General features: G+C 36.4%; 5 protein-coding genes, 1 long non-coding RNA gene and 5 pseudogenes across 9 annotated transcripts in view; 6 read left to right on the plus strand and 5 right to left on the minus strand.

The window, feature by feature from the left end:
• The first annotated feature begins 2633 nt into the window (after positions 1-2633).
• LOC147294156 (uncharacterized) lies at positions 2634-8340 on the plus strand. Of its 2 annotated transcripts, none has more exons than XR_015120432.1 (6): positions 2634-3066; positions 3241-3337; positions 6588-6689; positions 6783-6979; positions 7177-7247; positions 7921-8340. It is a non-coding gene; the product is annotated as an uncharacterized LOC147294156 (long non-coding RNA). The 2 variants fall into 2 exon arrangements; XR_015120431.1 differs by having other exon boundaries at positions 2639-3066; positions 6574-6689.
• A 1496-nt stretch (positions 8341-9836) lies between these two features.
• LOC147294157 (putative aspartic proteinase GIP2 pseudogene) lies at positions 9837-11171 on the plus strand (annotated as a pseudogene).
• A 4997-nt stretch (positions 11172-16168) lies between these two features.
• On the minus strand, positions 16169-17651 carry LOC147294158 (putative aspartic proteinase GIP2 pseudogene; annotated as a pseudogene).
• A 3830-nt stretch (positions 17652-21481) lies between these two features.
• On the minus strand, positions 21482-22952 carry LOC147294159 (putative aspartic proteinase GIP2 pseudogene; annotated as a pseudogene).
• Positions 22953-29383: 6431 nt separating this feature from the next.
• On the plus strand, positions 29384-30346 carry LOC147294160 (uncharacterized). Its single transcript, XM_086230555.1, has 3 exons — positions 29384-29551; positions 29680-29748; positions 29998-30346. The coding sequence occupies exons 1-3, from the start codon at positions 29492-29494 to the stop codon at positions 30070-30072; spliced, it is 204 nt and encodes a 67-aa protein (XP_086086681.1). The 5' UTR covers positions 29384-29491; the 3' UTR covers positions 30073-30346.
• Positions 30347-35039: 4693 nt separating this feature from the next.
• Positions 35040-35803, plus strand: LOC147294161 (uncharacterized). Its single transcript, XM_086230557.1, has 3 exons — positions 35040-35253; positions 35382-35450; positions 35686-35803. The coding sequence occupies exons 1-3, from the start codon at positions 35194-35196 to the stop codon at positions 35758-35760; spliced, it is 204 nt and encodes a 67-aa protein (XP_086086683.1). The 5' UTR covers positions 35040-35193; the 3' UTR covers positions 35761-35803.
• A 3146-nt stretch (positions 35804-38949) lies between these two features.
• Positions 38950-40072, minus strand: LOC147294162 (putative aspartic proteinase GIP2 pseudogene; annotated as a pseudogene).
• A 186-nt stretch (positions 40073-40258) lies between these two features.
• LOC147294163 (putative aspartic proteinase GIP2 pseudogene) lies at positions 40259-41680 on the minus strand (annotated as a pseudogene).
• A 3138-nt stretch (positions 41681-44818) lies between these two features.
• On the plus strand, positions 44819-47857 carry MKP2 (MAPK phosphatase 2). 3 transcript variants are annotated; one of them, XM_086232700.1, is made up of 6 exons: positions 44819-44948; positions 45432-45592; positions 45707-45842; positions 46348-46468; positions 46945-47090; positions 47503-47857. In XM_086232700.1, the coding sequence occupies exons 2-6, from the start codon at positions 45479-45481 to the stop codon at positions 47547-47549; spliced, it is 564 nt and encodes a 187-aa protein (XP_086088826.1). In that variant the 5' UTR covers positions 44819-44948; positions 45432-45478; the 3' UTR covers positions 47550-47857. The 3 variants fall into 3 exon arrangements, with proteins under 3 accessions (XP_086088826.1, XP_086088827.1, XP_086088828.1); XM_086232701.1 differs by having other exon boundaries at positions 47506-47857; XM_086232702.1 differs by having other exon boundaries at positions 46945-47079.
• Positions 47858-49232: 1375 nt separating this feature from the next.
• On the plus strand, positions 49233-50456 carry MUTE (basic helix-loop-helix (bHLH) DNA-binding superfamily protein). The gene is made up of 3 exons (XM_086233976.1): positions 49233-49352; positions 49490-49927; positions 50264-50456. The coding sequence occupies exons 1-3, from the start codon at positions 49257-49259 to the stop codon at positions 50339-50341; spliced, it is 612 nt and encodes a 203-aa protein (XP_086090102.1). The 5' UTR covers positions 49233-49256; the 3' UTR covers positions 50342-50456.
• An 18133-nt stretch (positions 50457-68589) lies between these two features.
• LOC147294166 (Heavy metal transport/detoxification superfamily protein) overlaps positions 68590-71386 on the minus strand; it is a 2875-nt gene continuing 78 nt past the window's right edge. Inside the window, exons 1-3 of the mRNA XM_086232064.1 lie at positions 71016-71386; positions 70746-70821; positions 68590-70559 (exon numbers count right to left, since the gene is read on the minus strand). The exon at positions 71016-71386 is cut by the window's right edge and continues 78 nt beyond it. Of these exons, the coding sequence (XP_086088190.1) occupies positions 69013-70559; positions 70746-70821; positions 71016-71045 (1653 nt within the window). The 5' untranslated portion in view covers positions 71046-71386 and the 3' untranslated portion in view covers positions 68590-69012. The remainder of the gene's footprint in view (positions 70560-70745; positions 70822-71015) is intronic.

The following is a 71386-nucleotide window of genomic DNA, read 5'->3' on the forward strand; positions in this document are numbered from 1 at the left end:
CGGTTTGAGTTTTCCACAAAGGTTGGCCCCCCGCCGATTGATCCAATGGCAGCGTCTCAGACGTCGATGGTGTTGGTGGGCTTCTTCAGCGCGGCCTTAGGTACCCTAGGCCCGCCGGCCAGGAATTGATTGATCTTACCCGCCCGGGCAAGAGTCTCAATCCCGTCGCGGAGAGCGTAGCAATCACCCGTAACGTGGCCGTGATTGGAGTGGTACTTGCAGAAGACGCCCTCCCTGATCTTGTCTGGGGGTGGTCCTTTGATCTCCCTTGCAGCTGGGAGCTGGTCCTTGATCTTGGAGAAGATCGTCTCCAGACCGGCGTTGAGGGGAGTGTACTCTGTGTACTGGATGAACTTGGGCCCCTTGCCCAGAAGTTGGCGCGGCTCCTCGGTCCTGGTCTTCTTGGATTGGACCTGGGGTTTGGGACTTGCAACCTCTCCCTCCTTCCTCTTGGCTGGGGTCGGCCTAGGATTCAGGGCCTCCACCTGAGCATCCCACTCCTCAGCCCGCGCCCACTTAGTGGCCTCAGCAGAAAGCTCATCATAAGTAGATGGAGGGTTCCTCATTAGGTGGGAGCGGAGTCCCCCAGCGAGCAGACCCTGCATAAGAGCATTCTTAGCCGATCTATCGTCGCAATCGTCGCACTTCGTATACTCGATGTTGAAGCGGATCAGATAGGCCTTGAGGCTCTCCCCTTCCTGTTGTTTAATGAGCGACATATCGTTCAAGTTGTAGAGTCGTTCGGATACAACCCGATATCTCGCCAGGAAGGCCCTCCGGAGGTCGGAGAAGGAGTCGATGGAGTTGGGCTGGAGGGTCCGGAACCAACCCCGAGCTGATCCCTTCAAGGTTGAAGGGAAGATTCGGCACTTAGTAGCTTCAGACGCCTGGCGGGCTTCCATGGCGTACCTGAAGCTGTCAAGATGATCGTATGGATCCTTGGTCCCATCGTACTGATCCATCTTGGGGGGCTTGGTGTCACGGGAGACCTCAGCGTCCATGATCCTGCTGGTATACGGGAGGGGGAGTTCCTCTCCGTGGTCGGTCCTGCCGAGGTACCCCCTAGAGACCTCGACCTGGCCGAGCCGATCGTGGACGCTCCGGATTTGGTTTTGTACCAGGGTCCGGACCAAATTTTCCACGTCGGGAGTGGTCGGCTCGGCCTGAGTCTCCCCCGAGCGCTCGGTTCGATCACCGAGTCTCTCGCTCACCGGCTGACGAGTGATCCTCTCGCTCAGCGGACGTCGGTCGAACATGACTATGGTTTCCCCCAGTCGCTCCGCGGCGGAACGTCTCCCCGAATGAGTGTCCGATGTGGAGGGGCCTTGACTGGTGGCGGGACCGAGTTTGCTTCTGACTGGCACCCTGGGTTCAGTTGAAACAGTTGGGTTGACATCCTCCAACCTGGATCGGATTGGAGGTCGTTGATCCGTGGCCGGTTCGGCACGGTCTCCTCCCAGACCTTCGGGAGAATGTTTCCTGAAGGCCGCCTGCTTCCGCTGGAGGAGGCGGTGGGCTTTCAAGAACTCAGCCTGTTCGGCCGGGGGCATGTCCTCGAAGCCCGGAAATGTGTGATCCGCGCTTTCCCGAGCCGACCGGTCGTCCACGTCGGCTGGAGTGCTCTGCCGAGAAGGAGACGATGAGAAGACCTCCTGCTCGGCTCGGGTCTGACGCGATCGAAAACCTGATCCCCCACTGTTCTCGAGCTGAGCACGATGGCGTGCAAGTTCCCCGGCTAGCTCGGCCTGTTTTGCGAGCAGCTCATTATTCTGCTTGAGAAGTGCGTTCTCAGCGGCCAGATGCCGTTGACTCTCCTTAAGGAGTTTGTGAGCAGCCCTGATTTTTGAGGGACCTTTGGATTTTGGTGTCCTGGGGAGTTGTGCTCCCCTCGTCTTCTCAGGTGTCTCAGGCTGATGTTGTTCATCATTCTGAGACGCTCCTGAAGAAGAACTGCTGTCACGAAAGATGGTAGCCATGATGACTTGTGTGAAGGAAGAGCTTAGCACTTGCGGTGATGAACACAACGGCTGAAGTCGATCTTCCCACAGACGGCGCCTATCTGTTGATGCAAATTCTCGTGAGGTAGATGCAACAACTTAGAAATGATGATCTGGCTGATCAGATACCTTGCTGGATGTTGATGTGAGACCTTCCTGTAAGAGAAACAGGATCAAAGGAGATGGACCGGTGTGGTACCAGCCAAACACGCTCCGATGATGAAGTTAGTGAAGTGTGTTTGATGGTGTTTGAATGGAAGTGAGGAAGAGCCAATGATGAACTTGGGAGAATAGGAAGAACAAGGTAAATGTTTTGGGTTATTCTCAGCAAGTTGGATATGCTCTTGGGTGAGTAGGAATTTTGGTAAGTATTTGTCTGGTGAGGAGTTGATAGCTAGATTTATTTTTTTCATCCTCCTATTTGTGCATATATGGTGCCTTATATAGGCAAAGGAAGACTGGATGAGTAAGTTACCTGCATGTGAATGAATGGTTGTCAGAGACCCACGCGCTTGGTCAGAACTAGTTGCATGCACAGCTACTCACCTCCTCAATATTCAATGTTGCCACTACAAGAAAAACTTGAATAGACATCACTATTTTAATATCAGTTTTTATATAAACTGATATTGTAAAGTTTTAGATATCGGTTAATTTTTTGAACGATGTCTTAATTTATTAACATATCACTAATTTTTTTTTTCGATATCTTAATTTTGTACGTTCGATTAACTTAAAACAAAAACTGATATGTAAAAGTCATATCTGATATGTATATTTCACCTGAAGAAACACGGGGTCCCAACTTAAAAATCTTAGCAGGTTTCCTAACACGACACACATATTCCTCAGACCCTTTTGTTTCTTCTTTGGCTCGGACACTCTCCTTCTCTCTCACTCACTCGATCAATAACCCAGCTCAATCTTTCTCTCTCGTTCTCCTTCTCAGTCGATCTTGGCGTCGCCGCTGCCAAAAGTCCTTGGTGTCGGTGGCTCTCATTCTCCATCCTCTCTTTCGCGTCGATGGCGTCCTTTGGTTACGGCGTCGATCAACTGGAGTGTGGAAATTGTAAGCTCAATCCCTCATCTCTTTCACTTTTTCCCCTTCTCTGTACCTTCTCCTCGTGGGTTTCTTCTTTCTAAAAATAGGGTTTCAAATTAGGGGTTTTTTGTGGTTTATGTTTTTGTTCAAATTTGGGTTTTTTTTAGGTCGTTTTTAGTTTTGAAACTCATTTCCTCTTAGATCTGTGACGATCTACGAGGTTCATCCATGGCTTTAAAGCGGATCTTGAAGGAGCTCAAAGACCTCCAGAAATACCCCCCAACCTCTTGCAGCGCAGGTACCATCTCCTTCTTCGATTTTCCATGTTCTTATTCCTTTTTTTTGTTGGTTTTAGCGTTTACTTTCCAATTTCAGCTTCCTAAGCTTCTTTTGAAGCTGGATCTATGAATTTTTATTTGTTAGCGGACATGGGTCGTTATAAATTTTTTATATTTTGTTATATATTTTGTCTGCGTGTTAGCTTGAGCTTGTTTAGTTGTTTTTTTTATTTCTTTTTAATTTTGGGTTTTGTGGAGATTCTCATTTTTTGATTTGTAAGAAATGAAAGCATGTGTTCGAGTACGATTTACATGACCATGAGCTGGTCAGCTGGTGTGTCTGTGTTATAAAGGCAATGAAAGTATTTCTGATGCATAGACTACATTTTTCTGAGCATTCTATTATATCCTCTGACAAAAAACACAGAATAGTTTACCACCACACCCCCATTGTACTAATCTTTCCTCTGTTGAGATCACATTTCTTAATTCTTATTGCCAAATCAGTTTCCTCTGTTTGCATCTTCATAACAGCACACATATGATTGCTATAAAATCAGTAAATCTGAAGATTTACCATCAAAATATGAAACATGGGTAGTAATTAATAGTTGCATTTAAATAACTAGTGCACAATGAAAATTGAAATCCATACATTAAAAAGAAAAGACCGCAGAAAAATTCGTCAAAATTGGTTTGTTACTCAATCTCCATCTGCGTAAAACATAATGTGTAAACAATATACAGAGACGCATAAAAGATAAATGATAGATGCTTAATACACTGAGATGCCCTTCCTTTCCACATGACATCAGAACAGTACAGGTTCAAGCTCATATGACCCCTGTTGTGATTTACAGACCAATTTAGACAGAGGGATTGAGAAAGCTAGAGAGAGAATTAAAAGCAATGAGCATACCAGGTCCCAAGGAGGCTGCAATGGCAACACCAACTGCGACCAGCCAAATTCCCAAGCTCTTGTAGTTGTAGTAACCTTGGCTTGGCTTTGAGCTCTTTTTTTTTTGTACACCATAAACGGATATCTCTTCATGAATCTCCTCAATAGCCTTGAAATTCAGTCCAAGTCTTCAACCATATTTAGTAATTAATTAGTATACTATTTTTCACCCTCATGACTCATTGCCATCAAATAATTTCATCATACCTTCTCCCTACTACACAGTGACACAGTGCCTAGTGACTGTTGTGCTGTGCTGTGTTGTGCTGCAAATATGGAAATATATTGGTTAATTACTTAATTGTTTAGTATTCCTGCTAATTATAATTGTTTTAATTTTGATAAAAAAAATATTTAAGTTTTTAACTGCCAACCATATTTTCATGTTTTGTTTGTTTGAATTCAAATGTGCTAGTCAATGAATTCACGATTCTAACTAGCTATTACCTTAATGGGGCCCTCATAATAAGGATGTTATTCATTACTAACGGCTTTCCAAAACACTTTACTTCCTGACTATTTATAGCCATATTCATGAATCTTACTATAACTCATCAACTCCAATGCAAAAGAAAAAATAAAAACACAAACAAAAGTTTATCCAAAAAATTACTCACTCTACCAACATCTATTATCAAACTGAGTGCCACCCAGTGTTTTTTTTTTCCAAACTGGGTATATTGAGACATTGGGTTGTGTGTTGAGTGATTTCATTTGTGAAGATATACAAGCCTTGAATATGAAATATAGGGTCTTTGTTTATGGCTTTGGGTGTCTTGTAAGGTTGTTTTTTTATTTGTTCTTCTCATAATGCAATTTTCTTGAAAAAAAAATTGTTGAAAACTTGTGAAATTTTGGTTTTCTAATGTGCTAACAGAAATTTGACTTGAGCTTATGTGGACAGTTTTCTACTTGGTGTTTCATAATATGGTCATATACTAATTAATTTAGTTGCTAAGGAATAAGTATATAGGTTTGGGTTTGATTATGATTGTGCTATCTTCCATAGGTTATTTATTCTTTACTTTGGCTATTTATGTGAAACGAAAAAGTATTAGCATAAAGCTTCTTGTATCCATGCATACTTATAGAACTATATATATGTATATATATCAAAAAAAGCATGCTTATTATTTTCATATAAAGCAGAGAGAGGCAGAAGGAGAGAGAGAGAGAGAGAGAGAGAGAGAGAGAGAGAGAGAGAGAGAGAGAGAGAGAGAACATTTTTGGATATGGGCATCAGATGCTGGTATATGCCTGAGTGTTTGATCTGTTTGTTCTCCCGAGGTTCTAGTGTCCTGTAGCATATCCATACACAATTACAAGTGCCATGTCCTATTGATGTAGGCACGGAAAACTTCTAAGATCCAATTGAATTCCAAAGAAGTTCATATGGAGTTGTATTGTCTTTAAAATTTATTGTCTATGAGATTAGGGATTACAACTTGTCACACTTAAAGGCACATAATTTGTTCCTTATGATGATTGTGCAAGTTTTTGATTTTGAGATTTGATAATTAATGTTGCAGTTATAGATAATAGATTCATGACTTGATAATCTTTGAAGATATGATATAATCATGAACAAGAGACCAGACCGGGTGGGTACTATTAATTTAACCTTGTGATGCATGCATTTAGGTATGTGCCCAAGGTTTGTGTCTGAATGTTTTCTGAAGGTTTAGGTTCCAGTAACCAGAGACTTACCAGTCTTATGTCCTACTGAGACAAGGACATTAGGTGATAAGTCCATGGAACATAGTTTTAATCCAAAACTTGAACTTGGTTCCAATAAAATTTTGTACTGCTAAACCTTCTTTAGGAGCCACTATACAGTCTTTGAATCTATTTCAGATGCTCCCTTTAAGTGAGTTGCAGCCTGCAAATAAAAAGTATTAGTGCATGATGTGGGTACGAGTATGATTGTAAAAAGACATTAGTCAAGGTTGTATCAAGATATGGAAATCTTGACACATTTGTGGTGTTGATGGCTCCATTCATTTATATAATACTTAATACCCCTCTTTCCCTTCCTTTTTATTTTCTTGCTCATAAGTAGTGCTTGCTATGAACATTAAAAAAACCCAAACAATATAGTTTTATTTTTCATTGGCCTCTAAATGAATGACTTTGTGTATGTCGATTAAAGATGTAAAATTATTTTGGAATCTCTTCCTGTTTGCTTATTCTATATTTGTGTTTATTTATCCTTGCATGTATTTCTGTTTTCATCTGAGGACTTAATATCTCTATTCTTAGGGCTCTATACTTGAGTATAACCTATTCTTATTGTTCTAGCCATGCTTCTTTAGGCAAGAACTATGAGAAGGTATGTAAGATGTGCCACATTACTCTCAACTAGATTGCAATTTCTGGTGACAATGTAACTATTACTTCTGCAGGAGTAAGGGTTGGTGAGTGATGTTAATTACATGTCAATTTGCTGTATTTTAAGTTTCAAAGGTTGTTGTGACGGTTTTTAATAGATTTCCATGTTGACCACTCAGGTACCCCTGCTATGACGTTAAGTGGTTGTCTGGAGGCTGATTTTCTCCTTAGAGCTGCACAAATTGCAACTATAGTGCAAAGAGAGCATGGAAAGCTGCAAAAGGCTTTTCTGAAGGGTCTCCAGAGCAATAAGGATATTGTTGAGCTCCGGATAGAATGATATCTGAAATTTGACTTAAAATATGAATACATGCAGGTTTGTTTCTAAAATTTAATTTATTATAGTTTGGTTGCACTTCCCATAGGTGTCATGTATTAATCATATCATTCATTTTGTATCAATATTTCAATTAAGTATGTCAATGAATTGAAGCTTTTGAATGAGTGCTCACTAAAAAAGGATTAGTAGCAATGTCCTGCTGCAGTGTTGTTAACAAGTAATTTTATATGCAGATGTGGAGCCATGGACATTTGAGCAATACCTTGGTGAGGCAGTTTTTATTCCAGCAGGATGTCCTCATCAAGTGAGAAATTCTTAGACAAGTAATTATACAACTGAACAATTTATTCAATTACGAAAGCTAGGCATTAATGTTCTATGTATATTAGAAATATTTGTGGCTTTCTTCTAGACCTGTTTGGTATGGTTAAATTGTTGTTTGATATTTAAAAAGAACTTGTATGCTTTTCTATAGATTTGTTTCATTGTACTTCTTATATGACTGATCCATCTATATTCTACTGCATGAGTTTCTTTGAGTTCTTATGGTTATGAATAATCTTTTAGAGAGTTTGCAAAACAGAGAGAAAAGAAAAGAGAGTTTTAAGACTTTAGACCCTTAATTTTAAGTACCTTGGTAAAAACAATACTAACTTAATAGAACTAAAGGATTTAAATTTAGGACTTCCAGCTTAAAAAACTCTCATTTATACTTGCATGATCCATTTTTGAATCATATATATGTGCAGCCATTTGAAAGCCCTTGCTGAATGCACGAAATGTAGGCCATCTGAAAACCATCTGAATCATATATATATGTGCAGCCATCTAAATTCAATACTTGATGCAATCTTATTAATGCTTTTGGCCTCTATTTTCTTAATGCCCTTTGGGATCCTTGCTGAATGCACTTTTCAATACTTTGGGATCCTTACTGCAATCTTATTAATTAATGCACTTTTCTTTCTTGTTTTCAGTGGAGTCACCTGAAGAACAAGAGGAGCAATTACACACAGAAACAAATAGATGAAGTCCGGGTTGAATGGGGAGATTATATTTCCATGAATTTTATGTAGACTAACATGCATGTTTTTGGTACCTTTTTGAGCATTTTGTTGTAGATATGAAGATATATACTAGCTAGTTCACATTCAAATGTTTTGTATAGGCAGAATTTAGGCCTAGCTAAATTGCACTGTCATGCCTTTATTATTTTTGTACATGTTGGCATGTATTTAATTAGGATCTAGCTAGCTAGAGATGGATTTTGTGAAGGTTATGGAGATAGGATAGTGATTTTGGGGTATACATGATGAGGGCTATCCATATTTTTATATGGATTTGTAATCTTATTTTGTTAACTTCATTACTGAGTTTGGATGTTGGATTCATTTATATGAATGGAAAAATTTAAGTTGGATTACTTTAGAAGCTTAGTAATTGTTGTGGATGCATATTTATCAATTAATTTTTATTAATATTAGAAGCCTATTGCATATCAGATTATGTAAAAATGCAACGATAAGGAATGAAGTTTCAACATCATTTAAAAAACAAAAAACTGATATCTAAAGTATACTTTTATATCAAATTTTAAGTACCAAACTCATATGTTATCCACCTTTTATATCCGATTTTAAGTACAAAACCGATATGTTATACACTTTTTTTATCAGATTTTAAGTACAAAACTGATATGTTATACACCTTTTATATCCGATTTTAAGTACCAAACCGATATGTGATACACCATTTATATCCAATTTTAATTACAAAACCGATATGCTATACTCATTTTATATCTGATTTTAAGTACCAAGACGATATTGAATACATTTTTTATATCGGTTTCAAAATTTCTAACGATATCATAAGTATCTTACATATCGGAATGCAGTTTTTAAGATATCAGAAATCATTAATATCTGATAATGATGTGGTATATCATATCGGATTATCAAACAAATACGATATCTAATATAGTATAGACATCAGTGAATAACCGATATGTAATAGGGGGAGAATAGATATCAGCACTCAATATATCGGTTGGAAACCTAAATAGATATCGGTTTATCACTGATATATATTAAGGTTTTTCTTGTAGTGTGCATTGAATGCTCCATTAAATGCAAGGTTTGGAAGGTTCAGACAAACTACCCCAATAGTCATGGATGCAGGCTGGATATTCCATCTGTCAGAGGATTTGTGTCAGGTGCATTTAAGCGTGGCGGTTCATCCCAACGTGATCTTCCTGGGAATGGCGGCGTAGGGCCGAGCCGAACCGAACACATGTCTTTATGCGTATACATGAAGCCCATGTGTGGTCGGATCGGACTTGGGATTCCAGACCGAGCCGGTCCAGTAGATAGGGGTCCCTCCGACCCCTAACTGGTCGACGCCAGAACTCGAAAGGAGATTATCTCTGTGCCGAGCCGAGCCGAACCGGGATGACCATGGAAAGATGAACACTCAATCCCTTGGAAGGTCATCGGTTCGGCTCGGACCTGGCATGGAAGACTCGGCATGGAGACCCGAGCTGAGCTGGCGGAGGAAGTACTGAGCAGTGATGATGTGGAGGTCAAAGTCTGACCACCGAAAGTCAACTCTAAGGTTGGTTTTGACCAGCCACGTGTCGAGCCATGATTGGCTGTTTGGATCGGTGTGGGTTTTCCCACAAACACTATTGTCTAGCTGTGACCAAAAAGGAAACGTGAGTTCAGGACCTCAGGTGATAGATAATTCCCATGTCTCCCGCGTTAAAATACCTGTGCTTTTTTTTTTTGGTCAAACACATTGAAAGACTAGAAACGCTATAAATTGGTAGGATGCACTCCCACTTCTTCACCACATCTGTTTGAGCAATACACAACGTACTAGAGCAAGTACCAATATGGCTTCCTCATTTCAATATTGCTTTAATATTCTCCTTTGCTCACTGCTAGTCTTCTTCATCATCACCCCTTCACTGGCCAAGACATCTACTTCTTTGAGACCCAGAGCCCTAGTTCTTCCAGTAAGGAAAGACAAAGCCACCCTTCAATACCTCACCACCTTTAGGCAAAGAACCCCTCTAGTGCCCCTAAAACTAACCCTAGATCTTGGGGGTCCATTCCTTTGGGTGAACTGTGACGGCTATGTCACCTCCACCTACAAGGCCACCCTTTGCGGTGCCCCCGATTGTAAACTCGCAAACTCTAACTTTTGCAACATAAATTGCATCTCCGACCCTACGCCTCCAGGCTGTGACAACACATGTGGTCTCAGCCCAGACAACACCGTGACCCGCTCACACACAGAAGCCGGTCAACTCGGTCAAGACGTTGCCTCCCTCCACGCCACAGATGGGTCTAATCCCACAGCCCTGGTTTCCATCCCCAACCTCCTCTTTTCTTGTGCCTCCACTTCTCTCTTGCAAGGCCTCGCTGCCGGTGTCACGGGCATGGCTGGTCTCGGCAGGAGTACTCCAATCGGCCTTCCTTCCCAATTTGCTTCTGCCTTTGGCTTCCCTCGCAGATTCGCACTTTGCTTGCCCTCTTCCACCAAATCCAAAGGTGTCGTCTTCTTCGGGAACGAGCCTTATGTTCTGCTTCCGGGGATTGATGTCTCCAACTCACTCACTTTCACCCCCTTGATCCTCAACCCTGTTACCACTGCCGTATCCATTGGACCCGGGCCTTCTGCTGAATACTGCATTGGGGTCAAGTCAATCAAAGTCAACGGAAAGGTCGTGTCGTCTTTAAATGCTTCATTGCTCGCCATTGACACACAAGGCAATGGGGGCACCAAGATCAGCACCGTCGATCCTTACACGGTTTTGGAGACCTCAATCTACAAAGCCGTGGTTAAGGCATTTGTCAAACAACTCTCTCACGCCCCAAGAGTGAAACCTGTAGCACCTTTCGGAGTGTGCTTCAACTCCAAGAACATTAGTAGTACAAGGGTGGGGCCGGGAGTGCCTGCCATTGACCTTGTGTTGCAGAGCAAGAGCGTGTACTGGAGTATCAATGGCGCAAACTCAATGGTGAGGGTGAGTAAGGATGTGTTGTGTCTGGGATTTGTGGATGGTGGTGTAAACCCGAGGACTTCGATTGTGATCGGAGGGCATCAATTGGAGGACAATCTTGTGCAGTTTGATATAGGGAACAAGAGGCTAGGCTTTAGCTCCTCACTCTTGGCCCGACAAACAACTTGCGCTAACTTCAACTTCACATCAAAAACTGCTTAGATCTACAATATTTTTTTTTTTTGGGGTCTGATGCACCTGCATATATGTTGCCTTGTTGCCTCAAAAAAAGTTTGAGGAACATCTTTCTTTGCTTACTTCTAATTAATGGTTATGATTGCTGCTTTCCACATGAACCCACAATTTAGTGTTTATCTCTCACAAATTTTTGGACTAAATTTATTTGCTGTATTTCCAGATGAATCCTCATTCCAGTAGCCACTACAAGAAAACTGGGCAATAAGCACTATTGCTATTGAGTATTTTTTCAGTTAAAATATACCATTGGTGGTTTGACTTTACAAAGCAATGCCAATTTAGTTGCTGTATAGTAACTAATGTGAGGTGAGATTGCTGAGTTTGTTGCATTCGGACCTACACAACCTTTAACCATTAGTTAAACTCCTATAATGTTATTTCAATTGTTGCTTTAACTCTGTAAGTACGTGTTGGAATTAAGATATTGTTAGAGCCTGCAATACCCCATTCCTTTAAATTTTTTCGGATGGCAATTTTTTCCCTTTCACGTACGGCTAGGGAAAGAAAAGACCACTCACCTCATTCCTCTCTCTCTCTCTCTCTTCAAAACGAAACCCCAGAAAAGAAACAAGTCATTTTCTTCCTCTCACGGCAAGGAAGGAAGAGAGGAAAGAAGAAAACTATTCTCTGTCTCTCTCTCTGCCCATCTCTTTCTCAATACAAATCAGAACATAGAAAAAGGAACCCTAGCCACCGCTGCCCTACCACTACGTCGCCAGCTTCCAGCCCTCCATTGACGACACTTCCGTCACCATTGTGCTCCGAGAGTCGCGATCTAGAAAACCCATGTAACGTCGTAGCCTGCCGACTCCACAATGTCTCCGACACTGTGATAATGGCATGTTTCTAAATCTGAAATGTTATTTTTTGGTTCTCTTGCAGATGTATGTATTAATTTATTATATGCTCATTATCAAAACAGCTAGCTAATATACAGTTAGTTTACATTTGAAATGAGGGCCACTTCTAACAGTGGGGAAGAGAGGTCAGCTAATCCATCAGCATGGTGATTTGAGTTCGAGTAAGCTACTTCCAGTCTTTTGAGATCAGTAGAATATATTAGGGAATGTGTGATGTAATCTAGATAGCTGGGTGATAACTTTATGATCTTTTGTAAATCAGTGTTTAGAACACTTATTAAATTCCTGCTATGTAAGGATTGAAGTTAAATATATGCACCTTTCTGTTTGTTTTTAATCTACTGAATTCTAGTTTATAATTCTAATATTCTAGTGTGTATTATTGGGTGCAAATGTTGGTACACCATGCAGCAGGTACTGCAGAATTTATTAAAATGTAGAATTCTTTTTTTTTTTTTTATTATATGCATTTTACAAATTAATATTATGGATAGGCAGATAAATATATTCTTATGCAACTATTATTTGAAAGTGTGGCAGAGAAGTATTAGTGGCTGGTTGAATTACTTAAGCAGGAGCTAAAACATATTAGTAATGGATTATGCTACCAGTTAAGCACCCATTAACATAGGTGAATAAACAAGCTAGGGTCAACATCAATGTCAGACTTCAAACACATAAGTAACCATATCACTTTTGAGGGTGCAAAAGGCCTTTAGTACTCATCCCAATCCCTACAACTTTTTAGTTAAATGTTGCTGCATAGTTGCTAAGGGTTTATGCAACTCTGAATAGTTGTTTAGAGAGCAATAGTAGCAGCTTTAAATTGGTGGGGCCGGGGTTGCCAAGATTTCTTGTAGTGAGCACTACTCATTTTATCATTGACCTATCTATTACATATGCTAATACTAATTAGTGTTTTCAACCAGCATTAATACTTCTGAAATGGATTGTGAGACTTAAGAGTTGTCGGTTGGAGGAGAGAGACCGAAAAATCTAATTGCATGTTGCATTAGGTTTCCAAATTATACTATTTGGTGTAGTGAATGATATATACATAGTGTTTTTTTGTCAAAATAAGTTATAAATTCAAAACTCATGGAAGATAATTATATAAAAAATAAAAATAAAAACCCCTACACATTTTGATGTAGTATGTGTATTCGGCATATCTATATTTTAATTTTAGAAGATTTATTTTATTTTAATAATTTATAATAAGAAGTCTCTGTTAGTTTTAGAGGCTTTTCTTAGGTTTGGTAAGATATGATTTTAATTAATATTTTTAGATTTTATTTTATTTTAGATTTCGTTTTAATTAGGATACTTGTCGCCCAAGTATGTTTGGTGTCCAAGTAATCTAAGCCCTAAAATTTGAGAAGAAATGATTTTTTTTCTTTCCCTATTTTTCTGATAGTTTAGAGAATTATCACTCTAATTGAAGCCTTTGTTTCTGGCCATTCTTGATGTAGAGAATGAACAAATCTAAGGTAGGTTGTGTTCCGAAGAACAATAACTCTTTCGCCTACCGTGCGCTACATCACATTTGTGTCATTAAACAAGAAAAAAATTAAATCAATATAAACGTGCCATCTAGGGGTGTGTTTCGGACGGATCGGTTAGAAATAGGGTGTTTCAATTCTAAAAAATTGGAATTTCAACATCTCATTCCAATTCGGAATTTTCAGATTATTTCGGAATATCACATTTTCGGAACTTTCGGATAAAAATTCAAAATTTTTAAATAAAAAATCGGAATCTTCACGTTAATTACACGTACAAAAAATGTGGGTGTTTTTGTTAGTATTTATGTTATTATGATACACATATATTTATAATATACATATGTTTATATTAATAGTATTAGTTATTTTTAAAAAAAATATATATATGTATGTGTATGTTTGAAACAAATAACAAATTAATGAAACCTATAGTAAAAAATTAAATAAATGATATAATATTAGGGAGACGATTTTCGCACTCCTTTTTTCTCCATTTGCACTCCATCTTTTTTTTTTTAATGTATTTGTATATTTTTATTATATATTTTTTCAAATTTACCCTTTATAGCTGTTAAATTTTTATTTTAATTATCTTTTCAGTAATGATTATTTTTTCTTAAATTCTCTCATCATTATTAAAAAAATAAAAATAAGTAATTTTCTCTCCCCCTCGTTGTATCTTCTTCATATTGCATCTATTTGCCTTCTAAGCCATTTTTTTTTTCTTTTGTGAACCAGTTTTGTTCGTGCTTTCAATCATCATTCTATATTTTCATTAGGAAAATATTTAGCATGTCATATATATATATATATATTTTTCTTAATGAGGGTCATGATTTATATATGTGAACCAGTCTTGTATATGCTTTCAATCATCATTCTATACTTTCATTAGGAAAATATTTAGCCTGTCATATTTTTTTTTTTCATTTTCTTCATGAAGGTCATGATTTATGTATCTTCTTCTTCTTTTGATAGTGGGTTTTGTGTTATAAAATTAATTGGGGTTTTCAATTAGTCCACTCTCTCATTTTTGGGTCTTTTGACACTGCATAGTAACCACTACTAATTTGTAGCATATTTGATTTTTTTAAAAATGAATGTCACATGATAGCTTAATAAGAAAAGAGAGCTAGGTGTACTATATATCAAGAAGATGAACAGAAGTGTAGAGAATTACATAAGTTTTTCTTCCTTTTTAAAAAGAGAGTTATAGAAATAGATATATTATTATGACAATTTTAAAAAATTAAATGTGTAGGATTTAATAGTGCATAGGTGACTTTCTATAATTAAAAGCTAAAGGGTATATGTGGAAAATAAATAATAAAATATATACAAACATTTAAAAAAATAAGAAGGAGTGCAAATGGAAAAAAGAGGAGTGCGAAAATCACCTCCCTAATATTAATATAAATACAGAATAAATTAGCATAATTTCAAAAATATCGAATCGGAATGCCTTTGAAAAATTTCGGATCGGAATTCGGATTAGATCAGAATTTACAGATACATTCCAATCCAATTTTTTTCGGAATTTTCGGAATTCGACATTTTCGAATTTTGGATTTAATTCGGACATTCCAAAATTGAAAATTTTCGGATTGAAATCGGTCGAATTCAGATTTTCCAATCCAAATCACACCCCTAACATCCATCATATATATAGATCCCATTCCGCGGTCATATGCATTATAAGATTACCTTGATGAGTGCTACATCCACTTCGATCAGTGCTTCACTTTAATTATATCGGTATCCTAGCTTTAATGCACAATTGGATAAGGTGAAACGCATTTCAATATCACTATCGATCATAATCATTGATCCATGCTTATTGCCAAGGCTCCTCACTGCAAATAGAAATTCATAATAAAATAAATAAATAAACATGAATTTAACACGTAAAATACTAATTCAATTGAAATTCATTAATGGCGGGTGGCATTAAAAGCATATTCTATTAACATTCATGAACATTTATTTAACAATAACTTACTAAAAAAACATTTATTTCATCAACATGGCCACTGGATCTAATTAACTTTAAGCAATAGACGTGAAGTACAACAAGAGTGATGAGCTGAAGCCAATTAAGCCTCTTGTTAGCCAAATCAAACTGCAAAAGATTGTCCTCAATTTGATGCCCTCCAATCACAATTGAAGTCCTTGGTTCACCTCCATCCACAAATCCCAGACATATCACGTCCTTGCTCACCTGCACCATTGAGTTGGCGCCATTGATCTTTCACTCCCTTGCATAGCACAAGGTCAATGGCAGGCAATGAATTCCAAGTCTTTTAATTACAAATGCATCAACGACAGCTTTGTAGATTGAGGTCTCCAACACCGCGTAAGGATTGATGGTACCATACCCATCGCAGTAGATACAAACAAGATCGATCTATTACAGGAATGGAAATAAGATTATATATATATATAATTAAGAACGCGACCAACTTGCTGATCGAGGAAAACGTACAAAGTACAACAAGAGGAAAGAAAAGAAAGAAAAAAAAGAATCAACGACCAGATTGTGATTAAATTAAATGGAAACACCTAAATTACCTAAATCAAAATGTAGATGCAGGGTGCATAGAGCAATAATGATCACCATTTATTAATCACGTCAAAGTAATACACAAACGATGCAAATATATAGCTTTAACTTGTTTAATTAAAGCTAGCCACTGGCAAGGAAATAAATAAAGATGTTCCTCTAAATCTAATTAAAGTTGAAGTTGGCGCAAGTTGTTTGTCGAAACAAGAGTGAGGAACTGAACCCAAGCCTAGAAGCAGCCAAATCAAACTGCACAAGATTGTCCTCCAATTGATGCCCACCAATCACAATTGAAGTCCTTGGCTTTACACCCCCATCCACAAATCCCAGACACAACACGTCCTCGCTCACCTGCACCATTGAGTTGGCACCAAACACCCTCCAGTACACACTCTCGCTCTGCAACACAAGATCAATGGCAGGCACACCCGGGCCCACACGTGTACTACTAATGTTCTTTGAGTTGAAGCATGCTCCGAAAGGAGCTACAGTAGGTGTCACTCTTGGGATGTGAGGGAGTTGTTTGAAAAATGCATTCACAACAGCATTGTAGATTGAGGTCTCTAAGACAGTGTAAGGATTGACGGTGCTGATCTTGGTGCCACCATACCCTTCCTTGTCAATCACTAGCAATGAAGTATTCAAAGAAACAACCTTTTCGTTGATCTTGATTGACTTTACACCAATGAAGTATTCAGAAGAAGGGTCACCTTTGAAATAAGAACCTGCAGTGCTTACATGGTTAAGGATCAATGAGGTGTATGTAAGAGACTTAGAGACATCAATACCGGGAAGCAGAGTATAAGGCCCATCCCCAAAGAATACGACACCCTTAGAACTTGTTGAAGAGCTCAAACAAACGGCGAATTTCCTACGAAAGCTGAAAGCGGATGCAAATTGGGAAGGAAGTCCAATTTTGAACCTGCCAAGGCCAGCCATACCCTTGACACCAGAGGCAAGGCCTTCCAAGAGAAATGTGGAACTGCAAGTGAAGAGGAGGTTGGGCACCGAAACGAGCCTACCGGGATTAGACCCATTAGTGGATTGGAGAGAGACAAGGTCTTGACCAAACTCACCGCTGGTGCTGGTGTGGGTCACGGTGTTGTCTGGGAAGAGAACACATGTGTTGTTGTTGTTGAACTTTTTTTCCGGTGTGGTACAAGCCTTTTTGGAGTTTGCAAGTGAGCATTGGGCAGAGTTGCAGCGGACGGGTTTGTAAGTGGAGGAGACATAGGCTTGTTCACAGTCAACCCACAGGTATTGACCCCCAAGATCAAGGGTCAGTTTGATGGGGACTAGAGGGGTTCTTTGGTTGATGGTGGTGAGGTATTGGAGAGTGGCAGGGTCTTTGGTTACTGGGAGAACAAGGGCTCTGGGTCTGAAAGAAGTTGTTTTGGCTAGTGTAGGGGTGGTGATCATGACTATTGAGCAAAAGAGAACAAGGCAATATTGAATTGAGGAAGCCATATTGAACAAGTGTTATTTGTTGTATAATATTGCTAGCTCTACTAGGAAATGAAACTGACATGGATGGGTTTGAAGAAGTTGGAGGGGGAATGCTACCAATTTATAGCTTTTTGAAGTCTTTGGATATTGTTGACCAAAAAAACACAAGTCGATCTTTGGGTGGCCGCAGAAACTAGAAGATGCATGTCAAGATTGGCGACTTGGGAATTTTGGATGTATATGCCAGCTGATTCAGCTGAACGCACGTTGGTCTTTGTCGGTATGACCATCAAGTGGCTCAAAAACGGGCTTGAGCTAAAACACGCTCTTCGACACCTATATTTAATATGGGACACAATATCTATGTGCCCTAATCTTATGTGATAAAGTAAATTATACACATCACTATTTATTTATTTTAAAATTTAGACACATCATTAATTATTTTTTATATCAAATTAATATAATTTTTTCTAAAAGACCATCTCCCCCAACTCAAATCCAAGGGCTGTAATTTAATTTTTATTTTGCAAAGATTTTATAATTTTTTGGCACTCAAGGCTCATCCGCAATCCACCATTTGGGTGCTCTTTGGAAATTGGATTTGAAAGACTACATGCCAATGGTCATGTCCATAATAATATGTATGCCATCAAATAAGAAATCGTCTTAATCCCCTACAACTAGTTTCCTCCGACCTGCAAAAGAAGTGGGGTGGCCACTAGCATCCAACTCGATCCAATAATTGGGTGCTGGAGATTAGGTTTAGGTTTTATTCAAAAGTTTGATCAATGAAAACATATTGATATATATAATTGCAATTACTATTTTATTCGAAAATTTTGATCTTTCCGAAACTATATATACTACAATTAATGGCTGGATTGTTTTTTAGAAAAATTCTTTCTCAGATCTGCTAGGTTTCTTTTCTTATTTTAGTTTGTTCTTAAATTTTCTCTTTTTTTAATTTTTTTATTTAAATTTTGTAAAATTGTAAGAAATGTTAAATGAGTCTTTTTCAAAAGTCTACGTGAAAAATAAAATATGAGATGTATTTAAAAATATTAAATACTCTAATGACATGAACATTTTCATGTCATTAGGGCACAATTAGAGCACCAATAATTAGGGCACCCTAGCACAACTCATTAATTTAATATATATGCTCATCCATATATGCTATTATTAAAATAAAAAGCCATTTTTTTTTATTACATTATGGGAAAAGTATCTGTCAATATTGTACGAGTAAATGTCAACTATTCTCTTCTTTTAACAAAAAAGATTTGGTGCCTTAATTTTAGTACCTACTTTAATATGATGTGGTAGAGCTAAATGGTACACATCACTAGTTTTTTTATTTTATTATATGCATCACTATTGATTTATAATATCAAATTAAAATAATTTTTATTAAAAGACCATCTTATTTCTCCAAAATCCAATTACCCTAATTGTCACATATATATGCAAAAGAGACAAAATGTCAACTTCAAGCAACTTCAAAATCCAATTACCATAATTGTCAATTACCCTCTAATAATTTCCCAAGGCAAAATGTGATATGCAACTTTAACAAATGTCAAAATTTCCACGTAATATATAGACAAAGGCTCATGGTTTCAACTTCCTTGCTAGAGGAAGATGGCATGCCAATTTTGTTACACGTACTCCAATGTATTATGAATAGAAGGCATGCCAATTTATTATAGCTGTTTGAAGTCTTTTAATATTGTTGACCAAAAAGCAAAGTCGTTTAGTAAATTATATTAATGAGCGGTAGCTATATATGGGTGGGTCATTGTAAATAAAATTAATAAATATAAGGGGAGACTAAAACTAGAATTAAGACGTCTAAGTGTGGCGATTTAGGAGTGCCATCTGAGTCAACACACGTTAAGTCTTTGTAGCCAATTACTAAATCGAGAATGAAAAGAAGATGTGTACATAATTAAGAACATGCATGGCCAACTTGCTGAGGAAAACCGTACGTAGAAGTACAACAAAAAGAAAACAATTCAAAGAAAAAAATACTAATCAATATGGCTTGCAACATCGCAGAAGGAGTAGCTAGCTAGGTTCCATATCAATATAAAATACTAGAGGCATTCCCAATTTCCCATATTTTATATATGGATGTATAGATAAAGCGTACGTAGCAATTCAAATTCAAGTATATGCATGCGTGCATGACCCTGTCCTATGTTGAAACATGTGCGCTTATATACCAAATTAAGATGCTTTCAGGGGGAATTACATCTAAATCTAATTTATAGAAACATATATAACTCATTTTAAGTCTTAAGCATTCACAATTAATACTCAATGCACCTCTTAGCTAGCTAGTATAAAAAATAAAAAAAAATACGTATTCAGTGTTACCATTTCTTTAGAAAAAAAGAAGAAGAGTAGTTTGCTATTAGAAAATGCAAAAGACTAAATTACAATTCTTTTCTCATTGTAGTTTTACATTCAATTTTTATGGTTTTAATTTTAACATATCTATGTTATGTGATCCCATATATATTTGGTCATTATTCTCCAATTATTAATTAGTGCTAAGAAATTCCATGAGCACCCATATAATTAATTCAAAGGGGAAAGAAAGAGATATAGAAAGAAGCTATCGAGATGAGTTTTGGTGTGAGAGCAGAAATAAAGAAGAGGTTATCCACTATATATGTTGATGCAAATTCTCGTGAGGTAGATGCAACAACTTAGAAATGCTGATCTGGCTGATCAGATGCTTTGCTGGATGATGAAGTGGATGTTGATTGAGATCTTCCTGCAAAAGAAACAAGATCAAAGGAGATGGACCGGTGTGGTACCAGCCAAACACGCTCCGATGATGAAATCAGTGATGGTGTTTGATGGTGGATGAGGAAGAACAGAGGATGAACTTGGGAGAATAGGAAGAACAAGGCAAATGTTCTGGGTTATTCTCAGCAAGTTGGATAAGCTCTTTGGTGAGTGGGAATTTTTGTGTAAGTGTTTGTGGGTAGACTCCTAGTCCTGGTTTTTGCACATATGGGTTGATATATATAAGCAAAGGAAAACCTGATGGGTAAGTTACCTGCATGTGAATGAATGGTTGCCAGTGACCCACGCGCCTGGTCAGAACTAGTTGCATGTACAGCTGCTCACCTCCTCAGCATTCAATGCTGCAATGAATGCTCCATTAAATGCAAGGTTGGAAGGTTCAGGCAAACTCCCCCAGTAGTCATGAATGCAGACTGGATATTCTATCTGTCAGAAGATTTATGTCAGGTGCATTTAAGTGTGGCGGTTCGGCCCAACGTGATCTTCTTTAGAATGGCGGTGGGAGGCCGAGCCGATCCGAACACATGTCCTCACGTGTAGACGTGAAACCCATGTATGATCGGATCGGATCGGATATGGGATTCCAAGTCGAGCCGACCCGAGAGATAGGGGTCCCTCCGAGCCCTAACTGGCCGACGTCAGAACTCGAAAGGAGGTCACTTCGGTGCCGAGCCGATCCGAACTGGAATGACCGTGGAAAGATGGGCATTCAATCCCCTGGAAGATCATCGGTTCGGCCCGGGCCGAACATGGTGGACCCGACATGGAGATCCGGTCCGAGCTGGCGGAGGAAGTGCTGGGCAGTGATGATGTGGAGGTCAAAGTCTGACCAGCCACGTGTTCAGCCAGGATTGGCTGTTGGATCGGTGTGGGTTTATCCACAAACAATATATATTACTCAATTCAAAACGTCAATCTTTTGATTTAATTAAGTATTTTTCTTCTGCCATGCTTATATTTTAATGGTAAAAATCATTCTATTTTTATTTTTACCATTCCAATTAATTATTTTTAACGAAAAGGATAACATATATATATAAGGTAAGTGTTTGCATCAAAAGCTAGCATTCAGCATGACAAGTTTTCACCACGTAAAATAAACAACAAACAATATTTATTACACATGAATTAAATAAACAAACAATATCAGCAGGCAGGCAGCGCCAGCAGAATAAAGATGTTCCTTCCTCTGTCTCTAAGCATTCGATTTAAAGTTAAAGTTGGCGCAAGTTGTCTGTCGGGCCAAGAGTGATGAGCTGAAGCCAAGCCTCTTGTTACCCAAATCAAACTGAAGAAGATTGTCCTCAATTTGATGTCCTCCAATCACAATCGAAGTCTTCGACCTTGGGCTCGTATTACCCTCCACAAATCCCAGACACAACACGTCCTTGCTCACCTGCACCATCGAGTTGGCCCCACTGATCCTCCAGAGCACGCTCTCGCTCTGCAACACAAGATCAACGGCAGGCACAGCCGGACCCACACGCGTACTCCCAATCTTGTTTGAGTCAAAGCACGCTCCGAAGGGTGCGACAGATTTCACTCTGGGAACATGAGCGAGTTGTTTGACAAATGCATTAACCACGGCTTTGTAGATGGAGGTCTCCAACACCGTGTAAGGATTGAGGGTGCTGATCTTGGTGCCGCCATACCCTTCTTCGTCAATGGCTAGCAACGAAGTATTTAACGGAACAACCTTTCCGTTGATCTTGATTGACTTTACGCCAATGAAGTAATCCGAAGAAGGGTCGCCTACGTAATAACCACCCGCAGTGCTGACAGGGTTGAGGATTAACGGCGTAAAAGTAAGTGACTTAGAGACATCGACTCCGGGAAGCAGAACATAAGGCCCCTTCCCAAAGAATACGACACCGTTGGACTTGGTTGAGGAGCTCAAGCAAAGGCCGAATTTCTTATCCAAGCCGAAAGCGGAAGCGAGTTGGGAAGGAAGTCCAACTTGGGGCCTGCCGAGGCCGGCCAAGCCCTTCACGCCAGCCGCAAGGCCTTGAAGGAGCGGCGTGGAAGCACATGCAAAAAGGATGTTGTTGGGGGTGGAACCAACCAGGCCACCCTGGTGGGACCCATCGGTGGATATGGAATGGAGGGAAACAACGTCTTCAGCGAGCTCGCCGTCGCCGGTGAGTGTGGTGGCCAGAGGGTTGTCGGCAACGAGGCCGCAGGTGTTGTTGTTGCTGCCCGGCTTGGGGGTGTAAGAAGGGGAGCAATCTGTGCCGAGGCACTTAGAGCAACTCCGGGAGTTTGCGAGTTTGCATTGGGGGGAGTCGCAGATGGCAGGCTTGTAGGTGGAGGAGACGTAGCCTTGGTCACAAACCACCCAAAGGGATAGACCCCCAAGATGTAGGGTCAGTTTTAGGGGGACTAGAGGGGTTCTTTGGTTGATGCTGGTGATGTATTGGAGGGTGGAAGCGTCTTTGGTTACTGGAAGAACCAGGGCTTTGGGTCTCAAAGAGTTGGATGCTTTGGCCAGTGAGGGGGTCAAGAGTACTACTAGATAGCAAAACAGAAGGCAATACACAAATGATGAGGAAGCCATGTTACAAATTGCTGCTAATAATCTATGTCTTGAGAAGTTGGAGGGGATGCTATCAATTTATAGCTTTCAATTCAAGTCTTTAATTGAATAGTTTTGGCTCCGTACGAATTAAACACAACTCATTGTCTCATTGATCGGGTGGGCGCAGAGGGTGAAACTAGAGAACGTGGCCGGGTCAAGTATGGCAACTTTGCCAGGTGAATACGTTGAACGAACAAGTTATGTTACGTGTCACACGTAATAATTGCTTCATAAATCTACTTTAGTTGATCTTTATCTCTATAAATTCACTTTAATTGATCTTTATCTCTTTGACTTTGAATTTTATGTCGGTACCAAATCCTAAGCTCCTTCCTAACCCAATGACAGCCCAATATGATTAAATCAAGCCCAACAAAAAAAAAGCTCAAGGAGCTCTTGTCCCATAATTTGCATGAAGGGCATGGCAAGAAGGAAAGTAGTCAAGTACAGAGTTTTAAAAACTTTGCCAACAAAGCATTTGAATATTGCAAAATGTCTCATAGATATTCCCTCAATAACAATTGGCGCCCCAAACCTGAATTCAATCCCTCTCCTAGCATAACTAGACGTTATAGTTTATAAAATAACAATTAAATATGATAGTGCTAGCTAGGGTGCCCTAATTGTGGCTTTACATGCCACATAAACTTCTACAAATACTAATTGAGTGGTTATATTTTCACCCCCTGTTTTATATTTCCACCTATATTTTAATGAAAACGATCATGACAAATATATCCTTTTGTAAAATTACTTCTAAGGATTTGACTAAAAATAAATAAATAAATAAATATACTTTACAATCTCTACCCACACCTCCCTACTCATCCACCACCTTACAATGACCTAAACTCCATAAATTCTAAAATATTTTTCTCTTTTTTTCTCATATCATTATTCCTTTGATTATACTGTTTTTGAATAATAATTTAGAATTTATACAATTGATGGTCCAAATTTATATATTTATTTATTTTTAGTTTGGCAGTTAGTTGATGCAAGTTTTGGTTGACTATGTATACCTATATTTGTTCGAATTGACTCTGGTTGATCAACTATACCAAAAGGCTTGCTCATGATCATTGCCTTAGAAGTAATTAAGGACATGAAATCTTAAAGTAGTCTCATTTTTGGAAAACTTTATATATTATTTAGAAATTAGTAGAGAACATGTATACAATATACATGGAGACTAATAAAACAAACCGAAAAATAGGAGGGATAAAAAGCAAAGGCAAGACAAGGTTTCTTCATTGAATAGGCAGAGAATTCATATACTTTCAGCTGTTGTCTCAATTTTGATGTCTTGCCCACCCCACTTCTTCACTCGTTTTGTTGTTTGCTCCACCTGCCATTTGATATCTTAATTGACTATGTTTGAAGAAAGAAATTAAGAAAAAAAAAATGGGTCGGTTGGTGGGTGAGATAATAGTTAAGGGGGTGAGAAGAGTGTTTATTAAGTGGATGTTTGAGTTGATATATATCAAAGGACACTACTTAGGTCACCCCTTGGGGATACCCAAGGTCACTCCTCCCCCCAAAATAACAATTTTGATAATGCCGGCGCATGATCGGAACCGTTCACTTTTTAGATCACCTATTATAGATCATTTCTGCAAAAAATTAACTCAATCGGAAATCGTTTGATTATATAACTGTTGTTGATTAAATAGAAAAATTCAACGGTTTGGTTGATTTTTTAATTAAAATCACTCTTTAATTGAAAACCATCAATTTTTTATACTTAATTGACAATAGTTATATAACCAAACGATTTCCGATTGTTTTGAGTTTTTGCAAAGATGATCTATAATAGGTGATCTAAAAAGTGAACGGTTCCGATAATGCGCCGACATTACCGAAATTGTTATTTTGGGGGAAGGGCTGACCTTGGGGTACCCCCAAGGGGTGACCCAAATATTTTCCTATATCAAAAGGTATTATAGGAATAATGAGGGGTGTGAAGAGTGTTTTAAAAAAAATTCAAATTTAATGGGGGGTGAAAAAATAGGAAAAATGGGTGGAAATATAGTCACTCATACTAATTTAACCTTATGAAAATCTAGCAAAATCAAATGGACATGATCCTCTTCATTTATTTCATCTTCTTTTCTATCCTCTTTCAATCCTAACCACATAAGTTAATTAAATTATGTGTTTGGGTAGCTGAATTTCAGTTGAACATTTGTGGAGGAGTACTAACGGTCTTCTCAGTTTTGTTTCTGTCTATTTTATTCTTAATTATTTCATAATAGCATTTCTTACTATTGTTTTCTTATATATAGTGTTTGAATTTATATTCTATGAAATTAGATCTGGTTGATTCCAGCTTTTTCCTTTCTTTAATTTTTTTGAGAAGAAAATCAAAGTTAAAAGATATGATAGAATTCAATTTGATAAAAAAGTTGAGAGAGAGAGGGAGAACTGCAGCTCTAATAGGGGAGTATTCAATGGTGGCGATCTCATTCACAAATATCGCATAAACCTTTTGGATCATTGGCCTTATATTTGAAGTTGTACAGAGATTTTTTGAGCCCATATCTAGACAGAGGTGTATTGAGCTTCATAATTAACAATATAGAACAATATTTGGGTCACCCCTTAAGGTCACCCCACCCTCTCAAATTCTGATTTCGGTAATACCGGCGCATGATCGGAACTGTTTACTTTTTAGATCACCTATTATAGATTTTCTCTACAAAAAATTAACTTAATCGAAAATCGTTTGGTTATATAACTGTTGTCGATTAAATAAAAAAAATCAATGATTTGGTAAAAAAATCACTCTTTAATTGAAAACCATATATTTTTTATATTTAATTAACAACAGTTATATAATCAAACGATTTTCGATTAATTTGATTTTTTGCAAAGATGATCTTTAATATGTTATCTAAAAAGTGAACGGTTCTGATCATACACCGACATTGCCAAAGTTAAAATTTAAGAGGGTGAGGTGACTTTGAGATACCCCCAAGGAGTGACCCAAATATTGTTCCAATATCAATATAGCCAAAAAGGTAGGCCCCCAAATAGTACGTGAGCAATTACTATATCATCCATTTTAAAATTAGAATATTGATTAATAGCAAACAATTGTACTTTAGCTTAGTCCCTCCAAGGCCCTCTTTCTTCAAGGATAATCACAAATGATTGATTTTAAAGGACTTGAAGCTGAAGATAGGCAGATAATGAATTGCCATTTGAAGCAGAATTCTGCAGCAATTCATGATCGAGGCCAGTGAAGTCTGTCCTTCCAAGACCTAACATTCCTTTGGCACCACTTGTTAGAGAGCTATTTACATTTACGTTATCTAAAATTTATCATATTTTTCCATACATCTCTTGAGATTATAAAAATTACATACGCACCTTGAAGTTTCAAAACTGTTATATATATATAATCAATGAGATGAAAAATGATGAGAAAGTATGTAAAAATGCATGCTAAGAGGTGGAATGACCTAATAAGATTACTCAAGGTGTAAGGTCCAATTTCAATATAAATATCTTCTTCTTTGTTTCTTTATTGTTTTCTATTGCATGAGGTTATATGCAACAGTTTTTAAATATCATGGAGTATATGTGTAATTTTTGAAATTTCAGAAAGTATACGTAAAAAAGACGATAAACCTTAGGGGTATAATGTAAATAACTAACTTGCTAGCCATTAAGCAGCTGATTACTAAGGGTAGAGATTGGCCCTGGGTCAAACTGTCTTTGACCCATCGATGACTTCAACGACTATGATTCTGTTTTCTGGGAAAGTAGCACGCTTGCTGTTGTCATTGATATTGGGTCTGTAGATAACTCACAATCAACCCAAAGGTATTGAGTTATTGACCCAAGTAGAGGGGTTCGTTTTACAAGTGAAGAAATGCGACCACAACAAGCAAAGTATACCCAGAAATCCAGAATCAAGAAAAGGGAAGACAAATAGACGATAATATTTAATTCATTCATTCAAATATGTTTTTAACAATTAAGTCACATCCAAAACCATACAAATAAACCTAGGCCTCACCAAATAGCCCAAGGCCCGAAGCCCGATCTAGCCCGAAATTTGGGTCGGCCGGAAAGTCCCTTGGGCTGGGCTTGGGCCATCTCCTTGAAGCTCACGGCCCGCCCGAAGCCCGGTCTAAAGCCCTACCCAAAGCCCGTTTACACAAAAATATATGTTCAATAAAAAAAAATTATAAGATTTTGATTATGTTTTGATTCAAACATGAGACCTCATAGAACTAACTTCAACTCTCAACCAACTAATCTGACTAATTTATTTGTCTAGTTTGTGAATCATAACATCTTTAATAGGTTTTTCGTTTGTTTACTCCAATAAATTAGGTTTTATATAATTTTTTTATAATTAATATATAAGGAATCTCAAGTTTTGTATTAAATATTTAAATGGATTATGTGAGGTTTGGATTGTTTTAAAAGTATTATTTGGGATTTGGTTTGGGGTTTAGAGTTTTTATTACATATGCATTATAAACATACGATGCAATTGTATTTTCAACGATCCAAACTATTCATTTTTTTAGTTCTCCACTAAAATATCATCCCTGTAAAAAATTAGCTCAATCGGAAATGTAGAAGTTAGGTAACGATGGTCTAACTTAAGAATGATCGTGGTTTTTCTAATGATAATCGAACGGGTAAATGAATTTCGATTTGGCCGATTTTTTGTAAGGATGATTTTTTACTTGAACATAGAAAATGAACGGCTCAGATTGTTGAAATTACGTTGTAGTCTTCACAATTATAGAAACGACAAGGTTTCAATGAGAAAGTTATTAGAATTATACTTTTCAAGTGTATTTATATGTAGAAGCTCACATCTCAATTATGTTTTGAACGATCCGAACCGTTCATGTTTTAGTTCCCTACTCAAAGATAATCCATGCAAAAATTCTAACGATCCGATTGGAGATGTAAAAATGAGGTAACGGTGGTCGAATTAATGAACGATCGTGGTTTAATAACTTTAATTATAGTTGTATTATAAAAGTTGTATACACACATGTACATTTATGTTTTATTATAGTTGTAATGTTGTATATAATTTTAAAGTTTATTATTTATAGTATTACGCTATTACTAACATAATAGTATTATATAATAACTTAATAAGCATATTAATAATTTATTGAAGTAAACAAACGAAAGAGCTATTAAATATGTTATGATTCACAAACTAGACAAATAAACTAGTCAGCTTAGTTGGTTAAATCACAACATAGCCAAAATCCTATATTTTTTTATGACTACATTTGTGAATTTTATTATGTGAGATCTCATGTTCAAATCACAACATAGTCAAAATCCTATATATTTTTATTAAAGATATATATGTGTGTAAACAATCTTTAGGCCCATTCTGGGCCGCCCGTTTGGGCCTAGCCCGGCCCGGCCCTCCAAGCCCGTAAAGCCCGAACCCGATGGGCGGGCTTTGTTAGAGTCCTTTAATTAGCTAGAATTTTTCCTAATTTAAGTGACTTGGTAACACTATATCAACATGCCACATAGTATTACGATCAATAATTTCTCACCATGATTGTGTAGTGCGACGATTTTTAGAACATTGTCTCTAGTCACCATCTACCCCCAATGACCCTCTACTTATTTTCCTTAGAGCACCTTCAGTGCAATGACCCAAATTTTGGACCCAAACCTAAATTTTTTGGTCTTCAAATGAGTGAGAAATGTATTTTCAATAGACTTTTAGTTCGGTTTCAGTGAGATGGATCCAAAACATATGGGAAAAGGTCCAGCTAAGGAACTAACTATTCATCATGCATGGGGACTTTACTGCTGACATAAGTGTTAATTGTAACCCTTCAGCATCAAGGTTGATGAGGGTGTTGTGGGAGAAGAGTATTGTTTGTACAACTACAAACGTATAATTGTCTTTTAAAACTAACCATCCTGGAACTTAATTAAGAGGCCAATTCTGCATCTTACAGACTTTAGACTCAATACACTTAGGGGGCCTAAGCAGCTCATGCTAACCCAACTCCAAAGAAAGGTCCAACTTGGTAAGGCCCAATTATCTTTGTAATTTTTCTTTTCACGCAAAATTTAACATAATTTAAAAATGTCAATTATCTATACAATCATTAAAAGTGTAGACACTTTTTTTTAAAAGTGTATAACATATTTATTTAAATTTATAAAATCACACAGATAAATGGAGTAGAGACAAAGGTGGGTGATGTTATCCTCATCAGATTCACACAAAGGACAATATGTTATCTTAAAATGTTATCTTAAAATGTTATCTTGGTATATGGTATTGGTATTCCTTTTAGAAGACGACAATATGTTATCTTAAAATGTTATCTTGACCATGTCTATACTAGCCTCTGTCTAGGGGATTCAGTTGTAACTGTTTTGTGTTCCTACTTCCTATATAAATAGAGTTCCCTTTCCTCAAAAGAAAACACAGTGAATTGAATTCAGAATTCTGAGCTTCAATTGATTCTAAGTGTTCCAATTTCCAAGAAGAAAGCAAGAAAATGGCTGACAACTCTCAGAACATGAGCTTCCAAGCTGGGCAGGCCAAGGGCCAAGCTCAGGTCACCTTCTCATCTATTTAGCATTTGTTTTTTCATATATGGATTGTTCATTCCAAAATGCACGACACCACTGATTCTGATTTTGCATTTTGAGTTGATGTGGGTGTCTTGTGTTTCACCATTCACAGGAGAAGGCCAGCAATCTGATGGACAAGGCTGGCAATGCTGCCCAATCTGCCAAGGAATCAGTGCAAGAGGTTCATATATATGATTTGTTTTGAACATATATAACAAAAGAATAATGTTAGGGGTCTAAAATTTGTGTATCAATTTGGATCTTAAATGATGTGCATGTATCTTACTTGTTGTAAATAAATAAGGTTCAAAGTGTGCCACATCATTTAAGATCTAAATTTGATATACAAATTTCGAATCCCCAAAAGTACTCATAACATAATGCTTGCTCTATTACTCATAATGTTTGCATGTTATAATGTTGCTTGTAGGCTGGTCAGCAGATGCAGGCCAAGGCCCAAGGAGCTGCTGAATCTGTGAAGAACGCTACTGGCATGAACAAATGAAGCTAGCTATTAATATGTTGGTTTTAAGGGTACTTTTGGATGCTCTTTTTGGAGAGCTTTGTTTATAAAGAAGAGAGTTCTCTTCTCTAGATTTCTCATTTTGGTGTGTTGGTTCACACTTTGGTTCTTCATTTTGTTTTTCTTTCTTTCTTTGTTAATATTATTTCTTTTGGATAAGAAAGAGGGCTTTGTTTGTTGTAGTTCTCACCTAATTCATAAAGTCTGCTCTGTCATGTGCTGATTGAGAATATTATGAGCTAAAGTGTTTCTAAAAGTGATCTTTCCCAACAATTAATTGCATAGATTTGACCAAATTCATCTCAAATTATCAACCTTGTCTTTTGTCTATAATCTGATAAAGGAATTTCATACAAGACTCAATGAATTTGAACCAAAAATCTAAAACAAGAAAGTAAGAAAAACAGAGAGAGAGAGAGAGAGGGAGAGAATACAAGTTAAGCAAATATCATAAGAGAAGTTCAAAACTTCGCTGTAAACGAATTTCCTTCACCCCATTAATGAAATTTCTCTCACCTTCCCCTGCTTTTCTCAAACTATCATAATCTTTAAGAGAAATTAAGCTTCCATTATAACTGAATATGTGGAGAGAGGGTATAGGATATGTCCAATTCTTGTTAACTATTTGAGTTTTAAAGTATATGTTTCTCATTCGATCACATCTTAGATTGTAAAAGAATATGGTATCTTTGCAGCGCCACTTGCTATCTTTAAGAAATATGTCATGCTCCCAAGCACCTATAAAACAAGCTAGTACGAGGCCACCATTTAAAATAATTAGGACACAGTCACGTAGATTGACATTATGATATAATCTCGCGCCCACTCTTTCTTATCATAATTTTTCATCACCCATATCTCAATTTTGGATATTGAAGCATCAACTATGAACAAAGATCCTCTCAGATGAAGCAAGTGAGCTAAGCAAACTGCATACTATTAGGTGGGAAGTTTGGATAAGAAGTCCATATGAACTCCTCTTCCTTGAAGTTGAAAGTAAGTATCTGGGGTCCTTGGTCAGTTGCAATTGCAGCATGAGAGGGAAGAACAAACAACCAACCAATGGATCCAATCAATTAATGCATGTCTCCATATGCAAAAACCTTGTACTTGTGCAAGCCTAGATCACAAGGAGGTTTTGAAGATATCTGACACCATAAGCTTGTGCCAAGTACAAGAATTTGGGTCACCACGCACTTCTTTGCCTGCCCGGAAACACGAACAATCTTGAAGGTGCTAGTTATCATCAAATCTTATTCCATACCACTCAAACTTGCAGCCATGACCTTCAACTTTACTTGGTGGGAGTCTTAGAACTTGTGCCTCAAGAGGGTTGAATAATAGGGCTGGATTTTTGTGTCTGCAAAGCAAAACAAGCCACAAGCAACAAACTCTGGCCCAAGAGTTGATTTGAAGAACGACTTGAGATACCCTATATAAGGCACGACTTAAGAAACTCTAATGTATGACTTTGGAAGCGTCAAAACATGACTTGAGATGTCACTTGGTACAATTTAAAATGCATCAAGGGTATAAACAAATAATATGCCTGAAGCTACGAACTGAAATTCTCAAGGAACGACTTGGGTTGCTTTAAGTAACGATTTGAGATGCCCTAAAACATGACTTGAGAAACTCTATGATATATCTTGGGAAGTGTCAAAATATAACTGCAGATGTCATTAGGTACAATATGAAATGCATGAAAGGTATAAACATTTAAAATGCCTCGAACTACGAACTGAAATTATCAAAGAACGACTTGAGATGCCCTAAAGAACGACTTGAGATGCCCTAAGAAACAACTTGAGATGCCCTAAGAAACAACTTGAGATGCCCTAAGAAACAACTTGAGATGCCCTAAGAAACAACTTGAGATTCCCTAAGGCACAACTTGAGAAACTCTAGGGTATGATTTTAGAAGTTTCAAAACATGACTTGTGATGTCACTAGTTACAATATGAAATGCATCAAGGGTATAAATATTTAAAATGCCTCGAGATACGAACTGAAATTTTAAATGAACGACTTTGGATACCTTAAGGAACGACTTGAGAAACTCTAGGGTATGACTTTGAAAGCGTTTAAACATGACTTGAGATGTTACTAGGTATAATTTGAAATGCATGAAGGGTATAAACATTTAAAATGTCTCAAGCTACGAACTAAAATTCTGAAGGAACGACTTGGGATGCCCTAAGGAACAACTTGAGATGCCCTAAGACACAACTTAAGAAACTCTAGGGTATGACTTTGGGAGCGTCAAGACATGACTTAAGATGTCACTTGGTACAATTTGAAATGCATCAATAGTATAAACAATTAATATGTCTTAAGCTACGAACTGAAATTCTCAAAAAACGACTTTGGATGCCCTAAGTAGCGACTTGAGATTCCCTAAGATACGACTTGAGAAACTCTACAATATGACTTGGGAATCATCAAAACATGATTAGGGATATCACTCGGTACAATATGAAATGCATGAATGATATAAACATTTAAAATGTCTCGAGCTACGAACTGAAATTCTTAAAAAACGACTTGAGATGCCCTAAGGAACAGCTTGAGATTCCCTAAGGCACAACTTGAGAAATTCCAGGGTATAAGTTTGGAAGCGTCAAAACATGACTTGTGATGTCACTTGGTACAATATGAAATGCATCAAGGGTGTAAACAATTTAATTATAGCTTAAGTCGTTCCTTAGGGCATCCTAAGTAGTTCATTTAGAATTCCAGTTCGTAATTCGAGATATTTTAAATATTTATACCCTTAATGCATTTAATATTGTACTTAGTGACATCTCAAGTCATGTTTTGACGCTTCTAAAGTCATACCGTAGAGTTTCTCAAGTCGTACCTTAGGAATCTCAAGTCGTTCTTTAGGAATCTCAAGTCGTTCCTTAGGGCATCCTAAGTTGTTCTTTGAAAATTTAAGTTCATAGCTCGAGACTTTTTAATAGTTTATACTCTTGATGCATTTCAAATTGTACTAAGTGACATCCAAAGTCATGTCTTGACACTTCCAAAGTCATACCCTAAAGTTTCTCAAGTCGTGCCTTAGGGCATCTCAAGTCGTTCCTTAGGGCATATTAAGTCGTTCCTTGAGAATTTTAGCTCGTAGTTTGAGGCATTTTAAATGTTTATACCCTTCATGCATTTCAAATTATACCTAGTGACATCTTAAGTCATGTTTTGACACTTCCAAAGTTATACTCTAGAGTTTCTCAAGTCGTTCTTTAAGGCATCCCAAGTCGTTCATTTAGAATTTCAATTCGTATTTCGAGACGTTTTAAATATTTATACCCTTGATGCATTTCATATTGTATTTAGTGACATCCCAATTCATGTTTTGACGCTTTCAAAATCATACTCTAAAGTTTCTCAAGTCGTGCCTTTTGGAATCTCAAGTCATTTCTTAGAGCATCCCAAGTCGTTTTTTGATAATTTAAGCTCATAGATCGAGACATTTTAATTGTTTATACCATTGATGTATTTCAAATTGTACCAAGTGACATCCCAAGTCATGTCTTGATGCTTCCAAAGTTCCCTACTCAAAGATAATCCATGCAAAAATTCTAACGATCCGATCAAAGATGTAAAAATGAGGTAACGGTGGTCGAATTAATGAACAATCGTGGTTTAATAACTTTAATTATAGTTGTATTATAAAAGTTGTATACACACATGTACATTTATGTTTTATTATAGTTGTAATGTTATATATAATTTTAAAAGTTTATTATTTATAGTATTACGCTATTACTAACATAATAGTATTATATAATAATTTAATAAGCATATTAATAATTTATTGAAGTAAATAAACGAAAGACTATTAAATATGTTATGATTCACAAACTAGACAAATAAACTAGTCAGTTTAGTTGGTTAAATCACAACATAGCCAAAATCCTATATTTTTTTATGACTACATTTATGAAGTTTATTATGTGAGGTCTCATGTTCAAATCACAACATAGTCAAAATCCTATATATTTTTATTAAAGATATATATGTGTAAACAATCTTTGGGCCCATTCTGGGCCGCCCGTTTGGGCCTAGCCCGGCCCGACCCTCCAAGCCCGTAAAGCCCGAACCCGATGGGCGGGCTTTGTTAGAGTCCTTTAATTAGCTAGAATTTTTCCTAATTTAAGTGACTTGGTAACACTATATCAACATGCCACATAGTATTACGATCAATAATTTCTCACCATGATTGTGTAGTGCGACGATTTTTAGAACATTGTCTCTAGTCACCATCTACCCCCAATGACCCTCTACTTATTTTCCTTAGAGCACCTTCAGTGCAATGACCCAAATTTTGGACCCAAACCTAAATTTTTGGGTCTTCAAATGAGTGAGAAATGTATTTTCAATAGACTTTTAGTTCGGTTTCAGTGAGATGGATCCAAAACATATGGGAAAAGGTCCAGCTAAGGAACTAACTATTCATCATGCATGGGGACTTTACTGCTGACATAAGTGTTAATTGTAACCCTTCAGCATCAAGGTTGATGAGGGTGTTGTGGGAGAAGAGTATTGTTTGTACAACTACAAACGTATAATTGTCTTTTAAAACTAACCATCCTGGAACTTAATTAAGAGGCCAATTCTGCATCTTACAGACTTTAGACTCAATACACTTAGGGGGCCTAAGCAGCTCATGCTAACCCAACTCCAAAGAAAGGTCCAACTTGGTAAGGCCCAATTATCTTTGTAATTTTTCTTTTCACGCAAAATTTAACATAATTTTAAAAAAGTCAATTATCTATACAATCATTAAATTTTTAAAAAAAAATTAAGAGTAGAGACACTTTTTTTTAAAAGTGTATAACCAACTTGCCTCCTTGGCTTAGAACTGTCAATCGGCTACTGTTTCAGTTTCATTCATTTTCGGATCATATTTTCTTAAAATGTTATCTTGACCATGTCTATACTAGCTAGCCTCTGTCAAGGGGATTCAGTTGTAACTGTTTTGTGTTCCTACTTCCTATATAAATAGAGTTCCCTTTCCTCAAAAGAAAACACAGTGAATTGAATTCAGAATTCTGAGCTTCAGTTGATTCTAAGTGTTCCAATTTCCAAGAAGAAAGCAAGAAAATGGCTGACAACTCTCAGAACATGAGCTTCCAAGCTGGGCAGGCCAAGGGCCAAACTCAGGTCACCTTCTCATCTATTTAGCATTTGTTTTTTCATATATGGATTGTTCATTCCAAAATGCACGACACCACTGATTCTGATTTTGCATTTTGAGTTGATGTGGGTGTCTTGTGTTTCACAATTCACAGGAGAAGGCCAGCAATCTGATGGACAATGCTGGCAATGCTGCCCAATCTGCCAAGGAATCAGTGCAAGAGGTTCATATATATGATTTGTTTTGAACATATATGTTAGGGGTCTAAAATTTGTGTATCAATTTGGATCTTAAATGATGTGTCTGTATCTTACTTGTTGTAAAGAAATAAGGTCCAAAGTATGCCACATCATTTAAGATCTAAATTTGATATACAAATTTCGAATCCCCAAAAGTACTCATAACATAATGCTTGCTCTATTACTCATAATGTTTGCATGTTATAATGTTGCTTGTAGGCTGGTCAGCAGATGCAGGCCAAGGCCCAAGGAGCTGCTGAATCTGTGAAGAACGCTACTGGCATGAACAAATGAAGCTAGCTATTAATATGTTGGTTTTAAGGATACTTTAATTTGGATGCTCTTTTTGGAGAGCTTTGTTTATAAAGAAGAGAGTTCTCTTCTCTAGATTTCTCATTTTGGTTCACACTTTGGTTCTTCATTTTGTTCCTTCTTTCTTTCTTTGTTAATGTTATTTCTTTTGGATAAGGAAGAGAGCTCTGTCTGTTGTAGTTCTCACCCAATTCATAAAGTCTGCTTGTCATGTGCTGATTGAGAATATTATGAGCTAAAGTGTTGCTAAAAGTGATCTTTCCCAACAATTAATTGCATAGATTTGACCAAATTCATCTCAAATTATCAACCTTGTCTTTTGTGTATAATCTGATAAAGGAATTTCAAGGCCTGGCTGAAAATCTAAAAAAGAAAGTAAGAAAAACAGAGAGAGAGAGAGAATACAAATTAAGCAAATATCATAAGAGAAGTTCAAAACTTCGCCGTAAACGAATTTCCTTCACCCCATTAAAGAAATTCCTCAAACTATCATAATCTTTAAGAGAAATTAAGCTTCCAGTATAACTGAATATGTTGAAAGAGGGTATAGGATATGTCTAATTCTTGATAACTATTTGAGTTTTAAATTATATGTTTCTCATTCGACCACATCTTAGATTGTAAAAGAATATGGTATCTTTGCAACGCCACTTGCTATCCTTAAGAAATATGACATGCTCCCAAGCACCTATAAAACAAGCTTGTAGTCACGCAGATTGACATTATGATATAATCTCGCGCTCACTCTTTCTTATCATAATTTTTCATTACCCATATCTCAATTTTGGATAATGAAGCATCAACTATGGCCAAAGATCCTCTCAGATAAAGCAAGTGAGCTAAGCATAATTCATACTATTAGGTGGGAAGTTTGGATAACAAGTCCATATGAACTCTTATTCCTTGAAATTGAAAGTAAGTATCTGGAGAGGGAAGAACAAACGACCTACCAATGGATCCAATCAACCAATGCATGTCTCCATATGCAAAAACCTTGCGCTTGTGCAAGCCTAGATCACAAGGAGGTTTTGAAGATATCTGACGCCGTAAGCTTGTGCCAAGTACAAGAATTTGGGTCACCACGCACTTCTTTGCCTGCTCAGAAACACGAACAATCTTGAAGGTGCTAGTTACATCATCAAATCCCATTCCATACCACTCAAACTTGCAGTCATGACCTTCAACTTTACTTGGTGGGAGTCTTAGAACTTGTGCCTCAAGAGGGTTGAATAGCAGGGCTGGATTTTTGTGTCTGCAAAGCAAAACAAGCCACAAGCAACAAACTATGGCCCAACTCCCAAGAGTTGCTCTGAAGACTTGAGATACCCTATATAAGGTACGACTTAAAAACTCTAGGGTATGATTTTGGAAGCGTCAAGACATGACTTCAGATGTCACTTGGTACAATTTAAAATGCATCAAGGGTATAAACAAATAATATGCCTGAAGCTACGAACTGAAATTCTCAAGCAACGACTTGGGTTGCTTTAAGTAACAACTTGAGATGCCTTAAGACATGACTTGAGAAACTCTAAGATATATATTAGCGTCTCAAACCTGAATTCAATCCCTCTCCTAGCATAACTAGACGTTATAGTTTATAAAATAACAAATATGATAGTGCTGGCTAGGGTGCCCTAATTGTGGCTTAATGACATAACATGTCACACAAACTTCTACAAATACTAATTGAGTGGTTATATTTTCACCCCCTGTTTTATTTTTTCACTCATATTTTAATGAAAACGATCATGATAAATGTATCCTTTTATAAAATTACTTCTAAGGATTTGACTAAAAAAAAATAATAAATCAATATACTCTACAGTCTCTACCCACCCCTCCCTACTCACTCACCTCCTTACAATGACTTAAACTCCATAAACTCTAAATGTTTTTCTTTTTTTTCTCATATCATTATTCCTTTGATTATACTGTTTTTGAATAATAATTTAGAATTTATGCAATTGATGGTCCAAATTTATATATATATATATATATTTTTTTCAAGTTTGGCAGTTAGTTGATGCAAGTTTTGGTTGATTATGTATACCTATATTTGTTCGAATTGACTATGGTTGATCAACTATTGTATACCAAAAGGCCTCCCATGATCATTGCTTTAGAAGTAATTAAGGGCATGAAATCTTAAAGTAGTCTCATTTCTGGAAAACTTTATTATTTAAAAATAAGTAGAGAACATGTATACAATATACATGGAGACTGATAAAACAAACCGAAAAATAGGAGGGATAAAAAGAAAAGGCAAGACAAGGTTTCATCATTGAATAGGCAGAGAATTCATATACTTTCAGCTGTGGTCTCAATTTTTATGTCTTGCCCACCCATGCCACTTCTTCACTCGTTTTGTTATTTGCTCCACCTGCCATTTGATTTCTTAATTGACTCTGTTTGAAGAAAGAAATTAAGAAGAAAAAAAAACGGGTGGGTTGGTGGGTGGGATAATAGTTAAGGGAGTGAGAAGAATGTTTATTGAGTGAGTGTTTGAGTTGATATATATCAAAGGGTATTATAGGAATAATGAGAGGTGTGAAGAGTGTTTTAATATTTTTTTTCAAATTTAATGGGATTATAAAAATAAGGTGGGTGGAAAAATAAGACAAAGAGGTATGAATATAACCACTCATACTAATTTTACCTTATGAAAATCTAGCAAAATCAAATGTGATAGCAGAGTTGTGATGTTGAGAGTAATGTCTCACATCGAAAAACTAGAGCTTAGTATATGTGCTTATAAGTCTTGGGTCTCTCCATCCATTGCCAATTGGTTTTGGGTTGGATGCTTTAATTCTATCATGGTATCAAAGTTTGGTTATCCGCGTGTAAGGCCAAACGGCCACACGTGCTCCCACGTCACCCAATACAATTTGTTCACGTGTAAGGCTCAAAAATCTCACCACACGTGCGGGGGCGTGTTGAGAGTAATGTAGAGCAATGTCCCACATCGAAAAACTAGAGCTTAGTATATGTGTTTATAAGTCATGGGTTTCTCCACCCATTGCCAATTGGTTTTGGGTTGGGTTTAGAAGTAGGCAAATACTTAAGACACGCCCCCGCATGTGTGGCGAGATTTTTGAGCCTTACACGTGAACAAATTGTATTAGGTGATCACTAGCAAAGAAATAGAGATGCATATTTCTTCCTCTAACTCTAAGCAATAGACGTGAAGTTGAAGTTAGCGCAAGTAGTCTGTCGGAACAAGAGTGAGGAGCTGAAGCCGAGCCTCTTGTTAGCCAAATCAAACTGCAAAAGGTTGTCCTGAATTTGATGCCCTCCAATCACAATCGAAGTCCTTGGCCTTACACCCCCATCCACAATTCCCAAACACATCACGTCCTTGCTCACCTGCACCATTGAGTTCGCTCCAAACATCCTCCAGTTCACGCCATTGCTGAGCACAAGGTCAATGGGAGGCACACCCGGGCCCACCCTTGTGCTCCCAATGTATGTTGAGTTGAAGCATGCTCCAAAATGTGATCTGGGTTTGGCTCTGGGGATGTGAGAGACTTCATTGACAAATGCATTAACGACTGCGTTGTAGATTGAGGTCTCCAACACCGTGTAAGGATCGACGGTGCTGATCTTTGTGCCACCATACCCTTCTTTGTTAATGGCTAGCAACGAAGAATTCAATAACACAACCTTTTGGTTGATCTTGATTGCGTTTACACTGATGAAGTAATTTGAAGAAGGGTCGCCTTTGAAATAAACACCTGCAGTGCTTACAGGGTTGAGGATCAATTTGGTGAATATTAGAGAGTTGGAGACATCAATACCGGGAAGCAGAACATAAGGTCCATCCCCGAAGAAAACGACACCGTATGATGTTGTTGAAGAGCTCAAGCAAATGGCAAATTTGCTAGGGAAGCCGAAAGCGGAAGCGAACTGGGAAGGAAGTCCAAGTTTGGGTCTGCCGAGGCCAGCCATGCCCTTGACACCAGTGGCAAGGCCGTCCAAGAGAGAAGTGTTGCCACAAGTGAAGAGAATGCTGGGGCTAGAAACCCGAGCTGACCGTCTGTGAGTGTGGTGGCAAGAGGGTTATCCGGGACCAGATTGTGAGACATAGCCTTGCTCACAATCCACCCAGAGGGGTTCTTTGCTTAATGGTGGTCAGGTATTGGAGGGTGGAAGGGTGTTTGGCTATTGGAAGAACCAGGGCTTTGGGTCTCAAAGAGTTGGATGTTTTGGCTAGTGATGGGTTGATGATGATGATGAACAAGACTAGTAGTGCGCAAAAGAGAATATGGCAATAGTATTGAGATGAGGAAGCCATTAATATTGCTAGCGAATCAGTGCAAGTGATGGGTTGAAGATGTGGGAGGAGGGCATGCCAGTTTGCCAATTTATAGCTGCTTTCAAGTGTTTTAATATTGATGCTGCCCAGAAAACCAAGTATTTTAGTAAATTACATTAATGAGCACATGGCCAACTTGCTGTACAAGTACCAACAAGAAAAAAGAAGAAAAACACCTGTATAAGGCTATTGTTGTTTTTCACAAAATCAAACAAACAACTTACAAGTTTATATATTACAATGAATCTTTCAAAGTAGAACCCAATCTCAAATCAGAACAAGTTTTTTGGTTCATCAACAGGGAAGGACTAAATCCTAGCATAGAAGCACCCAAATCAAAATGGAACAGGTTATCCTCCAATTGATAACCCCCTAATACAATCCAAGTCTTCATGTCCATACCTCCATCCAAGAATCCCAGACACATCACCTCCTTGCTGACTTGTACCATGGAGTTTCTACCATGAATTCTCCACTTCACCATCTCGCTCTGCAGGCCGAGATCAATAACCGGCACTTTTGGACCGACCCTTGTGACATCCAAGTTTTCTGAACTGAAACAGAGTCCAAAGGGTGCCACAGGGGCCACCCTAGTCATGTTCATTGATATAGCAGCTTGATCATAAGCTTTGGTAAATGTGGCATAGATTGAGCTCACCAAAGTAGTGTAAGGAACAATTGTGCTTAGCTTAATCCCTCCATGGCCCTCTTGGCCCTGTTTGTTCAGAGATAGTCGCTTGCCATTGATTTTAATGGACTTCAAGTTGATAAAGTACTCATGGGGTGAGTCAAATTGGTTGGTGATGAGGGGTGTGTATGTCAGTGAGTCTGAAATTTGGGACCCAAAATATGAACCATAGTGGCCATTGTCGTGTAGTATGACCCCGTTTGATGAAGATAAGCAGAGAGTGAATTGCCATTTGGAGCTGAATTCTGAAGCAATTTGTGAGGCCATTGAAGTCTTAGTCCTTCCAAGGCCGAACATTCCTTTGGCACCACTTGCTAGACCATTCAGCAGCAATTTGGGTGCACAAGAAAACAGGAATTGATAATGAAGGGTGGTGATTGACCCTGTTTTTGACCCATCTGTGATTTGAACGGCTATGAAGTCTTCTACTAAATCCCCTTGTGTGGCAATTTGGGTGATTCTGTTTTCTGGGAAAGCAGCACACTTGTTGTCATTGCTAGAGAGACAATTACTCTTGTTGCTTCCATGATCTTGGGTCGTTGGCTTTGCTGCCAAGCACTTGATTGATCCCCGTGAGATCAGATGGCTAGAGGTAGACAATGATGACCCAGAAGCTGAGGCACAGTTGAGCCAGAGGAATGGACCGCCAAGATCAACCACAAGCTTGGTGGGTGAGAGTGGAGTACCATGGTGGATCTTGGTAAGGTACTGAAGGGTTGAGGCATCTTTGGTCACATGGAAAATTAGAGCATTTTCTGGGTAAGAGGGTTTAGCTTGGGATACGGTGATAGTGTACACAAAGGAACACAAAAGAAGAAGAAGAAAATGGAGACAAGCAGCCATGGAAGAAGAAAGCCAGGTAGAGAGACAGATGGATGTGGCAGAGGAAGAATATGATAAAGGGTAGTTAATAGGTGTTGTTGCGGAGGGTTTCCGCGGCTTGACTATTGGAATGGATAAGGGCTTTGGATTTGGTGGACTTGTGCTGACTAGATTTTGTGTTGTTTTGTGGTCCATTTCCACTGGGAGATGCCAATGCCAGTGCCAGTGTTTATCTTCTTGGGTAAGGGCCGTAAGGCACATGTGACTTTGATCTGGAAGTAGAACAGTGTGACTGTGAGTGAGGATATGAGCACATTTTTTTATTGGGGAGGAATATGCGGGATCAGCCTCTGAGAAATAACAATCAAGAAAATGGGGATCAGCTTCTGATCAAAAAACAATTCAAGAAAAGTGGACTCGAAGCTTTATCACTCGTGATCAATTCAAGAAAAGTGGACTCGAAGTTTTATCACTCCTGATCTACAAGTATATAAAAGAGTTTATTACACTTATATCCCTTGAGGCTATCGTCTTTTTACATACATTTTCTGGGGTTTTAATAATTACACATACACTTTCTTACACTTTCTGAGGTTTCAAAATTATTGCATATAATCCCCTACAAAAAAAATAAACAAAAAAAAAATATTTGTATTGAAGTTGGATCTTAAATCTTGAGTAATCTTATTAGTCCATTTTAATCTTTAGTATGCCTTTTTGCATAATTTCTCATCATTTTTCGTCTCACTATAAAGGGTTATATGCAATAATTTTAAAACCTCAGAAGGTGTATGTGTAATTATTCAAACTCCATGAAATATATGTAAAAAAACGATAAACCTCATGAAAGTGTAAGTGTAATTACGTATATAAGACTCATGATGGGTCGTTGGCTGAAAGCCTGAAACTGATGCTTTCTAACGGATCCGAATCCAATTTGTTTTTTGTTCAATGTAAGGCTTGTAAGCTTCATTAAAGAAAGAGAAATACAATGCAAAAACAGTACACAGGCAAGGCCCGTAAAAGGAAAAGGGCCAGACAGGCCCATCATTCTCAATCCTTACAGAAGTGGATCAATACCAAATATTTTATATCAGTCAGTGGACAAAACATTTAATGGTTAAACGAAGGGATGGGTATTTTTATCCAAAAACCGACATACCCAACTGTACCAAACCCATTTTTTGGATTTTGTTTTGGTTTGTTTGACTATATGGTTAAACAACCGAAACGAAGCACATCTAATCGGTTTGGTAGCGATTTGTGACTTCCATTCCGTCGTTCAAACCGAACCGAATCACAATAAGCCTTCAACCAAAAGTCTCATCAAATTTGCCTTCCCCGAGCATTAAACCTGGAACAAGCCGATTGACTTCATTCTCTATTTCAACTGGACCATTGATGATTTGTATAATAACCATACACAACAAATATATTTATTATAATTCTAACTTATTTATTTAATATAATTAAATATCTACCAAAACTCTATCATATCTTCTTAATTTTTGTGCCCACAAAGAGTCTCCTTTCTGCTTCTTAGTTCTCTCTCTCTCTCTCTCTACTCTCTCTCCATTGCGTCATGTTGCATCTCGTCTCGTCTATGTTGCATCTCCGTCGAATTTGTCGCGTCTCCCTCTTTCTTTCTAGATTTCGGTGTATCGATTGAAACGGAACCATACTCTCGGCATACCGAGCCTGTTGATTTTGTCAAAGTCAATTCCCATTTTTTGGATACCAATAGTGTCGTTTTTCCCATTGTGGTTCAATTATCGAACCGTGCCTACCCTTAGTAAAACGAACTAGCTACGTACCAACATCTAACAACAAAGACAAAACCAAATGAAACAAAACACCCATATCAAAACAGAACCATACTCTCGGCATATCGAGCATGTTGATTTCGTCAGAGTCAATTCCCATTTTTTGGATACTGATAGTGTCGTTTTTCCCATTGTGGTTCAATTATCGAACTGTGCCCACCCCTAGAAAAACGAACTAGCTATGTACCAACATCTAACAACAAAGATAAAACCAAATGAAACAAAACACCCATATCAAAACACACATAAAAGTTTAAAAAACGTCTGGAGGGCAATTCTACATAGTAGAATTTTTCGGAATTATAATTGTTCATTTTATAGGCAATGAACAATTATTTTTCAGAATTATAATTGTTCATTGTTCAAAATTATAAAGGATCTGATTTAATTCCATGAGCTCTGAATAGAGATTGACAAATCTTTAATCCTATTCAAAAGTGCGGGCATCACTGATAACAAAAATGCATTGTCCCTAATGTTCGAGAATTAATTGGGTATAATCGACATACAGTCACGTGATATAATCAATACATGTGTCAAAATATGGGTGAATATTATTAATACTATACTCTACAAAGATAAACTTATCGTCCAACAATACTCTTACACGTTGGATTGGTTACACCACGTAACGGTGTATTGATTACACCTAATAATTTTTTTGTTTGAGAAATTCTTTTTGCTTCTCTAGCATCGAATTAAATCATATCCTTTATTTTCTCGATTCTCATAAAATCTTAATACTTTACAAATTTTTTCATTTCAAATCTTGATTTTAATAAAAATAATTTTTTTATTTGCTAGGATATGTGATTTTCATATTCATTAAATCATCACTTAGATCTAAATTTGAGCATGGATTGACAAAAAAAACTTGATCAAATTATGCCCAACCGAAGAAATACTTTAAGAGGAATGTGTTTCTCTCTTTTTTGTTCATTTTATAGTGTAGTTTCATAAACAAAATCATTCATTTTAGAAAGATCATTCCAAAAAAAAAATTAACTAAATTAAAAATTATTTAGTCATTTGATTGTTATAAAATAAATAGACGGTTTTAGTAACAATTAGATTTAGTGTCTATTTATTTAATCATGAAAGAAGAAAAATAGATTGTTAAATAACTAAATAATTTTTGATTTGATTAATTTTTTTAAAATTTTATAATGGGTGATTTAAAAATAAATAATTATGATCATTTGACTACACTGCCGAACGAGTAGGATAAGAGAGACACAAAGAAGAAGGCTGAAACCATTTCTAATACATTGTTCTAAACCATTGCAAATTACAAGAGAATTAAAGAAACAACAAGTAGAAAATAACTAATTTATTTAAAAGAAAAAAAACCTTTAACCAAACTCAAATATCGTCATAAACGACACTATCGATCAAAAACAAAAAGCAAAAAGCAAAAACGCTATATGCAAGGGAGAACCGAAATACAATGATCAAATGCGAGCGACAAACAGAGGCACTCATTCTCAGATTCCAATTGTCCAGCGACTCAGAAGCTCGTTGAGTAAGTTTTTCTTCTCTTTCCTTTTATTTTTTAATTTTTGTTTTTACAATCTTCAATCTCTGTGACCTAGATGCTTGTCTAATTGATATGAATTTCACACTTCTAGGGCGTTTCAACAAAATTAATGATTGAGAAACTTGATCTCTTGAATCTAAATTAATACAGGCTTAGTGTTGAATAAATAACTGGATTGAGGGAATTCGTTATGTCAAGAAAAATGCAAGCTTTTATCGTTTTCCGTTAGTCGTGGTTAATTTCAAGAGATCAATGCTGTAATGCCTTTTCTCTCTTTCTTTCTTTCTTTTTTTTTGAACTTGATTTGTTTTTTTGTCAAGATGGTATTTCAGAAATAAGTCAAAGTTATTGTTTTTAGTCGGTTTGTGAATCGTGATTGAGTTTCTGTGTTGGTTTCTTTGGATGTAATTCAATCATGTTAAATTTTCTGATGTCTTATCATTTGGATGTAATCACAATTCCTTGCAGGGGAATAAGTTGTGTGTATGGGAGTGGGAACTTTCTTGTGAGTAGCAATGGATAATAAGATTTATGATGAGTCCCTTAAGAAACAAATTGCGGCATTGTTGCGAGTTATATATACCACAAGATGCTGTAAAGAGGATAATGTTCCATGCCAAATTGAAGAGGTCATTAGATTTTAATTTCGCAATCAGTTTTATATCTTTCTCTCCTGAATTTTTGTTTTGCTCTGTTTTCTGCATCCGGGGTCATTTGTTTATTGTGTTATTTTCATTTTCAAGGGTCTCTTCTTGGGTTCCATTGGAGCTGCAAATAACGTGGAGAAACTGAAAACCTTAAATGTCACTCACGTTTTGACTGTGGCTAATTCATTGCCACCTGCATATCCAAATGACTTTGTGTATAAGGTTGTAAGTGGTGAGAATGCTCTTCCTCTAATCTGGTGAAATAGGTTCTTAAACTAGAGTCTACTTTTTTAGATGATTTACTTCAATCTGTTGTCCTCAAGTTGATTGTTCCTTACACTCAGTCTGCTACTTGCATCTAACCATTTCTTCTGCATAGCTGAGATGATTGTTTAGCTTTTCAAATGATTTTAGCATTTTATATAAAAATATAAGTAGTTCTGCACATATTTGGTATTCTCCCTTCTTCTAGTGTTGCATTCCTGCTCACAAGAAACATTTACGCACCATTTCTGAAGGACTTTCACTCCCACTTCATTATTTTTGTTCTCACCTGCCTTTACAGTTTTCCATTATAGCTCCATCCCCCACAGCCTTATGTTATCAAGTATCTAATGCCATGAATCTATGAGAATTTAAAACCTAAGCCTTTATCATAATTATTGTTTCAAGCCAAGGTGAGCTTCCAGAACTGAAATTCGTACTTATCCTCTGGTGCTCTTCCAAAATTGAGGTAGTTGCGGATAGAGGATGCACAAACCTAAAGCAGCATTTTGACGAGTGTTTCGATTATATTGATGGTGCTAAAAGATCTGGTGGTGGTGTGTTAATTCATTGCTTTGTGGGAAAATCCAGAAGGTAATTTCTCTCTCCCTGTCTAGCTTATTGCTTCCAGGTTATCACAATATATAAGCACTTTTAATCTGGCCCATACAAAGTGAATCCTTGAAGTATGGTTCTATTGATCTCTTTCTTAGAAAATTTTATGTTTTATCATAAATTATCTGTAATTTTAATTAATTCTGAAAATAAATGCTTAGAATTTTGGATTTTCTGTTTTCAACATCAGAACAGAACAAATTTCGGTACTTAAATTACTGCTTTAAACTAACCTTTTTGAAGGTCCAGAGTTAGGTGGTTTCAGCCTAGTTAAATTGAACTCAGATCAAAGTCAAGCTTCACCCAAACTTTTTCATGTCTAGTAATTCAAACTAGGTTAGGAAATGTGTACAGTTTAGAAGAAAATACACTTTTGAGTCTGTTTATATTATTTGAATTTGTTGCATTCCTTTAATCAGATAGAAATTTGACTTACTAATTGCTTGACCTTGCAGTGTGACTATTGTTGTTGCTTATCTGATGAAAAAGCATGGTATGAGCCTATCTCAAGCTCTTGAACATGTGAAGAGCAGACGACCACAGGCATCTCCTAATGCTGGTTTCATTTCACAATTGCAGGACCTTGAAAGGTCTCTTCATGGTGTGTTGTTATAGTAGTACTCTTTTTATCCATTTAGGTTTAGAAATTACAGCCTAAAATAGCTGGACCAATGTGGCATACTCTTGGTTTTACTGAAATATTTTCATTTTCCCAAGCCAAACTCTAATATAACTGTTTCATGCTGACTGGTTGGAACTTCTGAATTTGAGCTTAGTATTTGTTGCTAATGATACTGTTGTTGGCAATGAGAACATAGTTGTGTTTGGAAGAGAAATTGCTCAATCTGGAGTCTGTCAAGGGTAGCATGCAGGTTTTCTGCATATAACATGAAATAACTTTTTCTTTAAGGAAGTATTCTTATGTGCATTCTTACTTGTGTACCATACTTCCATGTTTATATTTTGCAATAACTTTTGTTTGATTGTGTTTTGCATTGGATTTCTTTATACAGCAGCAAATGAAGAGAACAAGACAACGCAGTATACGCGGAAGGAGTAGGCATGAAGAACCTCACTTGAAATCTTTCACAGTTTTTACAAGAAAAAAAAAAAGTTTGATGTAGATAAACTAGTCATGTGAAGATGATTTTAGATGCAATGAAGCAAGATGGGCGAAATTCTAATTGCTTTGAGCTTTTATGTAGAGATTGCCATCAAATTTACTTTGAAAGTTGAAACAATATATCTATAAATCTTTGTGGTATAGAAGAGCAGACTGGTACTGTCTGTTGTACTGTTTGCAGCACCGTAGCCATTCTTGCAAAAGGTTGCACAAAGCGATGTTTGATCAACTCCAATTACAGTCTCTACGCTTTCTTTGTTTCTTTTTTTCTCTTTTTCTTTCTTAGAAAAACAAGATGCATGCAAGTAACAATATAACACCAGTTAGTTGGGATCTATCTAGAATTGGTTATCTCGAATTCTTATGAAAATCCATCCATGCACAATCATATTGCCATGGATGATATTCCAACACAATATAAATGTATGCAATGTTGTGATGTGACTCTGTCTCTGTCTCTGTGTCTGTCTCTGTCTCTCTCATTGTTTAATATTTAATTGTTTCGGGCATGAGCCCATTTACATGCTATTTATTAATATGATCACAATGCATGTCATACTAGTTGAGTGACGTTGATGGACATTCTGTGTCTCACGAAGTGTCGAGAACCTCCTACACTCATCTCTTATATATTAAAGTGGATACAATATTATTGTATGTCATCATAACGACACATGTATAATTTTTAAAAATATTATTTAAAATTTAGAGTTTCAAATACTAATAATTATACATATATTTTAATTTAAGTAAATTAATAATATTATGTCACCATGTCATAGAGTTCAAGCAAATAGAAGAGGGACTTGTAGTTGTAGATTACCTTTCAAACAATTTAATAAATCACATGAATGATCCTATCTAGACCAAAGTCGATCAGAAAAACTAGCAGCCACACTGCAACGTACCACGTACCCTTAAACTTTATCAGTTGGCCTCACTCACATACATAGTACTCTTAATCGATCGTTTAGTGGCCTTTGGGCAAATACATATTGTAACTAAGCTCTCATATATATAATCAGAAAGGTAGAGCAGAACAACAAGCAACTAAGGGCACATATATGCATTGTCCAACAAAGAACTTCAAGGGTGAATTCTGAAATCCCTATATATATATTAAAGCTTTCGAAAGTCGAAACATGCATAGCATATATATATATATATATATATATATGTACAATAGGCTACGATTGTGCGATGATGAAGAGCTGAGCAAGTGATGCATGATATATAGAAAGAAATGATGAGCAGATAAATATGTGCATGGGAAAGACAAGAGCACAACTCTAACTCTGATCCCTTCCTTTAACTCGCACGGGGGCACGTAATTGAACCCAAGATCATAAACGTGAGACGCGTAATAATATATGCTACCTAGTGTGTGTGTGTGTGTGTGTGTGTGTGAGAGAGAGAGAGAGTAAAAATTAAGATCGAAAACAAGTACTTCTAGACATCACGAGAATGCGACATAGAGCATTTAATATGAACCCAACAAGCCAACAGGCGGTTTTGGCCGGCCCTTTTGATGAGTTTCTTTCTTTCAATGTATCTTATAAATACCAAAGTTTCTGTTTCTCAGTTGCTGGTGTGGAACGAAAAGCTAAAAAACATCAAAGAGATAAGCTTGATAACATCAAAAGCATGTCTCACATAGCTGTGGAGAGAAACAGAAGAAAACAGATGAACGAGAACCTCAAAGTTTTGCGCTCTTTGACCCCTTGTTTCTATATCAAAAGGGTATCTCTAATTAATTACTCTCTATATCTCTCTCACTCTCACTCTGTGTGTATATGTTATGCTATGATCAATATTCTAAGTCGGTGTTGATTAATTTTGTTATAATTGTTTGACATCGATCATGTACTAATTAATAGGGAGACCAAGCATCAATCATAGGGGGTGTGATAGAATTCATCAAGGAGTTGCATCAAGTGTTGCAGTCCTTGGAATCTAACAAACGGAGGAAGAGCCTAAGCCCTAGTCCTAATCCAAGCCCCAGGCCATTAGTACTTAAGCATCCGCAGCAATATCCCATCACTATTACTCCCCAAATTGAAAACCCTAATTTTAATTTTGGGTTTGAGAATACTACTACTACTAGTGTCAAGGAACTAGGAGCATGCTGCAACTCTCCGGTAGCAGATGTGGAAGCAAAGATCTCGGGTTCCAACGTGGTGCTGAAAATAATATCCCGCCGAATACCCGGTCAGATTGCCAAGATAATCAGTGTGCTGGAGAGGCTTTCATTTGACGTCCTTCATCTCAACATCAGTAGCATGGAAGACACTGTCTTATACTCTTTTGTAATCCAGGTATACACTATATATATACATCACAAATTAAACCTACTAAAACTACTTGTATATCTTTCAACACGTACACTTAATTGGGATTGGTGTTACAAGTTACAACTAACTGCAAAGCAAAGTTTATTGGAAAGTATATATGTTAGGGTTTCAGTTTGCCTCATCCGTTCACTACATGCAATATATGATCGATCATCACATGAGTATATATTGTCATTCAACATTGATCAGTACCAATATATAAATGATCATGAATTTGAAATTATGTTTTTTCTATTTGTTTAATCTTCCTATTAATTAATTCATTTTTTTTCAACTCTCTATATATTCCTTTTGTTACAGATAGGACTGGAGTGCCAACTGAGTGTAGAGGAACTAGTACTTGAAGTTCAACAAAGTTTGCGCTCATACACCAGTTAATCACATCGACCATCCATCGATGGAGATACAATTATAGTTTGTTTGAGTACTGCTGAACTTAATTTGATGGTTTGTTATAATATATATGCATATGAAACGGGAAATAATCGTTTCATTGAAAAATGAATGTTAAAATAATATAAGTTGCTTAATTATATACCTATAAAGTTTTGTTTGATACAATTATTTTACTCTATGACATGATATGTTACTTATGTCATATTCATGCATAGGTGATCGAGTAGACTTTGCACTGATCAATAGAGTAAAACTAATTCTATTGAAAAAAGAAAGATTGTTGGTGTAGGAATGTAGTGTATATATATATGTTTCTAAAAAAATAATATATATACTATTCAGGATCGTCTTATCTCTAAATTGGGTAACTTGGAAATAGACTGAGTTGTGTCTTTGATTGGATCATTCTCAACTCGATCATGACTGAATTAAGTCGGAATTTTCTAGCCACAGTTATATGGAATATTTAACAAAAATATGGTTGAAATTACACATAATTTTCATCTAATTTGGGACAAAAAGGATCTAGGGTTGTACAAAGGTCTATTATACTAGCTAACAAATTAGAGTAGTAAATAATATATAGTAACAAATTTGAATCTGATTAATTAGTGGACTGCCAACGAACCTTGTACAAAACAGAAATTTACATAAAAAATTTCATATTTGATAAACACACACACACACACACACAATTGAAGGTTAAATATATTTCATACTTAAAGAATCGATCATATGGTCTCCTCACAAGTAGTTTTCACTTATGTTGAATGCGTGGTTGGTTGCATCAATCGTGAGTGCAAGTGCAAGTGCATGCATGTGTAAATGAATCTCTGGGATGCTACAAGAAAAAGGAGATGATCGAGATATTAAAACATTCAAACAACATCGTGCATCAGTACTACAGCTGCTGATTAATAAGTGGAATTATATATGTCTGATTAATCCTGGATTTATAGTCTTAAGGAATATATATTTTATCACATTATAGGAGTAAGGAATATTTATTTTTACGTATAGAAATAGATATAGCCTATAGGAGTATTGATGACATTATAAATTCTCTTTTATTGGGATGGGAATCATTGGATAATAAAAGAACTCTTGATGAAGCGAAAAAGAACAAATAGGAAAAATAGAAAAACACACAAGATCACGGATGATGTACTTGTAGATTTAACTATTTAAGGTATGAAAGTCTCATTTTCCTTTTGAGGTTTTCAATATAAAAGTAGATTTAATTTGATATTCTTGGTTCTGACTGTTGCAATAGTGATTTGTATAGAAGTGGCCACATCATGAGTTACCTAATCCAAACCAAAATCATAAGATGATAAATGATATGGAACAGACCAATGTCACTTCTATAACATTGGGTCAGAGGTCAGCCTAATAAACCCAAACCAAACTGATCCTTGGATGTGGACTCAATTCATTGTGGGCCTTAAGTACATACAAAACCTTTACCTACCCTTTGACATTGGGAGTGATCAATCCAAACATTTTAAGATAAAGCTGAGTTCTGAATAGAGTTGGTTAAGAAATTATTGTGTGACCGTAATAACACACGTCGTTATGTCACATGATATTATCAATTTGGCCACTTAAAATTGTAACACGTGTATAATAATTAATTTTTAAAACTCTAAATCTTAAAAAAATACTCTTAAAATCGTACATGTACTATAATATAAGTAGATTGATAATTTATTATTATCATGTCACGTGATGTTACAGTTACATATAATAATTTTTTAGATTGTAGGTAGCTTTCACGGGTCTTTTTCATTAATGTCCATTGTAGGTTGTGGTTAGTGAGAATAGAACCTACGAATACGATGCATACTATGATTGCTAAACCATGTTTATCCACGCATTAATTTAATTAATCAAACTGCAAGCTAGTCTTATTCAAGCCGCAGAAAGTAAAGCACAAAAGCCACAAATCCGTGATTAATTTAGCTGCCCCTGTCTTTGGGCTCACATGCACTAAAACTGGAAAACCCCACTTTTTTTTTTTTCAACTCACCTGGTCCTGGACCTGGACCCTCTTTCCATTATCCCAGTATTAATTTATTCGTGAGCCTTGCTGCTGCCTGGGCCCATCTTTGAAACTCATACATGCTTTGAGATTTTTATCATCCTAAACCTTCATGATTGCTAATTCACAGTGTACTACTCTCTATGTTTGGTCTTTTTCTTTTGCTGCTGCTCACTGCTCACTATCTAACTCTTTTGCATATATAAATCATAATGATTGGAACAACAAGCTCAAGAAATCAACTCTATGAGTAATTGAGTGTGGTACCATGTGAAGAAGAACAGGTTAATTTGAAGTTTGAAAAATGGGCAAGGCTATATCTGATTAGATCTGATCTGATCTGCCTATTCAACTTTTAATCGGGTAAATATCAATTTGGAGGGACATAATTCATTATTCATTACCATTGAGGAATATGTGTTGGTGATTGGCACATGGTAATGCCTTCAACTCTAATTTTAATGATTTCATGCAATTCATCATCCATTTATATATCAACTGCTTCAAAATTCACTTTAGAAACAGGGGTGAATTTACAGATGCCATATATTCTTTTGTTCTTTCTTGCTATTTTGTTTTCATGGATTCCATTTTCACCCACCAAAGGTTAATTTATCACTGGGGTAAAGGCCAAATCTCTAGTTGCACATAAATCCTAATTGTAGGCCTAACGTTTAGGAAAGAAAAAAATGGGCCACCAGCTAGCATGAAACCATGTGGTCCAACTGCTCTGATATGTGCACTCAAACTATTGCAATTGCAGCCAAAATTTGTTGAACTACTAGTATAGTTCACTGTCTGCATCGATCTGGTCAAGTTCATTGTTCACAACATGGGTATGTACCAAAGCTCCCAAACCTAAGCCTAATATCTTGTTCATATCAAATACTGTAGTAACCAGCTCAAGTCAAGCTTTGAATGCAAGAAAATATTTGTTCACTGCACCCATATACAGTGACAACTCAAATAGTCAAACTTCAAAACACATGTGATGTCCCAAATGTCACACATTGAAAGAAAAGATATAAGACCTTACGATAGTGTGTAGGTCGTTGGGTCACAATTTTCCTTACAAGTCGGTTTTCAAAGCAACTAGCTTCTAAGTTGTACTCATAAACTATGTCATTTGCTATTAAAATGAAGCTACCATCGGACTATCGAGTCACCATTAACAAAGTAGACTAATAATTAAATATGTTGAATATGGAAGTGTAGTAAATTGGCATGTCCAAGATTGAAAAAATAAGTATCTTAAGTCAGTTTGTAAGCTCTTTACAAGTCGATTTTTAATGTCAAATTGTACAAACAGTCATGAGCTTTTGTGTAGGATTATAGATCAATTATGCCCTAAAATAAAAGTCAAAAGATAAGCAAACCAAATTGGGACCTAATGAAGTAAGTTAGGAAGGAAGAACAAAAGAAGGGTCCAAGGGGTTTTGACCAACCACAAGGTCCACAACTACACCACAGAGTCACACACCCAACCCCTCCACCTCTGACCTCATTTTAATAGCAAATGATCAAACCCCTCACTCTGGCAAAAACGATCTCTCACAGTCACACACAGTCACCAGCGTAGCTCCCGCGCGTGACGCCACCCATCGTCATCACACTAAATCCTAAGTACAGAAGTCGAGTACAGCAAGCCACGTGTACGGCCACACGTGAACCACCTCAGCATCTGGTGTGAACGTGGGAGTGAGTTGGGCGCTGCGAGAAGCGAGAGAGTAATAATGATGCGAGGGCATGGTGGTGTGGTGTGTACTATGGGGCGGGACCCACATGAACCGCTGGCTGAACCGGGACGTACAGAAAAAAAGATTCCGCGCGTCTTCAGAGGGGCTCACCCTCCAGTGACTCAGTGAGTCGTCAAAAAACACAAGAGACACATAAGGGCCACAACACCCCTTTGCGTTTTGCAGGCTAACTGACAATTTTTGCCGTTAATTCGCTTCCGTCATCTTCTTCCTCTGCCTTCAATTCGGCTCCGCTCAGCTCTCGGCTTCCACGGCTCTCTTTTTATTTTATTTTTAATTTAGAATTTCACTTTTACCCCTATTTCTTTCTTAATCAATATTACCATTTGCCACCTAGCTAAGATTTTCCCTTATTTATGCTCTCACTTTTTAAAAGACTGGTGTTAGTGTTGCTATTAAATATTAACAGAAATAAAAAATAAAAAATTCAATAATCAGAGTGGAGCAGCAGAGATGTGGCAGGCCCGTAACCCAAAAGTCTCAGGATCGAAACCTGTCACTGATGTACAAATTAGGTTTTTGTTTGTCAAAAAGAAAAGAGAAAAAACATACAAATATCATTCTTTTTCTTGGTAAGACTGGAGAAAAACTCTCATTGTCAACTTTGATAGAAGGCCTCAAGTAAGTTATATGGATCATGTAAACTCAAATGTTTTGCACCACAAAGACTTGAATGTCATTCGGTTAGACTTTTGATCCTTAAATGTCTTTTAGTTATGCTTTAGACCCTTAAATATCCTTAAATTATACTTTTAACTCTTAAATATTATATTAATTTTTTCTCTAACAAGATTATATTTTACACCCATTGGATTTGAATATATAACATATGTGATTGAATAATAGATGTTGTCAACTTCTCATAAACTACATGCAATAAGTAAATACAAATGTTTTTGCACGAGTGAATGTTCAAATATAGGACATGGTGTGTTTATTTTCTCTTATTTTATTTTTGGGGTTGTCGTATACTCGTATCAAGAGAAAATGAATTTAGTGTGTGCAGTGCAGGACGTTAGTGTGTGGTGTGTCGCGGATCCAGAACGCGCGGCAGTACATTGTGTTACGCGGAATATCTTTCGCAAGATATTATACCTGAAGATGTCTCTGTAATTTCCGAAAATTGTAAACCCTTACGCTTAAATGACCCACATACCCCTACTCACCCATTCAATTTCAGGTACTTTGGAGGGCATTTTTGGAAAACAGCCGTTGCTAATTGCCATGAGCTGGGCACGGCAGAGTAGAGCAGAGCAGAGCAGAGCAGCAGTACACAGTACTACAAGCTACCAAAATTTGCATTGTGTTGCAAGTTTCAAAAAACCTAGGCCCACTTTGTAATGCGAAGCTATAGCTGCCTGTGTAGCTTTATTATAGGGGCTATAGCTGTAAACATGTAGGCTGATAATATCAGTCCTTATTTTGATTCAGTACAGGCAGCGATGGAACAAATATAAGCAAAGATGCCTGCTATAGATTCTGCTGTTGTAATTGTAAGATTTAAATGTTAGATTGTTGTCACTGCTGTTCTCGAGTCCTTTTCTCAGTTTTCTCTTGATTTCAGCCTTTCAGCTCATTTGGGTCCCTTGATCATCACAGGTTAAACAAGTTTATCTTGGGTTTCCTGTAGGATGTTAACGTATTTGGATATGGGGATAGGGTTTGCCATGACAAAATAAAGAATCACAGATACCATTTGGTGCATTACATGTGACAATGTCTCGTAGCTCAAATATGATTAAATTAATTATATCAATATATATATGCATATGGTTTGGTATTCAGTGAATCAGTAGTGAACTGTTTGTTTAGTGGGTGGACTATGAATTTAAGGATTATGTTTCTATTTAAAGGTGAACGTACTCTTTGTTTAATACATGGACTACAAATTTAGGCATTTAGGGAGTGTTGTTGGTCAAAAGCTCCATTAAGCAGTAGGGTTTGAACTTTGAACCAATAATATGCTTCAGTTCAATTTTATTGTGCTAATTGCTAATTATAATATATATATATATATGCGAGTTATTACTGGTTGTGCCATGGTGGGTTATAGATTTAATACTATTGGACAACCAGTCCTGACCTTTCCGCGATCTACAAGGCTATAAGTTCTAAAGAGAGTGATGCAGTTGGTAGGTGCTATGCTAAGCACTGTACATATGCAACCTTATTTTGTATAACATTACCGACCAAATTAAGTGAGTTCGACAAAAAAAACGACCAAAGTGAAAGATTGCTAACCAACTAAATAGTGGTTTTGTGGTCTTTCTCTCTAATTTGTTAGAAGAGATTCCAAGTTGGAACTTGGAAGAAAGTGAGAGACTACTAGGAATAAAATCCATATATAGTTTACTATTGTTGAACTTCTTTTTCAATTTGTTGCCTTCTTTGGGCATCTAAGCCACTAAAAAACAAAACAAAACAAAAGCTACAAAATAGGGTTAACCTAATCATGTTTTGCGTGTAATATGGACCATCTTACATGGGAAAAAGACAAATACTAAATAAACATGGAGACAGAGAGCAACACTATCGATGATTATGGGGAGGTAGTCTTTCATTCTAGCTATACTCATAACGAGAATGAGAACGAGGTGTTTTAAACTAGTACAAGTCAACCAATAATAAAGGGCAAGTTAAACTAATAGATTTTAAATTCAAACCTTCCTAACATAGGTTTAAATTCTTAGGATGAAATGATGAATCAACCAATTTTAATTAATAATATACAATTTACCAATCTAATTTTTATCTTGAGATGTATACTCAATAAAAGAGTAAACCATAAAAATCTCTAGTTACCCAAAAACACAAATTATATTTTTTTTTTCTTTAGTACTCACATACAATGAAGTATGAGGAAAATTTCATAGTACCAGTATTGCACATAACACTTCTCTAATCCTTAAATGTGAAGAGTTCATACTTCATAGTATTAAGGCTAAAATTTGTGAATTATAGTTAAATATATTACATATGACATATGAATTCGATCCTAAGACATAACAAAGTGGAAGTATGAAGTGTTTCCTCATAAAATTCTTCCCCTATCACATGAAATTCTTAGCCTAAGAAAGAGACAGTGGTACACATTGACACATTGTAGAGAGGAGACTAGCTAGTATAATTAAGTATATATATATAGTACTCCTTGGGAAATCAAACAAACAGAGAGCATTGTCCTAATACATAGGAATATGGGGTACAAGCCATCCACGCCAACCAGCTTCCGAAACCCAACAAGAGAGAGAGAGAGAGAGAGGCTGTGTCTGGCCTCTCTACCTACATTTTGCATGGGGTTGGGTGCACCGGTGTTTACTTGTTAAGCCAGTACTGCCCAACATGGCGCCCATGTGATTTACTGCTAAGTCCTTGGTCTTTGTGCTTTGAACGTAGAATTCTTTGCTTTGACTTCTCTAATTCTATATTATTAATTAAACAATTAATTAAGTTGATTCTTTGCTTGTGGCAAAACTGTTTCAACCTTTTTCAATTCTAATTTACTTCTTCATACCAAATAGTATGAACTGGGCAGCATAAGTCACTAAGTCAGTGATTGGGGCTACTGCAGTCTGCAGCTGGCTGTCTGCACAAAGCTTGCCCTAAGTCCAAGACCCAATTGGAAAGAAAAAGATTTACCTATACTTGCTGTATAGATCAAGTGTACGTTTCACATTTAGTAAATAAATATGCGACACTCGTTATATGATTGTATTTACTAATCGAATCTTTCTCCATGTACGTAATTAATAAATATACGACATTCCTTATATGTGTTATATTTACTAATCAAATCTTTCTCCATATATTTTGCCCTGTGTATATTAAAAATACATAAATAAATATGTACATATGATTGACATTCGTTGATTAATATGAATTCTTATATTTTGAAACTGTTTTTATCTAACATAACTTTTACATATGATGGGTTTGTGTGTAGAACATAATAAATATTCATATTCTTTTTTAAAACAGAATGTGAGGGCCGCATGGAAACAATCTACTAGAGAATAAGCAAAGGAACAAGGAAAAAGAGGAAATTGGGAAGAGATCAAGACAATGCTTTGATAACAATGACGGTAGTCATTTGAAGACAAAACATGATCCAAGTATAAATTGCTAGTGTTTAAAATGAGATATGAGTATATGACGACTTTCCTTTGAAATTTAACCCAAAAAGCTTGAAATGCTTATGCTAGCACATTGGATAGCTGAGCACTAATTGGCCTAAATTTTCTCAATCTTTCTCGTGAATGATTTAATACAATCATACCTTTCTTTTTTAAATTTTTCATGCTTGATAATTAAGAGGGCCTAAGACCTACTGTAAAAGTGTCGTGTAATGGTAAATGGGCTTCTTTTATTTTATTTCTTTTTCCTCTAAACAGAAAAATGGGTTTTGTTTCTTTCGTTCAACACTTTAGGTTAAGTTACAGTACACATACGAAAAATTACAAGATATTGTCTAAAAGAAACAAAGGTGTAGGACCCCTCACATATATTTTACGCAAGCTAATAATAATTGAACTCATACAACTTTACCAATCTACATCGATCTAGAAATAGCAGGCGCACTCAATTGCTTCTATTAAATAATTGAGCACTTGGCACAACTTTCATAATAATCTTGTTTTAGGTGAACTGGACGTGCATTGAAATTCCTAGCTTTAATTAGTTTTCCTTTTTTGTATATTGGAGATTTATTGATATTGGGCACATGAACTGCATAACATAGAAGGTAGTTCTTATCCCATAAAACCTCATAATTCATCTTTCCCATCCACTATTTCCCTGCTCACTATTAGATTTTTCCAAAAGTTAACTCCTACTTAATTAGAATCCTCATGTTGATACTTTAATTTACCTGATACATATAATTTGTATATATATATATATATGTAATTTAACATTACTTTAAGGCCTTCTATCTTATGAGAGAGTGACCGTTTTAAGCTTCCTTATCAACCAAAGAACTCATAATTGGCTATTTCATAATTCCACAAAACTGTCATAATGCAAATGAATTTGAACAAAATTAGAGATAGAAAAGTATGTTCTTTTTCTAATCTTATTTAAAACTCATGCACTGCTGTAACTTGTAAGTGGATTTTTGTGTCTTGCTCACTCAATCTATATTATCCAATCTCTCATGTTGGAGAGAGAAAGAAAAGAAAAAAAAAACTGGAAATCGTTCAAGATTTTTGAAAATAATTAAAAAAATGTTGAATATTATATATATATAAAAAATAAAATATTTCAGACAGTGACTAAAATAGGAACATAAAAAATTCGAGTTAAGCTACCCAACAACAATTGGTGCTTGTGTCACTGTAGCCACTCCTTTGTTTCATGATCTATCTAAAGAACTATCTATCATTATCAAGCATTGTATGTAGTGAATTCCCACCATCTTCATCAATCAATTATGCACATCTCATCCTCCAACATATATGTCGGTCCTAGATCTACACACATACTGCCATATTTACTTAATTATTTTGTGGAGTCTAGTAATTTTAAATTTCGAACTTTTCCACAGTACTATCAATCCATATTAATAGTGCTGGGTGTGTGTCTCAAGTTTGGGTCAAGATCTCTTAGCAGTCTTCTCTCTTTGTATCTTTCTTCTTTTTCTTTTGGACCTCAACCTCCTCTCAACAATTTCAAAGTGCAATTATTATCAAAAGCAAAATCTTTAAACTTTATGAGACAGAGTATGGAGTAGAATTGAAGAATTTGACCTGCAGGCACAAAAGCACAGGTGATCACGAAAACAACTATGACCCCTTGCCCTCTTTTTAGCTTTAATATGTCAAATATCGTGACCCAATACTGTAGGGTCAATTACATTTTGTACCTATATTTCGTTTCTTACTTTGATACTCAATATTTAAATATTTTAATGTAAAATTTGAAGTTTATAAAAATTGTAATATACTTCATCCGTTAATTTTTTTTATTAATTTTAACTGCATATAACTTGTGTAAAATTCATTTACGCTGATGTGCATAATAGATTTACGCCACGTGAAAAAAAAAATTAAAAAAGCTATCTAAAATTTTATAGGTTAAAAAACTAACAATCAATTAAAAATTAAAAAATTGAAAAAAATCAAAAAATTAAAAAATTAAAAAAACAAAAAACTAGAAAGGAAAGAGACGAGGGAGGAGGGAGAGATAGGGATGATGGAGGTAATTTTTTATAAGGTCCATTGACTTTAGGTACCAAATTATAATGTTTTTTCATTTCAACTACTAAAACATTTATGTCATTTTACTTTAGGTACAAAATTTCAGTTTAGGTACCAACTTAAAAAAATATAGTTATATTAAACTGTGACTGTCTAATAGTCATAACTTTTTTATTTATTTTTTTTTTTTCAATATTTGCAAGGCTTAAAATTTTATTTAGTTTTTGGGTTATAGGACTTCAGCCCCCAAACCTAAATCAAAAGTATGAAACCTTTAAAAATTTTGATTTTTTATAAATTTTAAATAATCACAACTGTGACTGTTCGACAGTCACAACTGTATAACAAACTGATTTGTGACTTAATCCAAAATGTTTTACTCTAGGTTAGTACCTAAACTAAAAAAAATTAGTGTCTTGCTGCTTTATTAAAAAACTATTGATATTTTGTATTTAATTCTAATTTTCTATTTTTATAATTAGTTTTAATGTTATCTTTTAATTTTTTTTAATATATAATAATTTAGTTTTTTTTTTTTATTTGTCCACATAGCGTAAATTTATTGTCCAAATCAGTATAAATAAATCTCACACATGTTATATGCAGTTAAAATTAACATAAAAATTAATGAAAGAGACACTTTGCAATTTTTATAAACTTCAGGTTTTAAATTAAAACGTTTTGAATATTAAGTACCAAAATGAAAAATAACATATACTTAAGGGCGCAAAGTGTAATTGACTCATTACTTTATATTAGAAGGGAATAAGAAACAAAAAAAAAAAAATTTGAAAAGAAAAAAAAAACAGGGAAAGAAACAGAGATCGAAGTATAAAAATAGTCCTGAGTTCCTATTCCAATCTTGTTGATGAGAGTTAGTTGGAGTCTTTATCAAAGTAATGATCATAATCATTTGTTACATGGTATCTCTCGAAATCCAAAGGCACGTGAAGGTGAAGATATATAAACACACACAGTGTAGGACTGAAAAAAGTCACGAAATGAACAGCTTATAATCATCCAGCTTTTCTGATTTTTCTTATATATATATAATTACCTTTGAGGTTTTGATCTTAAATCAATTTAAGACAACTCAGAGTAATCTTTCTGTTTCTGCAGAGCACAAGTACTCCAATCTATCTTATAAATAATAAGGGTGCATTTTGGCTTAGCTCATGATAATAAATAGCCACTGTTTTTAAGCCAACTCATCATCCTGGTAGGATAATCACTTTTATATATATATTAAGCAAAAATAACATGCAGGTCTAATTATATAATACCTATGGTCCAAGATTGCTAAAGTATATACAAAGCTGCATGCATATGCACCTGTCCCAAATTTTAACATGTGATGCAATATACTAAGATTTAATACTAAAGTATTGTAAAATGGTGTAGGAATATGTTAGCTTGATGTCCATTTTTGGTCAATTCTTTAAAAGTTGATTTTTTGAGGTGTAGTCATAATGTCATATATTGTATATATTAAAGATGTTCAAAATTTGAAACCTTCAAAATGCTTTCATTTTCCATTTCTTTATTGGTTCACAAAATATAGAGTAGAGCCTCAACTGCACCTATATATTTATATGAGGTTCCACGTGCAAAATCATATTGTATGTGAATGAGAGTGTTAGTTTGTTTTTTTGGCCATGAGAAGGAGAGTACTGTTAATTTATTACTCAGTAATTAGCCAATTTCTTAACAATTTAAGCATTTTTAGGTGTAATATATATATTCAACGATGACAAGATTTTTAGTTTGGTGCATATTCCATATACGCACTAAGTCCCAAGAGGTATGCATATTCACAGTTTCACACCAATAGCTAAACTAAACAGTAGCATCGAATAACGAGTGCTTGACAAGAAGTGAAGAAAAGCTGCTGTTGCATAGGTTGAAGCACTATATATCCACTTTACTCTCCACTTTAGCCTTCCATTAAATTTGAAATTAGATGTAGCAAAACTTGGATTACGAGTGCTGTAGGTACAACAACACTGTCAACACCCACTCCAATCAATTCAAGGCAGCATTTTATATTAAAAAGGAATAAAGAAGACGTCCTGTGGAAAATGTCAAAGTCTCTTGAAAAAGCCCTTCCTTTGAGACTCAGTTGAAATATACCCTATCTATCTATCTATCTATCTTATCATTGATGCTGATGGACTTCATTTATATATGCATGCATTGCAATGCAACACCGTACAAGTTAGAAAGTGGTCTTGTAGTTTCTCCACCCACCTCTTCTTGCACTTACTAGTAGTTGCAAGAGTGACATATATATACAGCTACTGGACAACCAAGTAATTATGAGCGTTTGATCATAAGGTAGATGTGATTGGAGCGTTTATACCTGCTGCCAAGAGATCTTTCTGGGGCATTTAACACTTTTGACAAACCAGGTAATTAAACAATAAACATCGCTCAGGCTACCATGCAGACACTGCATCTTATGCGGACAATGTTCTGACTATTGGATCTTTGGATGTTTAATATACGTATATGTGTGTATGTTGTGCATGTGTATATGGTAGATGATCTCATTAAACATGTTCATTTAAGGAACACTTAAATCTTTCGGGACATATTATCATGCCATGTCATAAATATAACTACACATTCTACAAAAATCAATTTAACAAATGATCGAGATTTACAATCTAAAGATATAATATGTCACTTGTCAAATTGTGGCCCAAGAGAACATTTCTATACATACACGAAAGAATATTTGTTCAACAACCTTAGAAAAACATTCAAACAATTTGCAGACGTTAAGCTGATGCAATTTCTATATATCCTGGCCAAAATAGGATGGCATCATATTGCAGTGAAATTGGAAATACATAGCTAGCTAGTTGCGCCATCTGCAGGACTGTCCAAAAAAGTAGATAGACGAATTCAACTGAAACATATGCATGGTGCCATATGAATAAGAAATCAACTGTGGACTATATTATATATCCCTATCCTGGCCACAATATACACGATCACATCACATTAAAGATGATATCAAATCAATTTTACTGTAATTAAAATGTGATGGAACATAACATATGGTGCTCCATCTGTAGAGGAGATGTATCTGATGACAAAGTTGTAGCTTTGCCATATGAAAACAACTATGAGCCAACTCTACATATTAGTTGGCTACGAGCCTATGACTCCCTCCACGTACCCGACATATTGCCATATAATTTGGTAGATAGTGACTTCTTCAATTGTATCTAGCAGCCGAATCAATAATTTATCAGTTTGCCTTTGTGAGGCGCACTGAAAAAATCTTTTTAATACATTCTATCAAATAACTTTTGTTTTACTCTTTAAAAAATTTAATAAAATTAAGAATGATAACCTATATGTAATGAGAAAAACTCAAGTTTAAAGAAAAAAAAAAATTTGTGAGGATGTACTGAAGATTTCTTTAAGACATTTTATCAAACAACGTACTTTAATTTGTCCTAACCTTTAAAAAGAAAAACATCAACAGAGTTAATGGTGATAACCCATATTTAATGGGAGAAACCAAATGAGTTGTATAAAATTTAAATGGGAACTAAATGTTTCGTTGGGGGTAATTGTTCTAATAGTGTAGATGCGCCACTGACTATATATATCCATATCAATGTGCATATATGCATGGTGCTAGTTCATACTTCATAGTGTGTTGTTTGAGTGGGGTGAAGACTGAAGAGTAAATGGAGGTACAGGGATGTTATGAAATGGTACTCCAAAGTCATGAAGACCTTTGGAAGTGCAAAATGCATGGTAGGATGGTGGCACACCCACCCACCATGCCTACTTACAAAGGAATTAAGACTTTGCTAACTTTTACAGACATATTGAATTTCAATGCCGCCTACAAAGAAAAATATGTTGTTATTGGTCTAAGAAAATGTAGTCTACACCGATTTCATTATGTAGTCTACATAAATCACGATATTACCATAAAAATAACAACTTGAAAGTTTAGTGTCCATCAATAATTAGCAGAAGACAGAAGTGAAGAATATGAGTATGTATGCTCACAAAAGAACCAATTAATTTGCTTAATTCCCTAATTTGCAAGTTTCAGTTTGTCACACTTTTCAGAGAGTCTTGACTTAGATCAGAGGTTAATTATAATTATAATTAAGAAGACAAGAATGGTTTGCCTCCTTAACTCAATCAATAGGGACCCAATTAATAAAAGAACGTCAGGACCCACGTGAAAGTTCAGGATCATTTTCATTTTTCAATTCAATCCTCGGTCAAAATTAAGGGCCCCAAAAAAGAAGAAAAGTGAACACTTTTTTCTTAGTGAATCATGGTTAGCCTCTCCCTCTCTCTCAACTTAATAAAGACCACTCATCTCAATTTTCCAGTAAAGGGCTTAATTTGAGAATAAAAAATTAATATATTCTAATACTCAATTTTTTTATGAGAAACTAAAATATATTAATTAACCATATCACTTAGGTACTAAAAAGTTTACTAAAATACAACATATTTTGACAACAAAATTTACTTCACGATATGTATGACATAGTTTGACTTTTTTTTTGTCCACCGACATATTTTGACTTTAAAAAGTGTTATAAATATCTTTTGTAAGCGTGAGGATTTTTCAAGATGGTTGTGCTGAAAGACTAAAATTTCAGTTTCGAAAAAATTTTTGATGAAAATTTTGATTTTTTGTGAAAATTACGAAAATTTTGATTTCGATAAAATTAGATAAAAACGATAAAAATTATTATTAAAATATGAAAATTTTAATGAAACTTTATGATATATTTATTTAACATATTATCTACTACATTGATAAAAAATATTGAAGAAACCAAATTATATAATATATTTCATATAATATAAGATGATATAGACTGAACTGTAAAAAATAATGTATCAAAATTCTGTCTTTTGTATTTTACCACTTTGATTTTGCCCAATTGTTTAAACATAAAAAAAATAACAATAATTAACAAAACCAACTGTTTTGTTACTTTTGTACCTAAGCCTGTAAGCCAAAAATTTGATAATTTTGAGATTTCTAATTTTTATTATTATAAAAAATATGTTTTTTTTTTAATGAAAAAAATCACACATAGACAGTACACTTTTTATTTTCACTTTATTATTTGCCAAGGCTCCCAACTCCTGATACTGATGGACAGAAACTTTTTTAACAATTTTTTTTTTTGATAGATTATGATTCAATTAATTGGGACCACACACTCAGTACCAAAAATGTATTAGAAGTTAATCACGCCTACCCCCTACCCCATGACACACTCATTCTCTCTTTTCTCTCTCCTCCTTCTCTTTTTCTTTATCTTTGTCTTCTTCTTTTTCTTTCTGGTGAATTTGGCTTTCTCTTTCAGCCATTTTTTTTTTCTTCGTCTTCTCCTTTATGAATTTCTCTTTCAGCCTTCTTATTTTTTTCTTCATCTTCTTTCTTTCAGTTCTCTCCATTAGTCCATCCCCCGTGCTTCTCTCTCTCTCGGCATCTCCATCCTAGCCCACCCTCATCTCGCCCTATGCTGCCAAAACCCAACCTCTCCTTTTTTCCTCCCTCCTCCATGGCCTCAGCCTCCCCAAAACCCATAAATCCCATCCAGCGAAAATTTCGCCGAAATTTTGAGATTTTCGGCGAAATATTTTGAAATTTAAACGAAAATTTATGGTATTTTGATAAAATTTTGCCCTCTCCAAAAAATGAAAATTTTCTCCTTGGTTGTGCTCGATGCTGCAACATGTTAATTAGAGACTTGAAATGCAACATATCAATCATGAGCTAGGAATTGCCTTTAATGATAATGTGCCGATATTCACACTTGGAGAAATTTTTGTGTGTAACCAATACAACACCACACAGTATAATTATATATATGTCATAATATTAATAGATGTTATTAATATTATACTCTATTAATAAATATATCGTCTAATAATATTTGTATATATTAAATTAATTACAAGTTTACAACACGTAAATTATATTAAAAAAATTCTCTCATTTTGATGTGTCAGTCATTTTATTTCTACATGTAAAACGTACCTGTCCATGTATGTGAGTCCTGTTGTTCGTTGACAATCACTTACATAATCTTCACGGACAATTGTCGAGATAATATCTTTTGTATACCAATAAGGAAATACTCTTCACTTGCTATTATTACTGAAATAGAATTTATTTGCTGATATTTAGTAAATGATTTATAAACGAGTTGTTAGTTTGTTACCGAATATGATAGTATATGTTAACCAAAAAAAAAAAAAATATGATAGTATATTATTTATCTATTTTGTAAAATTTATTTTAAATAGCATATTATTATAACAAGTAAACAATTATTACGTCATATGCATTTCATAACTTTTGAATTACAAAAGTAGAAGTTATAAAAAGCCAAAACAAGAAACACGATTTTGATGAAGCAAGGCACAAGTAAAACATCGCAATGTGTGAAGGTTTATGTGAGTGTGTGTGCCTTTGTCAATTTGTCATGCATAATGCATATACATCCAAACCAAGCCCACTCATCCCCATACTGCCATAACATCATAACAATCCCATGTGACTCCCCTCTCTCAGCTACCCGTCAAAGTCATCCTAGCCCTCTTGCCACGTGTTCGCTTGCATGGGCGACACCTGGCGAACGGGGTTTTGATGTTTCGGACTGCTTGGAATAGAGCATGTTGCCCATTCAGGTTGAAGATGGGTTGGTCCAAACCAGGAGGAGGATGCGATTGTTCTCGGTAGTCTGCAGTGTGAACTTCGTAGCCAATCAGGCTGAGCAAATATTGGATCTGGAGCTACTCGCATTAAATGTGGGTTCAGGTCTCTCTCAGCTCCCGTGCAACCGTAGAGCCTGAAACACAAGTTGGCCAGTCTTGCAAGCAACACACATAATAAATAAAGATTAAAGACTAGACCAACAAAATCCCCTCAATTTAATAAACACATCACAATTAATAGCGTAACATACCTCGCTGAAATGTACGATTTTGATTGGGATTTTAATCGCATAACATATGATATTATTGGATATTGTTTTTTAGCAAAATTTGGAAACATATATTTACAAGATTAACTTTTATCTTAAATTTAACTGATACATATAATTTACGAATAATATATATCCGAAATACTTTAAGATGTCATACTCAATAAAAAAGTTGGTCTTAACAATTTTCTTTAGGTTCGATAAGTCTAGTATAGGTGGCCGAATGCTAAACATGCAAAGTATGAACCGTTGAAACGTATGTTTTGTAAATAATTACATTAACTAATACTAATACATGTAATTTATGTTATTCGAAAGTCTTTTAAGACTTCGTACTCAGTAAAAAAGTGGATTGAGAGGATTTTATTGAGATTCGATTAGTTTAGTTTAGTTTAGTATGGTAGGTACTAAATTAAGTTAGAAAAATAGTAATCCAAAGGTTAGCCATTTGCCATTTGGCTAAAAGCTTACAATCTTGTGCTTCTCGCTGCTAATCATGTATTATATAATGATGATGGGGAATGGGAAAGGTAAGCCGGAGAGAACAGAGAAGTACTTTTGGGAAGGTACAATGCGCTTCCCATCAATCACTGTCTGATTCGACAGTGGATGGACTTGATGAGCAGCTAGCAGCAGCTCCATTATAAATCATCATCATGATCATCATGTGACAAATCCAACACATCATGTTGTTGTGGGTCCCCCATGGTTTTCTCTCATTTGCTTTGATGCTCTTTCTGTTGATAAGACCAGAGTCAGTGAAGTGAGCCCCTCACTCACTACACCCAGACCCAGAACCTGAATTTGTGTCAAAGTGTCAACGCCGTTAGATTTTTCCAAATAAGTAGTTAGCTTGTCTTTGTCAACACCTCCTTTGTTTCTTGAACCTCTACCTCATTGCCATTCACACTGAATTATTACACACACCACAGAGAGAAGAAGCTTTGCTTTGGCCTCTATGTTTTGGTTTATTTTTGCAACAGTAGTAGGTGGGCCAAAGTTCATAGTTTATAGTTTGATACTACCATTACCAAACACACTGTTGAGGATGAGTGGGGCCAGTTTTCCACTAGCCCTTACTCATTATGTGAGACTCACTACCCAAACATCCATGATGTCAATCACACTGAGCAAACGGGGAGGGGAAACAATTTGGTAAAAAGATAATGAGCAATGCACATGACTCTACATGAGTGAGTGGTAGAGCATTCTCTGATAATGAAAACAGAGCATTTTGGGACTCAAGGAGAGAAATGGGCAGAGAGATGGGCTTTTTTTGTTTCCCCCATTCTCTCTTTCTTCTTATTTTTGTTGAAACTTATAAACACATATAAACATCTCTTATAGAAAAGATAAGCCCAGCACTATTATCCCCCACTTACATCCCATTCCATTCTCCCCTAAAAACTTTAATATATTATCTATAAATACTCCCTATTTGATAATTAAATCCTAATGAACTTAGGATAAAAAGTAAGATCAAGATGATGAAAAAAGGAAAGAGAATAAAACCAAGAAAAAAAAAAAACAATTTCCATGTATAATATGGCATCATCAGATTTATAGTCCTTGGAACTATTAACTGAACCACCACCACAGACTCAGCAAATTAACTTAACCCATATGCGCAGAGCAACAGAGCCAGCATCAATTTCCAGTCAATTACTCTTCACATCACATTGCAACTTGAGGTGTTCTCATCACTGAAGAAATTAGTGTAAGGCTCACCAGCTGGAGGAGCATGGTATGGGTATGGTGGTGGGTATGGGTGTGGTGGCATGTAATTCACTGCTGGTGGCGGCCTAGCATACATCATGGGTTGGAACCTCTCATTGCCGCCGCCAGCCATTGCGCGTTGCTGGTTCATCATTGCTGCCATGTATTGTTGCTGTTGTTGATGGTGGTAGGGGTTCCCAGGCATGGCCTCAGGCCCAGCTCCTTGGAAGTAGCCGCCGCCACCACCGCCGCCACCATTCATGGCGGCAGCCGGTAGGCCTTGAACAGCCGGAATGTTACCCATTTGACCCATTTGGCCAATGGGCATGGCACCCATTGGGCCCATTGCCATGTTCATGTTACCTATCTGACCCACATTACCTCCAGGAGGCATACCCTGAGGGCGACCCCCCATTGCCATGCTCATAGCTTGAGCAGCATCATTCATACCGCCACCACCTCCCTTTTTAGCCCCATTTCCATTATTGTTGTGCCCATTAGGACCACCATGCCCATTGTTACCATTCTTGTTGTTTGCCCCACCTCCATTGTTACCATTTGGGGGCATGCCACCACCATTTTTGCCTCCATTCTTACCACCTCCACCGCCTTGATTTTGATTGTGATCTCCACCACCACCTTTCTTTCCTCCATTTCCATTTTTACCCTCACCACCCATACCATTCACCTGAACAGGCACAGACCCACCACCACCACCCTTTTTCCCATTACCCCCACCAGCTCCTCCTCCATTTTGTCCGCCATTCCCACCCTTTTGGGCATTCATGAGCTGTGGATGATTCCCATTCATCATGCCATTCATCATCATCATGTTAGGCACCTGACCATTACCCATCATGGATTTCATCTTAGCAGCAGTGAGAGGATGATGGGGGTCATCCAAGTCATCATCGAACTCATCATCATCATAATCATCATCATCAAGGTCATCATATTCATCATCACTCATATCATCTTCCTCATGAAGGTTGAATTTGACAGACTTCTGGTTCGGGTTTGGGTTTGGGTCCTTGAAAGGCATTTGCATGCCCTTCAATTGGGGCAGCTTCAGATCCTGGAACCCTTTCATTTGCTGCAGCTGCTGCAGCTGCTGAAGTTGTTGAAGGTGTTGCTGGTGCTGCTGAAGCTGTTTCTGTTGCTGAAGCTGTTGCTGTTGCTGTTGCTGTTGCTGTTGCTGTTGCTGTTGCTGTTGTTGCTGCTGCTGTTGTTGCTGCTGGCCTTGTTGACCACTCTTGGGCGGCTGCTGGGGGTTACCACCCTTCTGGCCTTTGTTGTTGTTGTTCCCACCTTTGCCATTCTCAACTTGCATGTTTTTGAACTGATTGGCCATTTGGTTCTGGTTGTTGTTAGCCTTTGGAGCACCCCAGAGCTCTGCATGTTTTCCTGATTTTGCAAGCTTCTTGATGAGAATGGCTGGGTCTACATTCCCAGAGACAGTCACCTTCCCCTGCTCTGCATCTACCTCGGTGGTGAAAACCCCTAAGGCAAAAGGAACACACAAATTAACCAATAATTCCAAAATACAAACTTTAGAAAAAAACAAAAAGAAGAAAAAAGATACAAACTTGAAAATTTGTATTATGAGTACAAAGAAATATTTCTCTGTGACAGAATAAAAAAAAAAGGGGGGGGGGGGGGGGGGGGTGTTAAGAAAATGGAGCATACCATCAATTTTCTGCAAGATTTTCTTCACTTTGTGCTTACATCCATCACAGTGTATGTTCACTTTGAGAACACATTTCTGCATTCACAGATAACCCAAAGAGCCAAAATAGAGTAAAGAGAAAAATTCAAAAAGAAAAAAAGGAAAAAAGAAAAGAGCAAATCTTGCTTGCTATGCTATGTGAAATGATCGCATAAGCAAGACAAACAAGTAAAACCAAAAAAATGTTGAGTTCAAATGAAGTAAAGAACCAGAGGTGAGTGAAAGAGCACCTGGATCTTCAAGAACTCTTCTTTACTCATAGCTTCCACTCAAATGCAACAAACACAAGGGTACAATAATGGAAAGAGAAAAAGGGTTGCTGATAGATCTAAGAAACAGAGGCTGCAGAAACAGAGAGAGAGGGTGAATTGCAAGAGCTCCAGAAAAGGGTTGTTATCTGTGTTCTTTCTTTTTGGGACTTTTCCAAGCAAAAACAGAGGTAATGCGAGAAAACAAATGGGTCTGAGTCTCTGAGCAAAGAAAGTTTAGACCCAACAAGGTTCAGTCTTCAAAAGAGAGAGAGAGGCTCAGAAGCGGTGGGTGGACATTAAACTTCTGTGGGCATCTCTGCTTCCTCTATTTCAGGGTAAGAGAGAGAGAA

This window comes from Dryas octopetala, chromosome 2, assembly GCF_963921425.1.
Source record: "Dryas octopetala chromosome 2, drDryOcto1.1, whole genome shotgun sequence".
NCBI classification, from domain to species: Eukaryota; Viridiplantae; Streptophyta; class Magnoliopsida; order Rosales; family Rosaceae; genus Dryas; species Dryas octopetala.

Bases quoted from the DNA above. Each gene is read 5' to 3' on its own strand.
- LOC147294160 (XM_086230555.1), top strand. From the start codon at position 29,492: ATGGCTGACAACTCTCAGAACATGAGCTTCCAAGCTGGGCAGGCCAAG. The intron at 29,552-29,679 runs GTCACCTTCTCA...CACCATTCACAG, and splicing joins AGGCCAAGGGCCAAGCTCAG to GAGAAGGCCAGCAATCTGAT. The intron at 29,749-29,997 runs GTTCATATATAT...TGTTGCTTGTAG, and splicing joins CCAAGGAATCAGTGCAAGAG to GCTGGTCAGCAGATGCAGGC.
- LOC147294161 (XM_086230557.1), top strand. From the start codon at position 35,194: ATGGCTGACAACTCTCAGAACATGAGCTTCCAAGCTGGGCAGGCCAAG. The intron at 35,254-35,381 runs GTCACCTTCTCA...CACAATTCACAG, and splicing joins AGGCCAAGGGCCAAACTCAG to GAGAAGGCCAGCAATCTGAT. The intron at 35,451-35,685 runs GTTCATATATAT...TGTTGCTTGTAG, and splicing joins CCAAGGAATCAGTGCAAGAG to GCTGGTCAGCAGATGCAGGC.
- MKP2 (XM_086232700.1), top strand. From the start codon at position 45,479: ATGGATAATAAGATTTATGATGAGTCCCTTAAGAAACAAATTGCGGCA. The intron at 45,593-45,706 runs GTCATTAGATTT...TTCATTTTCAAG, and splicing joins TTCCATGCCAAATTGAAGAG to GGTCTCTTCTTGGGTTCCAT. The intron at 45,843-46,347 runs GTGAGAATGCTC...AAATTGAGGTAG, and splicing joins TGTGTATAAGGTTGTAAGTG to TTGCGGATAGAGGATGCACA.
- MUTE (XM_086233976.1), top strand. From the start codon at position 49,257: ATGTCTCACATAGCTGTGGAGAGAAACAGAAGAAAACAGATGAACGAG. The intron at 49,353-49,489 runs GTATCTCTAATT...ACTAATTAATAG, and splicing joins CTTGTTTCTATATCAAAAGG to GGAGACCAAGCATCAATCAT. The intron at 49,928-50,263 runs GTATACACTATA...CTTTTGTTACAG, and splicing joins TATACTCTTTTGTAATCCAG to ATAGGACTGGAGTGCCAACT.